Raw genomic sequence first — 72,089 nt, forward strand, 5'->3', positions numbered from 1 at the left:
AACAAAAACAGTATTGTAGAAGGCAGGGACGCAACTAGGTGGTTACAGTTATTTAAATAGATGTAATATGAGCTTTGTTTCTCCAGTTTCTTTAACATTTTGATCAAAGTGTGTGGACACGGATGAATACTGCAAAAAGCAACTTTGCCAAAGTTACCATCATGACAACTATCATCTGTATACATTGGGCCTAATTCAGCATGGATAACTAATTAAAGAATATGCAAATTGAGTGATAATCGAACATTCCACGGGCCCAAATAGGGAAAAAACATCCATACGCATAGATGCCGCAGGGTAGCCGCAGTTTGATGGACATAAAACTGGCATCTAGGGAGGAAACATAGTGTGAGTAGAAAATGCAGGTGTGCCCATGCATTTTTCGAGTGGGTCTCTGACATCAGCCTGATCCTTGATTCCATTTCCAGCCTGATTCTTGAGCTAGAACGAACCATCGGAAATGTATCTTCGGCCTGGGATCGCTCAGGTGTATGGCCAGCTATAGACAGGCCCAGGTGGGAAAAAACTGTTCGATAGTTATTATTTTATTGTTTTTTTTGTAAATGGATGTGAATTCAGTGGTATTTACAATGCATTCACAATTTTGCTAGGGGCCGTTTTTCTTTCTGCCTATGCGGTGGCTTTCTGCATGCAGTCCCCTGCAAATTCTCTGATTAGCAATATATACTGAATTAGGCCCTGTGACCACTTATACTGTAGGCTGGCTGCTAGATATGCGCTATCACTCTGGGACCTGCTCGATACATTTTACTAGTAATTTGCCAAAACTTTTGGGTGTGTAATAAAGATAGTTAGTCAGCTTAAAGTAACTGTTCCAACAATCTGGCTTTGTATTTCTTTCCCTGTTGAAAAGATCCCGCTGCATTGTTTTGGGAGCTGAAATTTACATTTTGTAAGAAAAAAAAGGTATGTTTGTAGAATTCATAACACTTTTTGACATTGTTTCTTGTGTACACATTTGAAGAATGAGGGGGGACCTTTGACATTCCAGCTGTTGTTGGACTACACATCCCATCATGTCCTGCAACAGTTTTGGCATGTCCAAATAGTAAAACTGCAGCAGGGTATGCTGGGATGTGTAGTTTAATAGCTGAAGTATCAAAGGTTCCCCATGCCTGCATTAGACAATATATTGAATAATTTACTCGAGTGGAACAACCAACAACATAATATTCAACACACTATTGAACGCATTCGCAGGTCTCTAACAACCTTATTAGATTGGCCATAAATGTTGCTCAGTCTAACAACGTAGTCCGTGCGGTAGTGCATATTGATGAAGGATAGAATAACATATTAATGAGTTGTTCATTAAATCAGAGAAATATGTGCAGAGGTTAATTCCAGTGTAAATATCTGAGAGAACGCCACACTTTGGGACTTTGGGAAATTGGGAAAATATAAAATTGTATTATTATATAATTAAATAAGCAATATATATCTAGAGCAATGATGCATAAAAATAGTTACTTAAAAGTAAACATACACATACACAAATATTTTAGCAAGATATGCGAAAGGAGTCAAAAAATGTAGTCCCCTGCTAAAAAAAAGAGAGTAAATCTTAAGCCCGCTCCTTTGAAATAAGTTCTACAGAAAGATGGTATATACAGGTGCTCCACGGAGTTTAAATGAGAATAAACATAGCCGGTGTAGGTATAGCATTCTTAGTTCGCAGACAGCTCAAGCTACCCTGCTACAGCGGCCGTCGCCTGATGACGTTCCACTGCTGCTGTAATTTGCAGGGAGCAAGCCGTCTGCCTAACAGCAGTCAGCGCAGATGGAACACGCTGAACTGCCGGACACAGCTGTGTCTATGGGCCTTATTCTAGTTCACTCTTTCTGACATAATCCTTCTTAGATGGACAAAACCATGTGCACTGCAGGTGGGGCAGATGTTACTAGTACAGAGAGAATTAGATTTGGGTGAGTTATTTTGTTTCTGTGCAGGGTAAATACTGACTGCTTTATTTTTACACTGCAATATAGATCTCACTTTGAAGTAAAACCCCACCCAAATCTAATTCTCTCTGCACTAGTAACATCTGCCCCCCTGCAGTGCACATGGTTTTGTCCATCTAAGAAGGATTTTGTCAGAAAGAGTGAACTAGAATAAGGCCCTCTGTGCGGCGTATGGAGACTCACCCCAGCTGTTTGTTGGCACTTGGTTGGAGCCGGCAGTGTGTATAGATTGTAAGCCGCATTAGGTACACAAAGAGGAGCCTTGAAGGGTAGATGGTGGAAAAACTGGCAGATTCAGTTTCAGCAGGGCACAGTTGATGATGGCCAAGAATATTAACAAGTAGGGGGGTATGTGCAGACCCAGTCAGTTTCTCCGCTATGGGTGCATTCAGCGGTTTCATCAGGAGGCATTTATTATTATTGTATCTATTGTGTTATTGAGGAATGGCATCTTTAGATATTAATTCTAGGAACCTTAGACGGAGCCAATTATTGGGCAACTCTATTAACATAGAGGATCCACAGCATGATTCTAGTTTACCAGAAATTACATATTTGTTTAATAAATTGGAAGGTCTACTTAAAACTGAAACACGTCATTGATTAGATAAAATGTTATTGACCCAATATTTGGATAACAAAATGATCCCGAGAGGTCTACGCATTTTTAAATCTTGTTCCTCTCAGGAAGACCCTGAATTAACTACTAGGTGGAATGAGACTCTTGATCAGTGTTCTTTTTCTCTGATCAAGCTTCTCATTTCTCAAATTTCTCATTTCATATAGAGAGACTAAAGTCTCTGAGACCACTGCTGAAATCACCAAAGTTCAGAATCTATTAAAATTACATAAAACTCGACCCAAATGTGCAGATTATGATCTTGAGTTAAGTAAGAAGATTGATGAATTTGAACAGTTTTTGATCAAAACAAAGAATGGTAAATTATTATGTGATATTACTGACTATTAAAATAACCAAGTCAGGTTCTATAATAGGAGATTTAGAGAACAAAATTTTAAGGAGTCTAACCATGTTAGCCAATGCCCTTATATACGACAAAGCAGAAGGAGGTTCTCTAGTAAGGACACTAATGACTAGATTGTAAGCTCCTCCGAGCAGGGCCCTCTTCCCTCCTGTTGTCAAAGCCCTCTTCTCTTCACATTTCATTCACAGCTCTCCTATAATAAAACCCTCAGTGACCATCTTCATCTGCATACTCATCTCCATCATTGGCCTCAAGCCTCTTATAGTATGTTAATTGAGTCCTCACTACTTATATTTAAGCTGTTACGGGTATTGAACTGTGGCGCTCTTTATTTGTACTCTATTTTTGTTATTTATTCAATGTTATGCCAAGTTTTGTCTCCCTGTATTGTTCCTTTGTACGGCGCTGCGAAACACTTGTGGCGCCTTATAAATAAAACTATAATAATAATAATAATAATAATACCAGAGATAGTAGTAGAAACCGTTCCTTTAGTGGGAGAATGGATTCCACAAAAACCTTGGCTGAAAATAGAACCAATCTAGATCAGAGTAGAGAACCACAATAACCAAGGAGAACACTAGACTGTGACAATAAGTGAGCGAGACCCAAACAACATTCCTATACTGCAAATAGAGATCCCTCTCCCCAGGTTTCTTTTTTAGAGAAGGATGTGTACCCTACCTGGAAAACACAGAACAGATACAGTTCTCTAAGTGTGGAATCTCCAAAAAGAAAAAAATTAGATCTAGGGGAAGGAGAGGAGGAATTAAGAAATCAGTCCAAAACGATAAAAAAAGAATAAGGAATGAAGGACTCTTTAATTTATCTTCAAAAGTTTTGACAGAAAGTGAGAAAGCAATTATATCAAAAGGATTAACGTTTGCACCCGCTAAACCAACTAAATGATTTGATCTATATATAGAATTGAATCGTTATACAAGAGACTCATGCAGACAGAGGCATTTTGTCGCTAAAAAACTGAGAGAAAATAATACTGAGGGAACTCCTATCCTTTTAGATGAAGCTGACCAACATATGACATCCATTTTGGAAGAATTGCAAAATGAGAATCATGTAACCTCCCCCACCCCCCTTTGTCCCTGATATCACTGCTAAAAATTTAGATAAACTTAAAAAGAAATCAGACTTTTATCGACTTCAACAGAAAAAAAGCTGCATTGAAGCCTTTTATTTTTTAACCCTACAGGAATTCAAATTGTTATGCAATAAAGCTAACAATAAAAAGACCAAGTGTAAAAATGAAAATCTTCACCCTAATGAAAGGTCAACCTTAAGATCATTAATGAAAGATGACTCGATCGCTATTAAGACAGCGGACAAGGGGGGGAGGGGGGTGCACCGTAATCCAAGACAAGACTGATTTTGTCACAGAGGCTTATCGCCAACTTAATAATAAGAAATTTTATAAAATTTTGCAACAAGATCCTACCCCTCCCTACTCCAGGAAACTAAAACAAAATTTTTGAATGGCTGGGGGAGCGATATCTAAGAAGGATCACACTTTTTTGCACAAACCCTTTTCCAATCACCCCCACATATTTTCATTTACCTAAAATTCATAAATCAGTCACTTCACCCCCTGGGCGCCCTATAATTTTTTGGTGTTGGATCCCTCACTTCTAATTTATTGGCTTATGTAGATGCACACCTTCAAGGGATAGTGGTGTCACTGAGGTCCTATTTCAAGGATAAAAGCTCTAATTATTTTGAAGAAAAAGATATGGGCGCCTGTGATATGTGTTGGTCCCCAAGAAGCAGCTGCTAAAATATAGGGATAGTCAATCCCTATGACAGTGGTTCCCAAACTGTGTGCCTAGGCACCCTGGGGTGCCTCAGGACACTTGCAGGGGTGCCTTGGGTTGGTGGACCAAGATCAATTCATATTATTTATGGTCAATGTACCAGGCAAAACTAGTGCTTGTGGCTGCCAATCATAATATATGTGGACAAACAGGAGCAAATCCTGTCCCTCACCAGATAACTGTGACATATAAACACAATGCACTTAATTAATTTTTTTTTCCCCCTGAATTTCTTGATAAGAAGCATTTGGCCTAGGGGTGCCTTGAAAATATTATGATGCTCTAGGGTGCCGTGATTCAAAAAAGTTTGGGAACCACTGCCCTATGAGATGAAACAAGACAAAATATATACAGTAGTAGAAGCGATTGTCTACAATGAAATCATACTACACAGCAGATATAATAAAGATTTTATATAAACATTAAAAATTACACATACATTACAATAAATATAAATAAAAATAAAAATAAATTGAATAATTACATTTGATTGACAAGCTCACTCACAGGATTGGATATGGATGAATAATTCAGGTAAGTGCACTTTACCAAAAGAAAGGACTGTATAAGGGATCACTGTTCTTTATTTGATTATTGAAGTAACACAGATCCTCTCTGTGATTACGGAGCTGTAAATAAGTCGTTGGAGGAATCTGTGAGAATTGAAGCTGTTGTAAAACCCCAACTAGCCCGAAGTGGGGCCTCACTCGGAGCTGCACAGGTCCTCTCTATTAACACGGTGATACCAGTTGAATCCGCTGGAAGAGTCCATGCAGAGATGGTGTGTTTTGGAACCCCAGTTTTCACTCAGTAGGTCTCACCGATGGTAAGGTGTATTGCAAAGACCGTTGGTAAACAGGTGAGCACCAATATAGGGTACCAAGTCCTCTTATGTTGGTTATGAGGTAGAGAGTCTCTCCTGGGGGTTCTCACCAAAAAGGCATCCTGTCTCACCTGTTTACTAACATAACGGTATTAACCCACGTTGAATGGGTTAATTTGTTTACAGGTTCTTGGTACCGCCATGGGCACCAAGTTTGCCCCCAGTTTTACCAATCTATATATGGGTCGTTTTGAGGAGGAATATATTTGGGGCGGCCCATACGGGGCGAACTTGGTGTTCTATGGGCGGTACATAGATGATTCATATTTTGTTTGGGATGGGGACACTAAGTCTGTGCACCAGTTTGTTTCACATCTCAATAATAATACTTATGGATTAAAATTCACCAGCACCTCACATGCCACTGAAATGACCTTTTTGGATGTTGCTCTCTCGGCCAGAGAGAATTATATACATACATCTACTTACTGCAAAGAGGTTGATTGTCATATATATTTGAATTTTAAGAGTAGTCACCATCGACCTTGGGTTGAAAATATACCCAAGAGTCAATATATGTTACATTTTTAGAACATAGAAGGAACATACTCAAGGGTATGTTAACACACAGTCTCTCACGACATATTAAATGTAAACATCAAGACAATATCAACTGTATAACTATTCAAGGTATAAAGACTATTGATAAAACCCCTAGGGGAGGTGATAGGTTCAACCAACTCTGTAGGAAAGAGGCTTATGGACATTTGCTTTGAACACATTACACCCAGCAGGATTAAATGAATGTATTGTATTGAACAATATTTAACAGTCAAAGCGTATCTGTCATTATCACCGCTATACTATAAATGTTTTGTTATAAATTCCACCTATCTTCCTTTTTCCCTTCTTCTTCCTTTTATGACCGTAGCCTTATATTTATGTATTTTTATCCATATGTTCAGTTCTCATATACTATTAGTTAGGTAATACATTTAAGTAGTTGGCTAAACTATAGCACCATTCTGTTATTTGAAAGGTAAAATGGAAGGCTGTAGAATTATGCTATATATGAATCCATTAAATATCATAATACTAATGTAGAAATTTGATAGAAATGATAGAAACTTTCAAATATATCAAGGGCTTTAACAAGGTACAGGTGGGAGACATTCTTCACAGGAAGAGGAGCAACAGAACACGAGGACATGCACTGAAACTAGAGGGAGGAAGATCCAGGGGAAATGTGAAGAAGAATTTTTTCACAGAAAGAGTAGTAGATATTTGGAATAGCCTCCCAACAGAGGTGGTAGACGCAAATACAGTAGTACAATTTACACATGCTTGGGATAGGCATATTGATATCCTTACAAAAAAATAAGGATCAAATATGGTTTGAGGTAACATGTTTAAAAAAAGGGGCAGACTAGATGGGCCAAGTGGTTCTTATCTGCCGTCAAATTCTATGTTTCTATGTTTCTAAATAAATAGACAAACAAATTGATATATGAATAATAATTTTTCTGGCCCTGTTGGTTCGAACCTGCGGTCACCTGGGACTCTCCTTTGTGTGTAAGACCAGAGTCTTATTAATTGAGCCATTGGCTCCCATATTAATTACAATGTCTTTTTATAAATTATATTTTTCTGAATTGTTTGTCGTTTCCATATATTCAGTTCTTATATACTAAGAATTGATTAATTAATTCATGTAGCTGGTTTAATTACTAATGTCGTTCCAAATAAACCACCAATAGTCTTGGTATTAATATTTTCCCAATTGTGTGGTGCTCTCTCAGATATTTTCAGGGGAATTAACCTCTGTACATATTTCTCTAGTAAAGTACCAGTCAGCTCCCAGCATGCTGTGTTTATTGCTATACAATCTTTTATAATTTCCTCCTTTAAACCCTTATTCAGGTTTACTCGGAATGGGCCAATATGGACCCATTCTGATGTTTGAGGGTTTGCGCATGTGCAGACCCAGGAAATGAATGGCCTCGGAGAGTAACACACTTGCCTTGCCTTTTGTTTCGGGGAGGGAGGGCCGGGGGTGGATGAGACAATGAAGTCATTGGACCATGGGAATGCTCAGCATATCATGGGCATCTCAATGAAAACAGGGACTCAGTAAACTGCAAGCTTCACAGCTTACCGAATCAATCAGAATGACCCCCTGAAGGTCATTCCTTATGTATGTCTTATTTATATGGCTAAATGAAAGGAACAAACTGATTTAAAATACTGAAAAATCCAAATGGCTGTGATTATATTACGTGGTTAGCAATAATTTTATCCGACTGTGCATCATATTTCATTTGTTCTACAGCAGATTGTTTTAGTCACTCATTAAATATCTTTTTCCGACAAGTTTCCGACAGTCAGAATATTGGCCAATCCGACGTCAATTCGACAGTTGAAATGCTATCTTCAGACTATTTGATTATACTTTGATTGTCATATCCATGTGTATTTTGTTGAAAACGTCCGCGGCCATTTTTTACTTTTTAAACAGACGTATCTGTACGGGCTTCACTGTGGCCGGAAACAGCCGTATTGAATAGATGTATGCCGATATTTCCGACTGTCGGAAATATCGGCACACATTGAATACCTTCATAAGTGGTACACTGTCAAATAATAGTTTGTGTTATGCACCGATTATTTGCAGTTTAGTTGCATACATATTGAACATTTTATGGTTAATGATTGGTACGAGCCATGGATTTGCCTTCCTTTTTATGACAATATTAGCAATTATACAGTTTGTAACAAAGCAAATAAATGAAAAGTATTGTAACGTTGCTAATGTTTGTGGGGGTAATGGTGGAACTCTTACAATGTGAAAATGTTTAAAAGCAACATATAGGTAGACAACCTTGTGGGTAATTCAGACCTGATCACAATGCGCATGAGGTTAATAGTACGCATATGCAAGGCCATCCTGCAATGAAGTCCTGCTACTTTTTCTATTCACACGCCATTCCCAAGGTTCTTGACAAAAAGTAGGCATCTGATGGTGGAAACTGGCCGTTTAGTAGGAGCCCTAAGAAAAATGTAGGTGTGCCTGGGAAAATCTGGGAGTGTCCGGGAATGCGCTAGGCATATCTGTGGGTGATAGGTCTTTTTCTATTGCATCACTGAGTAAAGGTGCCCATACACTGCCTGCGATGTCTCGCAGCAGTGTACGGACACCCGACAGCCTGCGAGCCGCCGGGACCGACGGGTGGTCGGACAGCCAGCCGGTCCGACCACCTAGTTGTGTCCGAAGCGCACGGGACCGCACATCGGATCCGACTGCATGTCAGGGAGAGGCGATGTGATTCAATTTAATGGGCCGATTGATCGCAATCGGCTGAATCGGACCAAATCGCCTCAGTGTATGGGCACCTTAAGTCTATGGTGCCTCTGAGACTGTAATAACTTGTGCCCAGTGTACAAATCATTTGATGACGAGTCCCTTATGATAGATGTTGGGACATATTCACTTGGCTGCAAATAGATGTGTAACCGTGCTCATCCATTCGCATGTCGAGCACATTACTTCACAAGGCAGAATTTCTCTGTAGCAGGGTGGCGGCTTAACGGTGTAATCAGGTATGAATTAGATCCCTCGTGAGGTGTTCCCCACACCTCTACTTCTGCTGAAACAGATGTAAGATTCAGTTAAATGCTGCACAATACTAAATATGTAATATTGAAGGTGCAAATATTTAGCCAGATCTGTCACTCATCCCCTGTGTATATAATGGTCCCGCCCAGCGGGATACACAAACCCGCCCCCCCCTAGGGAAAAGACTAGTTTTCTATGTGTATAACATTCCCGCCCAGCGGGATACACAAACCCGCCCCCCCCCCCCTAGGGAAAAGACCAGTGTTCTACCCCCTTGACATCACCTCCCCCGCCCAGCCAGGGCTACAGTACACGCCCACCATCCACTATTACTCCACAACCACCAGGTGAGTGGCAGGTCTGCCCGCACCCCCCTCTGCCAACACACACACCCCCGGACGCCCGCGACCCCCCCTCCCGCGATTCGCGCCCCCACATCCCCTTCCGCGATTCGCGCCCCTGTGCCCCCTTACCCCGATTTGCGGAGCCCCGCCCCTCCCGTGATTCGTGGACCCACCTCCCGCGCACCCTCCGGGGATTCATGGCACCCCTCCGCAACGCCCCTCCAGCGATTCACGGGCCCCCCCTTGCCCCACTCTCCCGCGATTCACAGCCCCCCTTCCCGCGATTCACGGCACCCCCGTGCCCCCCTCCTGCGATTCGCGTCCCCCCTCCCACGATTCACGCCCCCCCCCCCACGATTTGCAGACCCCAGCCCCCTCCCGCGATTCGCGGACCCCCGCGCCCCCCCTCGCCCCCCTCCCTTGATTCACGGCACCCCCCGCGATTCACTGACCCCCGCAACCCCCCCTCCCATGATTCACTGACCCCCACAACCCCCCTCCCGCAGTTTGCGGACCCCCCTTCCCGTGATTCACAGCCTCCCGCGCCCCCCTCCCGCGATTTGTGGACCCCCTCCCGCAATTCGTGGACCCCTGCACCCCCCTCCCGCAATTTGCAGACCCCCTGCCCCCTTCCGGCAGTTCCACCCCCCAGCGGACCCCCGCAACCCCACATTTCACGTAACCCCGTGAGAATGGGGGATCCTGTACCGCCACAAGCAGGTGCTGCCCTTAGGTGGTGTTCTACCCCTTGACATCACCTCCCCCGCCCAGCCAGGGCTACAGTACACGCCCACCATCCACTATTACTCCACAACCACCAGGTGAGTGGCAGGTCTTCCCGCACCCCCCTCTGCCAACACACACACACACCCCCGGACGCCCGCGACTCCCCCTCCCGCGATTCGCGCCCCCACATCCCCTTCCGCGATTCGCACCCCCGTGCCCCCTTCCCCCGATTTGCGGAGCCCCGCCCCTCCCGTGATTCGTGGACCCACCTCCCGCGCACCCTCCGGGGATTCATGGCACCCCCCCGCGACGCCCCTCCAGCGATTCACGGGCCCCCCCTTGCCCCACTCTCCCGCGATTCACGGCACCCCCGTGCCCCCCTCCCGCGATTCGCGCCCCCCCTCCCACGATTCACGCCCCCCGAGCCCCCTCCCACGATTTGCGGACCCCAGCCCCCTCCCGCGATTCGCGGACCCCCGCGACCCCCCTCCCGCGACTCTAGCTTCCCCCGTGACCCCCTCCCTTGATTCACGGCACCCCCCGCGATTCATTGACCCCCACAACCCCCCCTCCCACGATTCACAGACCCCCACAACCCCCCTCCCGCAATTTGCGGACCCCCCCTTCCCGTGATTCACAGCCTCCCGCGCCCCCCTCCCGCGATTTGTGGACCCCCTCCCGCAATTCGTGGACCCCTGCACCCCCCCTCCCACAATTTGCAGACCCCCTGCCCCCTTCCGGCAGTTCCCCCCCCAGCGGACCCCCCGCGACCCCACATTTCACGTAACCCCGTGAGAATGGGGGATCCTGTACCGCCACAAGCAGGTGCTGCCCTTAGGTGGGAAATCTGGCCCTGGCTGCCATGCTGCAGGTTCCCCCACTGCCAGAAGTGTCCCCATGGTCCTCTGCACCACTATTATACAGCCTCCTGCTCTCATGCACCCTCACTCCCTCTTAGTGGGAGGAGATGCTCAGCCACTGCCGGCAGCTGCATACTGTCCCCCACCCTCCTCAAGTTCTAGGGATGCCCATCGACCATCAATGATTTCAAATCATCGATGGTTTATGGCCGATGTTGAATACTTTTGCCATCGATGTGGGAGGACCAGATGGTTTCCCTACATGAATGGCAAAGGAGAACTGATCAAGTTTCAAATTTTTTTATGGTGCCGGGACACGAAGCATAGCTCCGCCCCCCACACCCGGAAGTCCCGCCACCAAGTTCTGATTGACCCACGGCCTGTTCAGTCAGATATAATGGATAACCATCGATAGCTACAACAATCGATGGTTATCCAAGTAATATTTTACTACTATGGATGGCAGGGTGCTAAATCGCCATCAATGCCAACCATCGAGGACGTCTGCACCAATGCCCATCCCTACTCTGCAACAGGCAAAAACCTTTACTACCCCTCATGCCCACACACCTCTATCACTGCCCTGCCTCCTGTTCTCCTGCCCCGTAACTTCCGCCAGTGGGGACCCACTCACCCTGTGTTGCCCACATTCCCCTATCATGCTTTACCACCCAGCCTCCTGCTCTCATGCACCCTAACTCCCACCCAGTAGGGGGAGACACTGACTCAGGGCCTCCGTCCTGTACTCCTGTGCTGCCACGCTGGACCCTCACCCACTGGGAGAAGCTGCACAGTGTCCCCAACCCTCCTCTTTAGTCCTCCGTATGCCCACACACCCCTATCACTACCCAGCCTCCTGTTTTCCTGTGTCGTGACCTCCGCCAGTGGGGAACCGCTGACTCAAAAACACCCTACTATACTATTGCACACACATACACACACACACCTAAATAACACGCACACAAAAACCATGTCACGGACCCACCGGTCGCCTGTTCAGATACGTCAATCTGAGCAGCTCTGGCCGTGGCTGGGGTTCACTTTGGACACACAAGTCCCCTCTATGAGGTATGCCACCACCAGCAGGCTTGATTTAGCACTGTCGAATTGCGCAAGGGTGCCTTGGTGCTCCTGACCACACAATACAGTATAGAACAAAGGTAACGTTTTGACCACTCTTCTTTGGCTTAAAAGGTCCTAAGAATCACAAATTCAGAACTGGGAATATGTATTATTGATTCCTAGAAATACTACAGAGTTTAAGAGATAAAAATGGTTACAAGATATTAAAATGATTTTAAAAGCACACACAAGATACAACTCAAAAATAAATAAAAGGGAAAAATGACAGGACGGTATGTTACACCCAAGTACAGGTCCTGTAGTGGGGGAGTCTCCACAAGAAATCGCCGGTTGCTTCCAGTTTGCTGTTCCCCCAAGAAGTAACAAAAATATATTGACAGGAGAGGGGTTTTATCTGCAGGCTCCCTCATCCCTCCCACCCTTGGGATTTTTACCCTTTCCTTGCTGATCCCTAGGGAATGTCCCTTCTACAGTAATGCAGAATTGGTCCATTGCTTTGAAGTAGTTTGTGCATATTCCAAAAGTGATAAGAGGCCTGTTGTCTGGAAACTATTCTCTAACCCCCCCAATCTGGTTTATGAGGGGTCTCAGATCTTATCTGGCATCCTAACTTCAGAGAACTATACAGATGGTTACTCTGAGGGAATGTCCACCATGCTTACACTCCCTGGGTCACCAATAGCTTACACACATAATACAAGACATGCCCTGATCTCCCACAACATAATAGCAGATATGAATTTACAAACAATACCAGAAATACATTGATCTCACACATAATAATAACAACAGGAGGTATGCTTTATTCGGCCTACCACCTGATCTGATCGTTACACACCCGCGTCCTAGTTTTTGTGTGGCGGGGGACGTGACCCCTGCCCGTCTCCACTTCATTGTCAACTGTGCAAGTTCACACAAAAGCAATCAGGTCTGAATAACCCCCTTTGGGGGATATGTACAAGGTACTAAGGACAATATTCTATTAACCCTGATGTCATGTCGGCTGATAAAATTGACAGATATCACAATTAGGGGGAAATTTACAAAGAATACAAATACGAAAATTTGTGTTTGTATTCTTAATACGCCTGAATATGAATGCATACGGTTGTTATAGCCGTTTGCAAATTCGTATTCCAGACGGTAATTTACAAAGCAGTCAAATACAACTGCTTTGTAATCCCCGAAAAGAAAAATAAATAAATAAAATCAGAGAACAAGCCAAATAGGGGTTCCCTGTATTTTTTAAAACCAGCACCAGGCTCAAAGGCAGTCCTGGTTCCCAAAACACAGGGGACAAAACTAGTAGGGGTCCCCCGTATTTTAAGAACCAGCACCAGGCCCAACCAGCCAGCAGGTTAATGCCACAGCCGGGGGGAGACTTTTTATACAAGTCCCCCTGGCCAAAGCATTAACCCCCTGACCGGTCAGCATGGGCAGGGGCCCTGGGGGGGTGGTGGCCTCTCCAATGAAGGGGTGTCCCCCTCCAGAATTTAATTGCCTGGGGTTGTCCCTGATGCCCCTGTGTGGTGGGCATCGGGCTAAGAGTGTAAATAATTTGGTGGAGGCTTGCTGGGACTCATAGTTCACCAGCAATATACAATAGTTTTATTCTATTTTTTACACTTTTATCAGGCTTCAGCCTGGGTAGGAAAATTCTGGAGGGGGGACCCCTTCATTGTGGTGTCCCCACTCCCCCAGGACCCCTGCCCAAGCTGACTGGTCAGGGGGTTAATGCTTTGTATAAAAAGTCTCCCCACCCCGGCTGTGGCATTACCTAACTGGCTGGTTGGGCCTGGCTCTGGTTCTTAAAATACTGGGGAAACCCTATGATAGAGTGAAACTTACTAAACACTATATTGTCTATATAAGCTGAATATTCCTTTTAGTAAGATGTATTATGTGTTATTAGAGTTATAGCAAATGCATGTTCAAGAAGCTGAAATAGTTAATCTTTACATATAGTCAGCTTGTCCTTGGTTCTACTAGAATCCCAATTAAAATGGATATGAACCAGCTGTGAGATGTAGGAGAAGACTACATTCTTAAAGTAAGATAAGAAAGAGAAAAACATGCAATTCCATTTTAATGAGAAGAGTTTTGATGAAATCCATATGCCTTTGTGAAGTGACTTAGAAATACTCCCATCATTAGAAGTAAACGCCTATGTTATCGTCAGAGATACTACGCTTTTGCACGTTGAACCAAAGTTTTAATTGTAACCCCACCTTTGGGGTGTGTTGAATATGAATATGTATGCTTTCTTTAATATCTCCTTGTTATGCGAAGGGGACCCCTGCCGGACCCTAACTCCGTTGCCTCAGACAGGAGTCAGCAGCTGTGTGCAGAGCTAGACTTCACCTGGGCCCGTCTCGGCTGGGGAGCGAGTTAGGCCCGCTCCGCTCCGCTACAGGCAGGTCTTAAGGGTGGACAACACCAGCTGCTGAGGCCAGGAGAGCGCAAGGGCAAAGCTAACTACACCTACAGAAGGCAGGGGGACCCCGGACGCCTGGCGTGTACTAAACGTAACAATACGTGAAGATGGTACTAAATGTAAATGGTGAACAAGGAAGCAACAATGCTACAAAGATGGGATAATATCACAACAACTGAGGGCAACAATGCCGAAGATGGAATATAAAGATAAAAGATACAGCTGGCAGCAATGCTTCTAACCAGGTGGAATATGGAGCTAGAAAGCACTGACAACCAGGTCCTCTGATGACACTTATCTGTAGCCGGACACAGGTAAACGGGACACGGCACGAGGAACAGCACGAGGCACGACACAGAACGGGAAGGCACAGGACTGCAGAGTACTTCTGGAACCAGGAACACCAAGGCACACTAAGGTATGACCAAAGCTATAACCGGCGTCTGTTCCCAGCAGACGCCAGCTATTTATTTGAATCTGCCGCCTGTGATTGTGCTGACGTCAGCCGCGCTGACGCCGCACGCTGCTTGGAGACTCGAGAGCGTTGCCCAGCAACGCCCCGACGTCCAGCAGCCGGAACCACGGAGCCGGAAGCTCGGGGCGTTGCTAGGCAACGCCCCCGACGCTCCCCCGGCGCTCCATCTCTGCCGCCCGTCCCGGACGTGACATCACGCAGAGGCGCTCTGGGACGGCGGCGGCTGACAGTACCCCCCCCTTGAGGAGAGGTCAACCGACCTCCAAGTCCTGGCTTCAACGGATTTTGCTTATGAAATAATTGTTTTAAAGATGGAGCGTGAAGGTCCTTGTCCGGGACCCAGGACCTTTCCTCAGGTCCATAGCCCTTCCAATGGACTAGAAAGAACAAACGCCCGCGAGTGATTCTCGAATCCAGAATACTATCGATCACAAACTCCTTGATGCCTTGACGAATTACTGGGGCCGGCCTGTAAGCACGTGGCCGATGGGCAGGTTTAAGCAATGAGGCATGGAACGTGGGATTGACCTTCAGAGAGCGTGGAATCTGGAGTCGAAAGGCCACAGGATTGATCCTCCTAATGATCCTGTAGGGACCGATAAAGCGAGGACCCAACTTCTTGGATGCCTGATGGATATTAATATTCCTGGTGGATAGCCACACCCAGTCTCCGACTTTAAACGAACAAGGTCTCCTGTGACGGTCGGAGAAGCGCTTTGCGGCCGTGGTCGCAGAGAGGAGAGCCCTACGGACCATAGCCCAGATACTTCTCCTACTGGTCACCCACCTCGAATTACCTGTTCTGGCGGGAACAGGATCAAACGAATTGGCCCGAGGGTGGAAACCATAGTTACACAAAAATGGAGACATTTTGGTGGCAGAATGCCAGCCATTGTTGTAGGCAAACTCTGCGAATGGCAGATTTTCCACCCAATCCTGTTGGGACTTTGATACGTAACACCGCAGGAACTGCTCGAGTGTCTGATTCACACGTTCCGTCTGCCCATTAGATTGTGGATGATAGGCCGAAGATGGACTGAGCTTAATCTGTAACGCAGAACACATAGACTTCCAAAACTTGGCCACAAATTGAACGCCCCTATCTGAGACGATATCAGTAGGAAGACCATGCAAGCGAAAAATGTGGCATAAAAACAAAGAGGCCAACCTTTCCGCGGAAGGTAAACCAGTCAAGGGGACAAAATGTGCCATCTTACTGAATCGGTCTACCACCACCCAGATGGAATCACAACCCCTGGATAATGGTAAATCAGTTATAAAATCCATGGAAATGTGTGACCATGGCCTCCGGGATATTGACAAGGGAACCAACTGACCAATGGGCGAAGAACGGGGAGTCTTATTCCTGGCACAAACGTCGCAGGCAGCTACCCATACCTTGACATCCTTCCTCATGGTGGACCACCAGACAGCTCTTGATAACAAAGATAACGTTTTATCACTGCCGGGATGACCTGCTGATTTACATTGATGAAACTCCAAAAAAAATTTTTTGCGGAGCTCAAAAGGTACAAAGAGTTTACCTTCTGGCACGGCCTTCGGAGCCGAAGCTTGTGCCAACATGACTTGATCCATAAGGCTATGAGTAACCCCAGCAATAATACAAGAGGCAGGAATAATAGACTCTGGTTGTAAATGCGGTTCTTGGACAGCGGAAAAACTTCTAGAAAGAGCATCGGCAACGACATTTTTTGACCCTGGCCTATAAGTAATAATGAAATTAAATCGGGCAAAAAATAATGTCCACCTAGCCTGCCTCGTATTGACTCTCTTGGCTGATTGGAGATATGCCAGATTTTTATGATCTGTTATGATGGTAACCTGGAACCTGGCCCCCTCCAGCCAATGTCGCCATTCCTCTAAGGCTGCTTTGATGGCGAGAAGCTCCCGATTGCCGACATCATAATTACATTCCGCTGAGGAAAATTTCCGAGAAAAAAAAGCACAAGGATGTAAGAACCCATCCTGCCTATCCACCTGTGAGAGGACTGCCCCAATCCCTACTTCTGAGGCATCAACTTCCATGACAAAGGGTAATTCAGGATTGGGATGCCTCAGAACCCCGGCGGAAAGAAAGGCTGCCTTCAACTTACTAAAGGCGTTAACAGCGGCATCGGACCAGACTGAAGGATTGGCGTCCTTTTTGGTTAATGCAACAATGGGGGCTACAATATCAGAGAAGAATGGAATAAATCTCCTATAATAGTTAGCAAAGCCCAAGAACCTCTGAGTGGATTTGAGGTTAGATGGTTGAACCCAATCCTTAATGGCCTGGAGCTTTACTGGGTCCATTTGAAAACCCCGAGGGGAAATAATTTAACCCAGGAAAGAAATGCTCTCCACCTCGAACTCGCATTTCTCCAACTTGGCATACAAATTGTTCTCCCTCAATTTTTTTAGAACTGCGCATACATGCAAGCGGTGCTGCTCCAGTGATGGGGAGAAGATCAAAATATCATCCAGATATACTACGACAAAAACCCCCAAAAACTCCCTCAAGACGTCATTAATAAAATCCTGGAACACTGCAGGTGCATTAGCGAGACCAAAGGGCATAACCAAATACTCATAATGTCCCGAATGCGTATTAAACGCAGTTTTCCACTCATCACCGGCTTTAATGCGGATTAAATTGTACGCCCCTCTCAAATCAATTTTAGAAAAAATGGATGCCTTACGAAGCTGATCAAAGAGTACAGATATGAGTGGAAGAGGATACGAATTTTTTACTGTAATGGCATTGAGCTGTCTAAAATCAATGCACGGGCGAAGGGAGCCGTCCTTTTTCCCCACAAAAAAAAACCCGGCTCCGACGGGTGATTTTGAGGGCCTAATGAACCCTTTCTTCAGGTTTTCCTCAATATACTCCTCCATCGCCTTCTCCTCAGGAAGGGATAAGGAGTATAATCGCCCCTTGGGAAGTTTGGCCTCAGGAATGAGATTAATGGCACAATCATATGGTCTATGAGGGGGCAAGACGTCTGCTTCTTTTTTGGAAAACACATCGGAAAAAGACAAATAAGGTTCAGGTAACCCAGAAACTGAGGGAGTCACCATGCGGACTGGCAGGGCTAGACAATTATGAGAACATTGCTCCCCCCAACTTACAAGTTCCCCTGACTGCCAATCAAAATGTGGGTTGTGTAGTTTAAGCCATGGTAATCCCAGCACTACGGGTGTAACAGGACTATGAAAAATAAAAAAGGATAAGAGCTCGGAATGGGTAACCCCAACCTGGATCTGTAGGGGAACGGTGCGCTGTGTAATAACTCCATTGGGCAATCGATTGCCATCTAAGCCATACACCGAAATCTCTGGAGATACTGGTATGAGGGAAATCCCCAGTTCTTTGGCTAACTGGGAGTCCAGAAAATTACCCGCAGCCCCACAATCAATAAATGCCTGGCCATCCCACCTATGAATCTCAGAACAAATACATATGGGGATTAATAAAGAATTACTGGGAGATATAAGAGATAGGCCTGATAGGATGTCTCCCCGCATCCTCAGGCCTTGGCGTTTCCCGGGCGCTCAGGACAAGCATTTACCAAGTGTCCCCGCACCCCGCAGTATAAACAGAGGCCCTGAGCACGCCGTCTGGCCTTCTCCTGCGGAGATAAGCGAGCTGCGCCCAACTGCATAGGTTCCCCAAGGTCAACAGCAGAATCCTCGGGGACACTGGGCAATGGCACCAACCCTGCCCCTCGCTCTGAGCGTCTCTCACGGAGCCGGCGATCCACCCTGATAACCAGCTGCATGAGATCGTCCAAGGACATTGGTGTGGGATACTGCACCAAGGAATCTTTTATTTGGTCAGACAGCCCAACCCTAAATTGGGAGCGTAAAGCTGGATCATTCCACCCTGAATCATTAGCGTATCGCCGGAATTCAGAGCAATAGGCCTCTGCCACCTGGCGACCTTGTTTGAGAGATCGAAGGTGAGCTTCTGCTGCGGCTGCCTTATCTGGGTCATCATATAAAATCCCCATTGCCTGGAAAAAAGACTCCACGGACCGGAGAGCCGGACTGTCTGACTTCAGCCCAAATGCCCACGTCTGTGGATCCCCCTGGAGGAGAGAAATAACCAACCCCACTCTCTGTATTTCAGACCCGGAGGACAGGGGCCGTAACCGAAAATATAATTTACAGCTCTCTTTAAAATTAAAGAACTGATGTCTATCCCCAGTGAACCGATCAGGAAGGCTCATTTTGGGTTCTTTAACAGACATAGCCGTTGCAGGAGCTGCTCTACGAACCTCCTCCTGAGACTCAACTCTGAGAGTGAGATCCTGCAACTGCTGAGTAAGGTGGTGTAACTGTTCAGCAAAAACCTGGGCCGGAACCCCCGCATTGGGATCCATGCTAAACCAAGAGATACACAACCACTGTAAAGGTAATATGGTTGTGTTACAATATTATCTGGCCGGTTATAATGTTATGCGAAGGGGACCCCTGCCGGACCCTAACTCCGTTGCCTCAGACAGGAGTCAGCAGCTGTGTGCAGAGCTAGACTTCACCTGGGCCCGTCTCGGCTGGGGAGCGAGTTAGGCCCGCTCCGCTCCGCTACAGGCAGGTCTTAAGGGTGGACAACACCAGCTGCTGAGGCCAGGAGAGCGCAAGGGCAAAGCTAACTACACCTACAGAAGGCAGGGGGACCCCGGACGCCTGGCGTGTACTAAACGTAACAATACGTGAAGATGGTACTAAATGTAAATGGTGAACAAGGAAGCAACAATGCTACAAAGATGGGATAATATCACAACAACTGAGGGCAACAATGCCGAAGATGGAATATAAAGATAAAAGATACAGCTGGCAGCAATGCTTCTAACCAGGTGGAATATGGAGCTAGAAAGCACTGACAACCAGGTCCTCTGATGACACTTATCTGTAGCCGGACACAGGTAAACGGGACACGGCACGAGGAACAGCACGAGGCACGACACAGAACGGGAAGGCACAGGACTGCAGAGTACTTCTGGAACCAGGAACACCAAGGCACACTAAGGTATGACCAAAGCTATAACCGGCGTCTGTTCCCAGCAGACGCCAGCTATTTATTTGAATCTGCCGCCTGTGATTGTGCTGACGTCAGCCGCGCTGACGCCGCACGCTGCTTGGAGACTCGAGAGCGTTGCCCAGCAACGCCCCGACGTCCAGCAGCCGGAACCACGGAGCCGGAAGCTCGGGGCGTTGCTAGGCAACGCCCCCGACGCTCCCCCGGCGCTCCTTCTCCGCCGCCCGTCCCGGACGTGACATCACGCAGAGGCGCTCTGGGACGGCGGCGGCTGACACTCCTCCTTGCTGGGAGGAGAGCAACATTATGTTAAAGTATAAATATGAGATACTGAGCTCATTAAACAAAGGAACTTTCCAAGCTTCCCTGACGTCAGCTTATCTTTGTTGGTGCTGTGATTTCTGAATATGGCCGATGCTCGGATGAGCTTTAGAAGAAAGAAACGTCTGAATTGTACTGCTCTCTGGTGAAGGGGACAAAGATTTATGGCATGGTGAGTGAAATCTGTTTTTGATTTTAAAAACTATTTTACTCAGTCAGATCTCTTGTGTCATATCCTTAGCAGAGCAAAGAAAAAATATATACATTTGCGTTCTTACTTGTACGCTTCATTAGATAGTACCCGGTGTATTCAGAAATCACACAGCCTTAAGTATAGCTGTAAAATTGTTTGTACTGTGTTTGTATTGTCAGTGTCTACTGTGTGTTTACTGTGTGTCAGTATCTGTATGTTTTATGTTGGATGACTGGACGCCATCTTCACGAGGCGTGACCGATGATCGATATACTGAGTATTACTTCTGGTTAACGCTCAGTTGAAAAGATCTAAAGCGTATATGTTTGTTTGTTTGTTTGGTAAACACAATATAAGTCATAAGGTGTAAAAGTGTTCACAAGACCGCTAAGACTTTTCTTTGATGAATGCTGTAATAGGCTGGACCTGCCTTTTATCAAAGACTGACACTGGAAGTCACTGTGAACCAATTAGGGTACAGCCCTTATGAAACTAAGTGTGTTTATGTACATGTACTGTTTTGCCTGATTACCTGTCCATTTGTCATTTAAACATCAATAAGCATAAGGTGTATATAAATCAAGATAACACTGGAGTAGCCAAAGGTTAATCTGTCTCTTTGGAGATTGCCAGCCAAATGATTCTTGAAAAAGCCCTTATGATATAGTGTTTTGTGTATTTACGTCTCTTCCAGTAGAACATGTCTAGAGTGTATATATATATATATATATATATATATATATATATATATATATATATATATATATATATATATATATAGAGCCAAAATTGATTACAGTAATACAACAAGCACATTTTAGAACAATAAGCGAAATTATTGATCTTGATGGCTCAGATTTGATTTTAAGAGTGGGGTGTCGTTTATTTTGAAACCAGAGGTTCTTCAACATTGAATTGGAAAGCATTACCCAAGCTGCCTTGAATTATTACCAATAGAGAAGTGGATATTTCCAATAATTCGCCCAAACAGTTATTCTGGGTTGATACTCATAAGATAACATTCTGTGCACTTTGTTAGGTGATCAAACAAACCCACACTTCAGCGGTGGAGAAAGTGCTCAGAACAGGGTGCCTGCCCAGGTTATGAAAGTGGTATCATTGTATTGTCTTGATAAGTGGTTATGATTTTTTGGCTTAGATTGAAAACAGGGAACTGAAAGCCGCATCTATATTAAACTTCAGCCAATAGAAGCACAGTTGTTTTACCTTTCTGCACAATGTTACACACTGCTTTACGCACGTGGATACAGGCCACACCCAGAGGAAGTAATTAATCCAATGGGAGTAAACATTGTAAGGATAATGGAGCGCTCCCCCCCAGAGGTTGTGGCAGAAAGGGAAGGTAAGAAATCGATCAAATCGATCGGTTCGATTTTAAGAAGGGCTAATTTTTCTAAGGATGAAATTTTAGATCCTGTCACGTTGAAGCGTTTCCAAGTGACGAACGCTCATTGGCTACAGAAAAAAGGTTATATAGATACAGTTAATATATGGCTTACAGTGTCACAAGAATTAGATGATGAGAAAAGAAAAGTTAAGGAGTTGTCATTTGAAAGTCCACCAGATAGGTGGATAATGCACCATTTGTACACCAACATAGAAGAACTAGACTTGTTCGCAGCAGGGGCCACCACACCCAAAACCACAATTACAACAGCAGGTAGAAACATAGCTGGTATAGCCAGGTCATGTAGAGGGACTGAGGAATTGTATCCAACGTCAGATTTGCAGGCCCTTAAAATTGGAAAGTATTGTCCACAGAGGAAGTGTCCATTATGTGTGTGTTCTGTATACCAGAGGGAGACACAAAATGTCCTAATTGTGGGAATTGGGTAGGGTCAGAGGTTTTTACCATGTGACCCCGAAGTAAGATCTGTAATAAGGCTAAAAGATTATAACCAAAGTAACTATAAGAAGAAATTAAAGTGTTGTTTTTTTATTTATTTAAAAATCCTAGGAATAAATAAATATGTGCCCAGATCAAATAACTGATCTGAGAATAAAAAAATGCTTTACATTTGAAAAGTCTGCAAGTTGGTGATTTTGGAAAATATCCTGGCCAGGAGAATAAATAAATATTTTAATTTTCCCTATATTACCAATGAGCAGAATCAAATGTACAGTTTTGTGTTCAAAGTAATGAACTAAAAGTATCAAGTTTGTGTCATTACATGTGTGTAATGTTTAATGTGCATTTCAAATTCATATGTATGCAATTATGATCTTTGCATTTGGTGAATTTTAATACTAAAGTGTATTTGAACATTCAGTATTTAACATTTAAGCATGTTAAGGATTTAACTGACTTCATGACAGCCAAAGGTCACGAAAGGTTACGTAGCTGCAGTATGTAACATTGAATGTCTTCTTATGTTCAATGCATGTGACATCCAGCTGCTATCGCAGTAAGCTAGCTAAAATAATCATTCTTTACGATTGAATGCGCTAACTTTAAAATTGTTTTTTTATTTTTCTCTTAGAAATCTGATCAGTATTTAAGTTGTATGTTTTATTTGTTTAAAAAAAAAAAAAAAACAATTATGTGACAGTAACATTTGTTTTTTTGTCTCCTTAGTAGAAGGTTAAAGATACCAGTTGACTGCTATTTTCTGTTTCTTTCTCTTTTTATAGAATCATAGCAAACTTTTCAATACAATTAAGTGTATTTTTTTGCATATCAGATATTTCTTATTTGTCATTGGATATTACTACTTGAATTTTTCCTTAAAGTAAGAAAATATGTGGATATATGCACACATACTCAAACACATATGTGTGCATTTAATAAGAACTTAGTATTTGAAGGGAATGTTATACTTCTTTACTATGACATTATTTGGAAATTTAGTTTTTCGTTAAAAATGTAGTGCTAAGAAACACAGTTCCTATTGGTCATATGTGACTATGTTATCTTTCATAGCTTAATATGAACAATGATACTTTACTGGAACATTGTTGCAAGCCACAGAGTGGCTCATTCCTGTTTTGGATATTTCGTTAGAAATTTTATGTTCTGTGTTTAGTTTGTATGGTCTCTCCGGATTAGCTTTCTAGGTTTTGCATTCGTTTTTGGGGTTTTACCTTATTCAATCGTTCTTGTATCTGTGAGCACAGTTGCTCCTATGGATCTATAGCTTGAGTGTTCTGTTAGGCTGCACAAGTGTAGCTTGTGTGCTCATTAGTGAACTTTATAGTCTGTTTTGTGTCATCTGTGGGTATAGGCAGGTTCTCTCTTGTCACCTAACAGTCTCCATTGTTACTTTGTATCAAATATAAATTCAATATATCCAAAGACTCACTACCTCAAATAGATGCCGCTGTGTATGTGTTTCTCTCCCAATCATCTTTTACAGAGTCTGCTGAAAGTTATCCTCCCAGACTGGATCACATCCCAAGTACTGGACAAGCTGTGGTCTAAGGGGAAGATGGACTCTGGCAAGCTGAACGTACAACCTGTCCAACTGCGATTAAAGCCAGGAGCAGTGCCAGTATCCGTAAAGCAATATCCACTGAATCCTGATCAAAGAGTCGCCATCACCAAGCAACTACAAGCTTATCTACAGTCCGGCATCCTTGTTCAATGTGGATCCGAATGGTCGACGCGTTTGTTTAATGAATGATTCATGACCTTAGGGAGGTCAACAAGAGACTGTTAATTGTCCCATTGTGCCTAATCCACACACCTTGCTGAATCAGATCCCACCATCAGGGGCCTGGTTTACGGTGATCGATCTGGCAAATGCGATGCCTATCACTAAAGACTCTCAAGAACTGTTAGCTTTTACACATGATGGCAAACAATACTGCTGGACAAGATTGCCTCAAGGGGGCGCCACTAGCCCCAGTGACTACTCTGAAGCAATGTCACTGGTTCTCCAGGCTTGGAGACCCTTTTACTCAGAAGAAACTCAGCTTATCCAGTATGTCAATGACCTCTTGTTAGCTACAACAACTCAAGACAAGTGCCAGCAAGAAACAGTGTTTCTACTCAAGTTCCTGGAAGAACAAGACTGCAGGGCTTCAAAAGACAAACTACAGCTCTGTAAACAAAAAGTTGACTTCCTTGGACATTGTATCTCTCAAGTCATCAAACACCTGACAGAAGACATGAAGAAGCTAATACTACAAGCTAAAATACCAAAGACTGTGAAACAAGTCAGGTCATTTCTAGGCCTGGTGGGCTACTGCAGGGACGGGATACCTCTTGCATCAGTTTACATGCAAACATTATACAATGCAATCAAAATAGAGGGTCCGCATCCAACAGATGAAGACATGGCTCAAGCAGTTCAGCAATTAAAGTTGGCCATTACCTCTTCACCTGCCCTAGGCCTACCAGACTATTCTAAATCTTTCACCTTATATTGCCATGAGGAAAAAGGACATGCTTTGGGAGTGTTAACACAGATCCACAGAACAAGACAAAGACCTCTTGCTTACTATTCCAGCAGGCTTGTCAATATCATTCAAGGATCACCTACATGTATTAAAGCTGTAGCAGCGGTTGCTGTATTGAAGGATAAGTGCATAGACATTGTTCTTAATCATGAACTAACCATACAAGTACCACATGCTGTAACAGAAATCCTACGACAAGCAAGAACCAAACATCTTTCAGCAGCTAGACTCACCAAGTACGAAGTGTCCCTATTGAGTGCAACCAATGTGACAATCAAGAGGTGCATCACTCTTAATCCCGCAACGCTTCTCCCAGCCCTGTTGCCAGAACAGAAGGAGTATGAACATCAATGTTCAAAAAGGAGGGAGAATGAGAAAGAATGAGGGAACAAGCACCTTCGGTCAGCACAGTATCGTCTACAACAGCCCAGAGAATGGAAGTAGATGCAGGAGGTGGAGGTGAGGACAAAGAGGAAAATACTTGTACTCAAAATTTTCTCATGACTGTCTTGCTTTGATGGAATAAGAGACCCAGACATTGCCACCCGTCCAAGATATGCCCATACCCAATGCTCATTATGAACTATACGTTGATGGGTCCAGATACTATGAAAATGGCAAGCCCTACACTGGATATGCCATCACTACCGACACTGAAGTAGTAACTTCTGGAGCCCTACCAGCACACTTATCAGCAAAAGCAGCTGAACTTGTCGCCCTTACTAAAGCATTGGAGCACGCAAAGCATACAACAGCGAACATTTATACAGATTCCAGATATAGATGGGGAGTGACAATGATCTGTTGATCTGGAAAAGCAGAGACTTTAAAACAGTTACAGGTAAACAGATACAGCATGCTGACCTCATTAAAAAACTTTTCCAAGCATTAATGAAGCCACACAAAGTTGCCATCATCAAGATTCAAGCACACACAAAGAATCAAACAAAAGAAACAAGAGGAAACAATCTTGCAGATGCAGAAGCTAAGAGAGCAGCAAAAGCCCAGCCAGTAGGAAAAAGACACTACTTGGTTGTGACAGAAACGGGAGAACCACAACACATGGCAGATATGCAACAATTAAGGAAATTCCAAGACCAAGCAGGTCCAGTGGAAAAAGCAGAATGGCAAAGGAGAGGAGCGTCAAAAGATCAAGAAACGGAGCTTTGGAAAAGAGATGAACTGTTATGCCTACCCAGAGTACTCTACCCAGCTATGTGCCAAATTACTCATGGACAGACCCACCTTGGGAAGGATCAAATGACTGCTACTAATGAGAGATGGATAGCTCCAGGATTCCAGATTCTACAGCAGAGAACAATCCTCATCATCTCCAGCCAGGAGATTGGGTGTATCTCAAAAGACACGTTCGAAAATCGCTTGAGCCCAGATATGATGGTCCAATGGGCCACATCATATAAATAAGAAAAGTATTGGGAAAGCTAGTCAACCCAAAGAGTATGAATCCTGGTTCGATACGGCTTTTGGAACTATGTTAGGAGTAATCCTGGGGAATGTAACTTCTCTGAGAACCACAGGTACTCCTTGTAATGATAGGCAGATATTGGACCTGGCCAAATTATTGAATAATATTATCAGAATTTATGGTCAAGCTTTTGACTTGGTAGTAGAGGATTTGAAAATGATAAAAGGGGATAGGTTGTTGGAATTTTGATGACTTTATATATGCAAACAGGAATATTGTGCTGTACATTTATTACCAATGAGACTGACAATGCTCGAGACAATAGAAAAACATATACAAGAGATAGAAAATGAAACACGGATATATGCCACTGAGCATAATACACCTGACACTCTAGGAGGTGATTGGGGCTGGCTATCGTTCCTAAACCCATCTACATGGTTCACAGGAGTCAGTGGATGGGTTATGGGAATTCTTATGTTTGGCCTAAAAATTATAGGGTTATGCATACTTGTTTATATTGCTTTCAAGATATTGATGTGTGTTTTCTCTGTTTGTCTGAAACAGTGCCAGTCTGCAATAACTACAACCAAGTTCAAGAAACTCATATCTGGAAGGACACAGAAAACAGAGGATCAGTCTATTCCGATGGATGTGAGCCAACGGCCATTTGCCTTCTGACCTCAGGAAATAGTTTCCTGGTCTCAGGACTATAACCCACTAGACCCATCTGATGTGACTAATCCTTTGCATAGGCAGGTTGTATTGTAAGATGTCTGACCACTATGAGTTTCCTACGTTTATAATAATTTTTTTTTTTTTGTGTGTGTTTTTGTTTACTACTGTATGTAAACAATATTAACTCAATTGTAATGTTTAATTATTATAAAAAGGAGGGAGTAACTGATAGAGTGAAACTTACTAAACACTATATTGTCTATATAAGCTGAATATTCCTTTTAGTAAGATGTATTATGTGTTATTAGAGTTATAGCAAATGCATGTTCAAGAAGCTGAAATAGTTAATCTTTACATATAGTCAGCTTGTCCTTGGTTCTACTAGAATCCCAATTAAAATGGATATGAACCAGCTGTGAGATGTAGGAGAAGACTACATTCTTAAAGTAAGATAAGAAAGAGAAAAACATGCAATTCCATTTTAATGAGAAGAGTTTTGATGAAATCCATATGCCTTTGTGAAGTGACTTAGAAATACTCCCATCATTAGAAGTAAACGCCTATGTTATCGTCAGAGATACTATGCTTTTGCACGTTGAACCAAAGTTTTAATTGTAACCCCACCTTTGGGGTGTGTTGAATATGAATATGTATGCTTTCTTTAATATCTCCTCCTTGCTGGGAGGAGAGCAACATTATGTTAAAGTATAAATATGAGATACTGAGCTCATTAAACAAAGGAACTTTCCAAGCTTCCCTGACGTCAGCTTATCTTTGTTGGTGCTGTGATTTCTGAATATGGCCGATGCTCAAATTACTTTTTCACCTACTTAATTTGTCCCCCATATTTTGGGAACCAGGACCGGCTCTTGGGCCTGGTGCTGATTTAAAAAAATACAGGGAACCCGTATTTGCCTTGTTTTCTGTTTTTTTATAAACCAGGACCGGCTCTGTGAACCTGCAGCTGGTTATGGCTGTGGTTGGGGAGACCCCACGCCGTTTTTTTATTATTATTTATTTTTCTCTTTTTTTACACTGAAGCCTGCAGGGATCTGATTGATTTGTGCAGGCTTCTGCCAAATACACCAGGAAAATTACGTTTATTCTCCTGGCGTATTTTACCGGCAATTAGCGGCCATATTCCAATAATTGCTGGTAATTAAATTTGTCCGCTTAGTAAAATTTGGAATCACCATTCTATTGAATGGTGATTCCTATTTGTATTCTGTCAATGGCGTATACATTCGTATTTGTAAATACAAATAAGAATGTGCCATGAATACGAATAGACATATTTTTGTGATAGTAAATACCAAAAATGAGAAATTGTAAAAAAAAGGTGTATTTCTAGATACGAATACACCTATTTTTTACAAAGAAACCTTAGTAAATTTCCCCCTTAGTGACCAATGGTCATTAATATGGTATCCAATTAGCTGCCATTTTTTTTTCCAACATAAAATGGAGCTGAGATCGTACGGAAACACATGGGATTGGGGATAATGTAAGCTCTCATGAGCAGGGCCCTCTTCCCTGATCTGCTTTTTCTTCTCTTACGTAAACCATCTTCCACATCATACTCACTCCATTCTTGTATGTTATTTAGTACTAAAACATGTGAATAGTTTTGCACCAGTACACAATGTTTAACATTATGTGATTTTTTGCATTAAATATTTTTATTATTTTGCAATATAAAAGTTATAATAATATAATATATTTGGGATAATTAACTCCATGCCTAATGTGGGTACTTGTTTCCTAGCACTGCGCCCAAGATTTCCATCTTATGGCATCTTATGCCATCGCATCGCATGCCATATAGCCGCATGCGATGTAATGCGATTTTTTATTGTAAAGGCACCCTAATGGGTACTTACAATCTTAAATGCACCCCCACGCCATCCCCACTATCAACGTGAACCCGAAGCGTGGGTTTACACTATATAATTACACTATATAATATCAGCTCCACGCCGACGTGAATAGTGGGGTTATGAAAAGGTCGGAGGACGCGTACCTCCGCCGCTCCCGGGCTCGCTGCGCTCGCCACGCTTCGGGTTGGCGTTGATCGTGGCGTGGCGTTAACAATGGGGGGGCATTTGACATAGTATTTACCCATCAGGGTGGGTATGCAATGAAAAATCGGGTCTGGGGGGGCATTTCACATAGGAATCAGCCATCAGGGTGGCTGTACAATTAAAAATCGGGTCAAATCGGTCGCATGCGATGCGACCGATCTTACACACCCCGATTTTACACACCCCATGTCATACAATCTACATCGGTGGCGCCGTGCTAGGAAACAAGTACCGAATATTTCTACCCGTGTGAATTGTCGACATAGATAGAGATACTGTGAGTTGGACCTATAAAATGTTGTGTACCACAAACAGGCAATGAGCATAATTAGAGAACACATCTTTATAGTGTGAAAGGGATCCAGAATGCTGTGTGTTCTCCAGGTTTCTCCCTGATGGACACCAATAACATAGTGGGGGCTAGCTCCTTATGCCTCCCACAAAAAGAGAGTAGAAAAAACACCTTATCCCAAGAGCAGTATCATTTGAAATAGTCAATCTATAAAATTATGTAAGTAAAACATTAATTGAATAAACCAGTAAAAGGTCAGTAAGTGTAATTAAGGAGATCTGTAAAAATAGTTCACATCTGGAGAAGGAGAATGATGATAATTCACCACAGGTTGGGTAACAACTGCTAAATATTTATTCACAGTTATGCCAAGGTCATGTCTTTAAATGTGCTGGGGGATGATAAAATGATGTTTTCTGCAAGACCTGGCTTGATCCCCAGTCACAAATGTATACTAATTGTCCCCATGATGTTAATATATTGTAGGCTTTTTCTTAGAAGCTTAGCTGAGGTCCATGAGGAAATCATCTTCATCAGAGGTTTCCTCCATATCGATGTCATTATTATATGTAGATGTAGATGGTAATGGCGCCTGTTTTGATGCAGCCTCAGATATTTTGCGCTTCATTGGGGGTTGTTCATTTAATGGAATCTGTGGAAGTGACAAAACATAAAAGCATTTTACAAAGGCCCAGTAGTTTCAGAATGAGACATTTTTTCAGTGACATGTGTCAGACAAGAAATCTAATATATATATATATATATATATATTATATATATATATATATATATATATATATATATATACATATATATATGTATATTAGTATATACAGTACTTTTAAGAAGTTTGCTTACTTGGGTGTACTTAATTATTGATTTCAGCACAGCAAATGACATTTTCATCATAATACCCTGTACATGTTACCCACACTCAGCAAAGGTGTGAAACAACCAATGTTCTAGGAACATGACCTTGTTTCTCAGTGAGGTCCATGATTGTTAGAAAACATACAGACTACATTGTTCTAAAGATCATCTGAGTCCATGACATGCTGAATGTGTGATTTATGATGCTATTCTGTCCAGTTGCATAATGCTAATGAAGCAGTGATACTGTACTTTCCACAATAGAGGCCCTGTCCTCACTACCAGGTGGCTTTATTCTCATGTCACAGCTCACCTGCCTCAGGAGCAGTTGCAAGATGGAGAATGTGAAGCAAGGAAGCCCTCCGGCACCAGGACACCAGTTCTGAATGTAAGGCCCAAAGCCCAACATTCCGTGGCGTAAGTTCATCCCAGTTGCCCGGAGGCAAGATATATATTGGTGCCCCCAACACATCCACACACACATACACATATATATATATATATATATATATATATATACGGTATTCGGCGGCAGTCAGTAAAATAAATAAGACAGAACGCCAGATGACGCCAACGTTTCAATGCTTTATGGCATTTTCGTCAGGGCTGCCCTGATGAAAATGCCACAAAGCATTGAAACGTTGGTGTCATCTGGCGTTCTGTCTTATTTATTTTACTGAGTGCTGCCGAATACCATGCATATTGGACAGGCGGGGTTTGTGGACAAGCCGGTCAGCGGAAGGCACCGGGACCTGTGTCTGTACAACTTATAGTGAGTGCCGGGACCTCCTAAGAATATATATATATATATATATATATATATATATATATATATATATATATACACACACACACACACACACACACACACACACACACACATATACTGTAAACACACATATATGTCTCATGAAATATATAGTTCTATATATGGAGAGAGAAAGAACACATATATATTTCAGAACTCAGCCACATATGCTATTTCAATGGCTTTCAATTAATGGATTTCAATTTGCAGGGGAGGAGAGGTGCCCCCTTGAGAGCAGGAGCCCGGCGGCAGATGACTCCATTGCCTCCCAGAGTTCTGCCAGTGCCAACACTCTCTTAAGAACAAAAAGCGCACAAGGCTTATGTACAGTAAATAACATTTCTTGGGATTGCGCCTCTAGGTGAGATTCATATGTTTTTCTAATACATTATTAAATGAAAATAGGTGCATGAGTTTTACTTACAGCAGGGGGCTTCCTCTTCCTCCCAGCCAAGGTAATAGCAGAGCTCACTCCTGCAGCGATGGGGACTTCTGACTGTTCACACTTTCCAGCATTTATTGCCTTCATTGCCAAATCAGAGCTTACATGTGTAACTCCCGCAGCAATGGTGAGTTCTGACTCAACGCACTTTCTGGATACTTTGCAGGGGGTTGATCCTATGTCCTGCACTTGTGCTTTATCTCTCATGGTGGCGACTTCACAATGTTTGCGCTTCTTGGTGGCTTTTAGAGGTGTGCTTATTGCCTTCATTTGTGTGTTACTTAAATCACAGCTCCGAGGTGTCACTGCAGCAATGGTGGAGTCTGACTGTTCGCACTTTCCAGCATCATGAATTGCCTTCACTTGTGCGTTGTCTGTAACCAAGAATACCGTCAGTTCTCTTACACAGAAAATAAAATAAAGTAAAAATTCCAAACTGAGAAATGAAGAAACACTATGGTATAGTTGGGAACATGTCCACATCCAATATCCCTCCCATTTGTATCTATATCTATACTGTATCTGAACATAATGATTTGCATGTATCTACCCAGAATTCTTAGACAGGAGGTTACACTAAGGGGGTTATTCTGGTTGATTCGCAAGGTTATGAATTACAAGCCTTGCAAGTCTACCAAACCCTGCCTTGTGAATGGTTGGCTGGTGCCACCCATTCGCAAGTGCGATTCGCACACAGGGCATGCAAATGGATGTTTCACAGTACTATCCATTCACAGGCCAGGGGGAACCTACCACATCTTTCAATGGTTGCTGACCTTCGAAAGATGTGGAAGGTGCACGCATATGTAAGGTTGCTCTGAGCAACCTTACATGTACATGCACATTCAGGGGGAAGTGGGCATGTAGCTGACATCCGGTGAGGTCAGCTGCCCGCCGCCATCTGTCCGTCATGGCTGCATTAGCATAAAACGCTGGGTGAACTGAAATGATGCAAAGATGAGGTCACCTAGCTGGGTACTGGGTGATAAATGGCAGTGGTATATCCATGCTATTAAACTGGGGCATGTAGGGCCAATATTGCATGCAGGTGGGGCAGATGTAACATGCAGAAACAAATATAATTGGGTGGGATGGGTTCCAATTGAAATCTACTGTAAATTGCAGACTAAAAATAAAGCTATCTAACATTTGTGGGCTACATGCAAAAGCAGCCAGTATTTACCCTGCACAGAAAAAAAATAACCTACACAAATCAGAGCTTTGTGGTGTCACTCCTGCAGCAATGGGGACTGCGGACTCGTCACACTTTCTGGCAACTTTGCAGGGGGGTGCGTCTGCTTTATCTCCCATGGTGGTGACTGCAGAATATTTGCGCTTCCTGGTGGCTTTTAGAGGTGCGTTACCCATATCACAGCTCCGTGGTATCACTCCTGCAGCAATGGTGACTTCGCACTTTCTGGCATGAATTGCCTTCACTTGTGCTTTATCTGTAACCAAGAATACCGGTCAGTTCTCTTATACAGAAAATAAGCCCAACACATCAATCTTCTGTAAAGTAAAAATTCCAAACTGAGAAATGAAGAAACACTATGTTATAGTTGGGTCTATGTCCACATCCAATATCTCTCCCATTTGTACTATGTACCGTGTTTCCCGATAATAAGACCTACCCCAATTATAAGTGTGAGAAATCCAGCATTGGTAAGGCCCCATACACTAGAGAGAGCTCCCTCAGCCAATCAGCGGCCACCCATTCTTCTGTCCGCCTGGGATGCAGAGCGCTGGGGAGCGCCTCACCTGCCTGGGGAGATTGACTGGGGCAGAACACCTGTCAAATCGTAATGCAGGTGTCCTCAGGTTAGCTCAGGGAGGACAGAAAGCTCCCATGGAGCAGATATCTGCAGAGCGTGGAATCTCCTGACCGGGGGTTCCACGCTCTGCAGATAGGTGTGTGCCAGCAGATAGACTCTGTGTGTTACCTGATAACTTACAAAGCCACATTATCTTTGTGGGAGATGCAGCATAGAAACATAGAAACATAGAATTTGACGGCAGATAAGAACCATTTGGCCCATCTAGTCTGCCCCTTTTTTTACCGTTCAGGTAATCTCAACTCTTTTTAATCCTTATTTCTTTGTATGCCTATCCCAAGCATGTTTAAATTGTTCTACTGTGTGTACACACTTGTACAATTAATAGACTATCTGCATACAATATATACAATTTAGACTATCTGCATACAATTTAGACTATATAGTGCAGATCTGCACTATATAGTCTATGCAGCCAAGACTTTCTGGCTGCGATACGGGAGCGCGCATCAAGTACGCATCTGGATCGCAAGGGATAAAACCCATACAATCTGCATGAGATCCAGATGAGATTTTGACTATATAGTCAAAATCTCATCTGGATCTCATGCAGATTGTACAAGTGTGTACACAGCACCTCTGATGGGAGGCAATTCCACTTATCCACTACCCTTTCTGTGAAGTAATTCTTTCTAACATTTCCCCTGAACCTACTTCCCTCCAGTTTCAGTGCATGTCCTCGTGTTCTATTACTTCTTTTCCTTTGAAGAAAATTCCCTCCTGTACTATGTTAAAACCCTTGATATATTTGAAGATTTCTAACATGTTCCACCTTTCCCTTCTCTGCTCCAAACTAAACATGTAAAGGTCTTCTAGTCTTTCCAGGTAAGTTTTGTAATGTAGGCCATGCACCATTTTAGTGGCCCTTCTTTGTACACTCTCTAATGTATTTATATCCTTCTGAAGATATGGTCTCCAGAACTGGACACAGTATTCCAGATGAGGTCGTACCAATGACCTATAAAGGGGCATTATTACTTTTTTTTCTGCTACTGATTCCTCTCCCTATGCAACCAAGCATCTGACCCTTCTTCCTTATTGCTTTGCTACATTGCTTTCCTGCCTTTAAGTCACTTAAAATAGTGACTCCTAGATCCCTTTCCTCCTCAATAGTTTCCATTATAGTACCCTTGGTACTATATTGAGCCTTTGGGTTTTTGAGTCCCAGGTGCATAATTTTGCATTTTTTAGCATTAAATTGTAGTTGCCATGCTCTTGACCAATTCTCAAGTTTACTTAGATCATCAGTCATTTGATTTACCCCTCCTGGTGTGTCTACTGCATATCTTTGTGTCATCTGCAAAAAGGCATACTTTCCCTTCAATACCATTTGCAATGTCACTAACAAAAATATTAAAGAGCACTGGTCCAAGTACAGATCCCTGGGGCACTCCACTGGTAACATGTCCCTCCATAGAATGCACTCCATTTACTACAACTGTCTATTTCCAATCCTGCAACCACGTTCTTATCCATTTAATTGTTTTATAATCCAATCCCACACTTTTAAGTTTAGCAGTCTGCAATGTGGGACAGTGTCAAATGCCTTACTAAAGTCTAGATATGCCACATCTACAGCCCCCCCTTCATCTAGTATTTTGGTCACGGAGTCAAAAAAGTAAATGAGACTTGTTTGGCATGATCTTCCTGCAGTAAAACCAATGCTGTTTTGGATCCTGTAAGTTGTTTAATTTTAGATATTCCACTATTCTTTCTTTAATAGTGTTTCCATTAATTTCCCTACTACTGATGTAAGGCTCACTGGTCTGTAGTTACTTGCTTCTTCTTTGCTTCTGCTTTTGTGCAGTGGAACTACGTTTGCTCTTCTCCAGTCCTCTGGAACTGCACCTGTATCTAGTATATAGTGCAGATAAAGCCTCATCACACTGTAATTGGGCGGCTTGTTTATGCAGGAGAGATTTATTCTTCTTAATTTTTTCAATGGTATTTACTTGCACATGATCTAGAGACTGTGAACCGACTTTTATCTTTTTTAAGATTCAAAGTTGTTGTTTTTGGTCCCACATTGATGTGAACAGTATCACTTGGGACAAGTCGTTTAATTGCATCACATCTAATATTACAAATAAACACTTCTTTGTTACCTTGTTGCTGCTTGTTGTCATCCAGAGTTTTGTTCTTTTTGGCATTTTCCCGGCGGATTTCATCCCAGGCCAGTACTTCAGCAATCAGCCTATCCGCTCTCTCTGCAGGAAGACAGGTGTCCATGAAATATTAAGCGCTTTTGTATTCAACTATTATAGACCAAACTCTAAAGTGGAAATTTACTAAGCTAAATTCATTAAAAAAAATTGTATTTTCATAGTAAAATACAAATAGTTTTGGCGTATTCGGATGTTTGGCATTTACTATGCCAAAAAATATGATTATTCATATTGATGCGGCCAATCACGTCGTTTTTAAAAATGTATTTATTTATTTTTCTATTTTTTTTTACATATTGCAGCCTGCACAGATCTGACTGATCCATGCAGCCTGCCTATAGGAATTCGTATTAGCAGCCGTATATTTGGCCGCTAATATGAATGAATACGACATCGGGGTTTAAAAAGCAGTCGTAATTGACTGCTTTGTAAATTACCCTTTGGAACACAAATTTGCATATGGCTGAAACAGCCGTATGCATTCGTATTCATTCGTATTAAGAATACGATATATCGTATTCGTATTCTTAGTAAATTTCCCCCTAAATATCTCATAGAGCGCCCTGAATATACCGTGTTACACAGAGAAAGGAGCTTTCAGTAAGATATAGCCTTTTACAGGCTATTTTTATTTAAAACTATGGGTGAGATTTAATAGGATGAGAGATTCAGAAAGTGAGAGATTTAGTAAGAAATCTCCAGGTTTTTTTAAAGCGGCAATCATTTACACTGCAAAATCAAAATGGTTTTGCAGTATACATGATTGCTGCTTTAAAAAAACCTGAAGATTTATTACCAAATCTCTCACTTTCTGAATCTCTCATCCTATTAAATCTCACCCATCATGTATTCTCCCCCTCCCACAATGGTCCTTATTTAACCTAATTTCTATAATGGGGCACTACGGAGGGTGTGGGGCAGTACGGATGGCGTAATGGTGAGCATTATGGCCTCACAGCACTGAGGTCATGGGCTCGATTCCCACCATGGCCCTAACTGTATATTCTCCTTGTACTTGCGTGGGTTTCTGCCGTTAACTCCAGTTTCCTCCCACAATCCAAAAATATACTGGTAGGCTAATTGGCTCCCCAAAAATGAACCCTAGAATGTCTGTGTGTCCATGTAGTAGACAATATAGATTGTAAGCTCCACTGGGGCAGGGACTGATGTGAATGTTCAAATATTCTCTGTAATGCGCTGCGGAATATGTGTGCGCTATATAAGAAACTAGTAATAAATAATAAATAATGCTGTATTTGTTCTGTCTACACAATATGCAGTTACCCATTACTGTGCTGGTCTACTGGCTACTTTAGGATACTGTTTTCCTTAGTCAGAACAATGGATACAAACACTAGCCCATCACCTTGCTCCCCACACAGAAAATGTAAGTACATCATACATAAGGCAGCAGTAACACCATCAATTACCCAGGACACCTTTTGTGGGGGTGACAGATATTTGGGTAGATATAACATGGCCACCCTGGTGACCACTTGGTGAAAGATGTGACTGTTTGGAGGTTTTCTTCTCCTCTCTCTTATTGGAAGACTGTTATTTAATATGAGAAATTGAGGAGAAGAGGTAAGCACTGTCACGCTCCGAGTACTAAGACAGGCTATCCTACCGGCTAAGTGCCTCCGCAGGCTCAGCTTGCGGTTCAGATGTCATCCCTGCCGGCGTCCTGTCTGCCGTGCGCCATCACCGCTGCCATCCTCCAGTCCTCTCAGCGCTGCTGAGTCCGCGGCTGCGCGGCGCACCGCTATCCTGACCCACAGTGACAGTCAGGGCCGCCGAGAGGCAGGGGGGGCGGGTACATTTTACCTGGGCCCAGGCCTGTCAGGGGGGCCCGGGCCAGGCGACAGTCACACTTACATTTTTTTTATAGCAGCGCTGTAGCAGCGTGGGCTGGAGCACCCGCGCGGGGGGGGGGGGGGAGAGGGGTTGCGGCTGGCCGGTGAGAGCGGGTCAGCAGCGGCAGGCTGTGTCACTTTCATTAACTGTGTGTGGAGTCAGTGCTGCAGACAGTGACAGAGGCCCCATCCAATGCTGAGTGCGGAGCGTCTGCAGAGAAACTCCGTCTCCGTGTGTCTGCACTGCAGACTGCACTAGCTGCTTTCACAACATGTGAGAGGGGAAGGTCGGAAGGTCAGGTGCACAAAGCGCGGCATGTGACAGGGGAGGCTGGAGCTGGAGGAGCTCCTGAATCTGTCTAAGTCGAGTCCTGCCCTGTAAGTGCATTTTTTTTTCTGCCCTGTCTGTCTTAATTCTCATTCATTCTACATATTAGTGGGAATCGCTATCCATCTCAGAACAACTCATATTTCTACTGTATTTCTTATTCCTACTGTTTGGACTGTGAGCCTGACTATATCTTACTAATCACAGTAAAGTATACTTGCAAAAAGCTTGAAAGTCATTTAGTATTGGTAATAACTATACACATAGCTGGGGTGCAGTTAACTTATAATGTTGACAGTTACCATGTTGACTCCACCATGTCGTCAGTTATGATGTCAACTTGTTTTGAAATGTCGACAGTCCTCTGCAGATCATCGCCATGTGAAATGTTGATATTCTGCATGGATTGGAGGATTAGGCTTTGGCAGTTCAGGGTTAGTGTAAAGGTGCCCATACACTTGTCCAATTTGGGCGGATTTCACCCAATTCCGATGGATTGGGCTGAGAAATCAGCCCAAATAGGATGTGTATTGTGTCTCCCTTGAGTCTGATGCACGGTCCTGTGCGCATCAGGTCTGAACCCATCCGACCTCCAACACGGCCTCCTCCTAGCAGCAGGGAGCAGGGTCGCATGTGGTACGTTGTGAAAGGACTGCATGCAATGTATCCCATGCGATTCAGCTGCGTGGGAAGGTCTTGGGTGGCTCAGGGTGGTCAGATTGGTTATACACTGCTGTAATACATCGCAGTTAGTGTATGGGCAACTTAAGGCTTCAGGAGAGGAGGGTTAGGTATTGGGGCGACGGTTAGGCAGTTCTGTATTTATAATGAGTTCAGTGTGTGTGGTCCAGGGGGGCCCACACCGCACAAGCTGCACCATTTCTTTAATACTCCAGTGAAGGGTGTGCCGGATGACTGACCGACATACGGTTTTTCAGCAGACATTACTCCAACATCAGAATTCCCACTGTTAAAACCCCAACAGACGGGCAGCGGCTATTCTCCTTTGTGGGGGTCCATGACCTCATAGAGGCCCTTATTCTGATTGACGCGGACTTTACCGCATTCTTACGGATCGCGTCTTTTCGGCGTCTGCGCATGCGTGGAGAACGCAACGCGCATGTGCCACGCCTTGACTCCGTACCAGTTCGGCCAAATCCCGTACAAAACTGTTCCCCGCAATCAGTCGGGAAATATGGGCGTATTATGGGCGTCATGCGGAATGTCACATGGGCGTAGTTTCAAAGTGGGCAAAACGGGGCGGAAACATGGGCGGACACGGGGGAGTACACTTATGTTGGGGGGCGTACATTCGGATAGCACTCCGAATGCACGCGATCAAAAGGGGAAGAAATGTGCGGTGTCCACAAGTGTACTATTGCTTTGCGGACACCACTCGTTCATGCGGTAGGCGAACGTACGCCTAATGACTACAAGCATTAACACCTGAACCCAATAGAATCTACTCCTTTACTCATTACTCACTAATAGGCCGCTTGTCAGTGCTTTAATTGAAACCATTGCTGCTTCAAGGAACCCTTCCTAAACACCCACATATCCTGTACTTGTCAGACACTTTAAAACTGCTAACAATGGACATGACAGAATATTAATACTAGCAATACACATGTGTATTCGACATGTACTCATGAAACCACACATTTTTGGGTAAAGTAAAAAAATTTATTTCTATACATGTCACAGTCAATGCCACTGTGATGCAATGACCAAAGGATAGGTAATTGAATAAGTGGGTCATGTGATGTCTTGCAGAAGATACTTAATAGTGGGTTGTTTGGCGTAAATACTCCGCTTACGTGCGGTAGCACCGCTTGGCTCCCGTTCGGATGCGGTATTCCCGAGCATACTCTGTAATACTCTGTAATACCGTGCCGAATCTGAGTGTTTCTCCCGCACACGCATGGTTTGTATGTCGTCCGTAAACACGCCCTGTTCTTAAAGAGTGAGTCCGTCCGAATGCGGAGGACACGTGGGCGTTTCTACGGACGATGGCCGCATGCGGCAAAACACCGTAGAGTGCGGACCGCTCCGTAAGAATGCGGGAATATCCGCACCGATCAGAATAAGGGCCAGAGAGAGAATAAAATAGGTGGCGAGTGTAGCGAGCCACTGTGCCCGCAGCGAGCCCGCAAGGGGCTTCATTGTGCTCGCCCCGCTGTCTGAGTCCCAGCAGTTGGGATTCTGATGCCAGGCTAATGACTGTTGGAATCCTGACTGTCGGTGTGCTATACCGTGAAGGCAGCAGCAGTGATGCACAAATTGTGCCAAACCATCTCTCTCTCTCTCTCTCTCTCTCTCTCTCTCTCTCTCTCTCTCTCTCTCCCTCCCTCCCTCCCTCCCTCCCTCCCTCCCTCTCCCTCTCCCTCTCCCTCTCCCTCTCCCTCTCCATCTCCATCATTGGATCATCAATATATATATATAGATATATATATAGATATATATCTATATAGATATATATCTATATATATATCTATATAGATATATATCTATATATACACACAGTATATATAGATATATATCTATATATAGATATATATTGATAATCCAATGAAGGAAGCACACAAGGAATTATGCAGAAATGACTGTATTAGCACCTAGCACTTGCAGGGTCTCCCCCGTCCTCAGGGCGATACAGCATAAATACTGTATACACTCAAAAAGACATTCACTTTCCCATATAAATACCCCCACTGTGGTCTCCGCTGGGCGCCCGGGTCCATCCTACTAAAAGTACTTGGCACCCTACTTCCCGTATCACGCACAGTAGGAAGTCAGGGCACACTCGCATTCATTTCACTGCTCCCTCTCCACGTTCCACTGGCTGGCAGTACCCAGCTCATGACAGGCGGATCCACGGCACCCAGCTGTAACAGAAGAGGCGATTTTAGACCCCAGTGAATGAGTGCCGTGGATCCGCTTTTATGATGTAGCTTGGTTTCTGCCGGCCTGTGGAACGCGGAGGGGGATCAGTGGAATGCACGTGAGTGTGTCCTTACTTCCTATTGGAAGTACGGTGCAAAGCAGTTCCGGTAGGTCGGACCCGGGAGCCCGGCGGGGATGGAGAGATGGGACTACAGTGGGGGTATTTATAGGTGAATATCTTTTTGTGTGTATATTTATGCTGTATCGCCCTGAGGACAAGAGAGACCCTGAAAGGCGCTAGGCACTAATACAGTAATTTCTGCATAATTCCTTGTCTGCCTCCTTCATTGGATTACCTGTACAGACTTCTGGAGTACACCAGTATATGATATAAAACAAAGGCAAAGGCCTTTTGTATAGTAAGAAGGATCTGTATGTATATACAAATATAAAATATTTTCATCCAAAGACAGCAGTAAAGATATATATATATATATATATATATATATATATATATATATATATATATATATATATATATGTGTTCTCTAAAGCACCTTGATAAAGGAGCCTTGTGGCTTTGAAACTGTTGGTGGACAAAACTGCCTGCTGCCTTCATTCTGAGTGCTGCCGCATCCCCTTAAGATATATATATATATATCTATATATCTATCTATATATAGATATATATATATATATATCTTAGAACCCAGCTGCTGGGAGGCAGGAACATGCCGTGGTCACAAACCCCCCCCCCCATGGGGGCCCCTGGAAGTTCATGTACCGGGGCCCAGGATTTCTCTTGGCAGCCCTGGTGACAGTACCCAGTGCACGGCAATCCGTCTGTCCGCCGCCATTGCTCCCAGCCACAAGCATGGCGTGCACAAACACTCTTTCCCGCCATAGCAGACATGGGGGCTGCCATGTTTATCCCAGTCACATGTTTGCACTGTCCAATCCTGATGGTTTTGATCTCCCTGTCATACCTGCCCGGCCAATCCTGGCCACCCAGTGGGTATAAGTATGCAGGGAGCTCTCAGAATCATTGCTAGTGCTTCAGTTGTCTCCAGTGTGTGTTCAGCTGTCCTTGTCTCCATACAAGTGTATTCCTGCTGGTGTTGTTTCTCCTATGCTGCAGTGTACTCCAGGCATTCCATCTCCTGTGAAGTTCCAGGTATTCCATCTCCTGCGATCCTGCTTCTACAGCCCAGCATTCAAGCCTAGCTCCAGGACTCTGGTCCTTCCGATGTTCCATCATCGCTCACCATCGATGTTCCACCATCGCTAAGTCCGATATTCCGGATCTCCTACTTCCAGTTTCCGTCCGTCATTCCGGACCCACAGTCTTCACTCCATATCCGATATTCCGGATCCGATGTTCCACCATCGATACCGTACCATCTTCCAGCTGTAAAGTATTGCTATCTACATAGACTGTACTATTTCATCTGCATACTTTACTGCCTGTGTATTACAACCATCTGCTAATAAAACTCGGTTGTATTTTACCACTGACTGTTCATTGGCTTCGGGTGCACTGTCACGCATCATATGCGTAAGGGTCCTCTCCAACCTCCCCGGTTCAGGTACCGGTCCAGGTCCCCACCAGAGGTCTCAGTCTCGTCGACTCAGACCCCTGGTGTGACAGTAAGCACTAGCCTAATGGATCCAGCCGCAAGCCAAGCATCATCATCCAGCCCTGTACAGCAACTGGCTGTTCGCTTGGATCAGCAAGAAGCTGCGCAGAGCCAAGTGATTCATTGTCTCCAAGATCTGTCTTCCCGGCTGGATAAACTACAGACCACTCTCAGTGACCCTGAGCCTGTCAGTGAACTTCCAAGTCCAGTTCATCCTCCTGTGTTGGCTGCTGCACCTCGCCTTCATCTGTCTGTCCCCACTAAGTATGATGGGAACCCCAAGACCTGCAGAGGTTTTCTCAATCAGTGTGAGATTCACTTTGAGCTGCAACCCAGTAACTTCCCTACTGAAAGGGTCAAGATCACCTACATCATCTCCCTCCTGTGTGGAGCAGCGTTAGAATGGGCGTCACCATTATGGGAAAGATCTGATGCCATCTTGTCTAACTACAAGGACTTTGTGTCAACATTCCGGCACATCTTTGATGAGCCTGGGCGATCAGCATCTGCCTCCACTGAACTCCTCCGTCTCAGACAGGGATCCCGCTCCGTCGGGCAATATCTGGTCCAATTCCAGATTCTGGCGTCTGAACTCTCCTGGTGTGATGGGGCCTTATATGCAGCTTTCTGGCATGGTCTATCCGACCGTATTAAGGATGAACTCGCTACCAGAGACTTACCATCTGGTCTAGATGACCTTATATCGTTATGCATTAAAGTGGACCTACGCTTCCGTGAAAGGGCTGTAGAACGTAACAGGAGTGCTCCAGTTAAAGTGCCAACTCCTCCGCCTTCTTTACCTGCTACTCCAGTGGCTCATTCCAAAGAAGAACCAAAGGAGATAAATCGCTTCCATTTGTCTCCAGGAGAACGTCGACGTCGTCGATTGGCACAGCTCTGTCTGTATTGTGCCGACCCAGCACATCAAATTTCTGCATGCCCAAAGCGTCAGGAAAACTCCTCCTCCTAGCCCCTCAAGGAGAGGGTAGGCTAGGAGTAATTAAGTCCTCTCCATCAGCAACTGATTGTGTACTTCCAGTTTCCCTACAAGTTGGTCAGCATTTCAAGACTGTCTCCGCACTTCTTGATTCCGGTGCCGCTGGCAACTTCGTAACTGCTGAACTGGTCCGCAAGTGGGGGTTGCCCACTGAAAGTCTTTCCAAGACTGTCTTCCTTACTGCTGTGGATGGCAGTAGGATTCCTGATGCGACAGTCTCCGCAGAACTTTACCACTTGCAGTTAGAGTGGGAGTCCTGCACACTGAACTCTTGTCCTTTCTGGTACTACCCCGAGCCACTCATGCTCTGGTTCTGGGTTTACCCTGGCTCCGTCTTCATAATCCTCGCCTTGATTGGAAGACATCCGAAATCCTTTCCTGGGATCCTTCCTGCTCCGGTACCTGTCTCCAAAAGGTACTCCCAGCTCGTCATTCCTCAGCCGATGCAGCAGACCTTCCGCCTCTTCCCTACAGAGAGTACTCAGATGTATTCAGCAAGTCTGGCGCTGATATTCTACCTCCTCACAGACCGTGGGATTGCCCTATCGACCTTATCCCAGGCAAAGAACCACCGAGAGGTAGAACCTATCCCCTCTCTCTTCCAGAGACTCAGGCCATGACCGATTACATCAAGGAAAATCTGGCAAAGGGATTCATCCGTCCTTCAACTTCTCCTGCTGGCGCAGGATTCTTCTTCGTGAAGAAGAAGGATGGAGGCCTACGTCCCTGCATTGATTATCGCGGCCCCAATGACATCACTGTAAAGAACAGATATCCGTTGCCCCTCATTACCGAGCTGTTTGACCGTGTCAGCGGTGCAACCATCTTCACGAAACTCGACCTGAGGGGCGCATACAATCTCATCCGCATACGAGAGGGCGACGAGTGGAAGACGGCGTTAAACACCAGAGACGGCCACTATGAGTACCTCGTCATGCCCTTCGGGCTCAGCAATGCCCCAGCCGTGTTCCAGCACTATGTCAACGAGATTTTTCGGGACATTCTGTATCGACATGTAGTCGTATATCTCGATGACATTTTAATTTACGCCAATAACATCGAAGAACATCGTTATTGGGTCAAAGAGGTCCTGTCCCGGCTGTGAGCTAATCATCTCTACTGCAAACTGGAGAAGTGTGTCTTCGAGGTGAAGTCTATACCCTTCCTAGGGTACATTGTCTCTGGTTCTGGTCTACAAATGGACCCAGGAAAACTGCAGGCCATTCAAGATTGGCCAATTCCCTCTTCGCTGAAAGGTATTCAACGTTTCCTGGGTTTTGCCAATTATTACAGAAAGTTCATCCGTAATTTCTCTTCTATTGTGGCACCCATCACTGCCCTGACAAGAAAAGAGTCCAATCCAGCGAAGTGGCTTGCAGAAGCAATCAAAGCCTTCCATCTGTTGAAGCAGAGGTTCACTTCAGTTCCTGTGTTAAGACAACCTGACACCACCTTGCCCTTTATTCTCGAGGTCGACGCCTCCTCAGTGGGCGTTTGGGCAGTCCTCTCGCAGAAAGCGCCCGATGGACGTCTTCATCCCTGTGGGTTTTACTCTCGTAAGTTCCTGCCTGCAGAGTGTAACTATGCCATCGGCGATCAAGAGCTCCTCGCCATCAAATTGGCATTAGAAGAATGGAGATATCTTCTAGAGGGCGCTGTCCATGAGATCACAATTATCACAGACCACAAAAACCTTCTGTATCTCAAGTCTGCTCAATGTTTAAATCCCCGTCAAGCCAGATGGACACTTTTCTTTTCCAGGTTCCGTTTCAAGCTGTCATTCTGTCCAGGGACACAAAATCGAAAAGCTGATGCCCTTTCCCGCTCATGGGAGCAAGATAGTGAGTCAAAGTCCACGAGTCAACATTTTATTATTGATCCAGTGGCCTTCTCCCCAACGGGAGTTACAAATCTCACGCCCCCTACAGGGAAAAGATATGTAAAGCCAGCTCTAAGGAAGAAGCTGCTTTGTTGGGCGCATTCTTCAAAATTTGCTGGCCATGCAGGCATTCAGAAAACTTACGAGTTTATCACCAGGTCCTACTGGTGGCCGTCCCTCAAACAGGATGTACAGGACTTTGTCTCCTCTTGTGCTAAATGTGCCCAGCACAAGACCAGTCGTCAGTCTCCTCCTGGGCAATTGATGCCACTGTCAGTGCCACTTCGTCCCTGGACGCACATATCTATGGACTTTGTAACTGATCTTCCAGAGTCTGACAAGTTCACTACCATCTGGGTGATTGTTGACCGGTTCACCAAGATTGCTCACTTTGTTCCTCTCACCGGTCTTCCGTCAGCTTCCAAGCTGTCCCAGCTCTTCATTAAAGAGATATTCAAGCTTCACGGTCTGCCTCTTGAAATCATCTCCGATAGAGGGGTCCAATTCGTAGCCAAATTCTGGCGAAGCCTGTGCTTCTTGCTTCAAATCAAGCTAAAGTTTTCTACTGCCTATCACCCTCAAACAGAGAGGGTAAATCAGGATCTTGAAGCATTCCTCCGCACATATGTCTCTTCCTCCCAAGATGACTGGGCTCAACTTCTTCCGTGGGCAGAATTCTGCCACAATAACCAGTATCACTCTTCATCAAATGTCACTCCATTCCTTGCCAACTATGGGTTTCATCCTCGAGTTCCTGACTTCACTCTGCAACCTGTGTCCTCTGTTCCAGCGGTCAACACGACCATCCGGCAATTCATCAAATCCTGGAAGCTCATTCGTTCTTCACTCCTGAAAGCTTCAAGCAGGTACAAAAAATTTGCCGACAGGAAACGCAGAGCTGTGCCAGCCCTCCGTCCAGGAGATCGTGTCTGGTTGTCAACCAAGAATCTTCGATTGAGAGTGCCATCTATGAAGTTCGCTCCCCGATATATTGGTCCATTTCCAGTTGAGCGAGTCATCAATCCTGTGGCCTACAAGCTCAAGTTGCCGCCTTATTTGAAAGTGCCAGCTACATTCCATATTTCGCTGCTCAAGCCGCTGGTTCTGAATCGCTTTCATTCCAAGCTCCCCAAGGCACCTAAGGTTTGAACCCAGCGTGGAACAGAATATGAAGTCAGTAAAATCTTGGACTCTCGCATCCGATATGGTCGTCTGCAATATTTGATCGATTGGAAGGGCTATGGCCCCGAAGAACGATCATGGACCAATGCCATAGATGTCCATGCTCCCAGACTCATCCGGGCGTTCCACTCCAAGTTTCCCCGCAAGCCTAAAAGGTGTCCTGGGGCCACCCTTAAAGGGGGGGGGGGGTGCTGTCACGATCCGAGTACTAAGACAGGCTATCCTACCGGCTAAGTGCCTCTGCAGGCTCAGCTTGCGGTTCAGATGTCATCCCTGCCGGCGTCCTGTCTGCCGTGCGCCATCACCGCTGCCATCCTCCAGTCCTCTCAGCGCTGCTGAGTCCGCGGCTGCGCGGCGCACCGCTATCCTGACCCACAGTGACAGTACCCAGTGCACGGCAATCCGTCTGTCCGTTGCCATTGCTCCCAGCCACAAGCATGGCGTGCACAAACACTCTTTCCCGCCATAGCAGACATGGGGGCTGCCATGTTTTTCCCAGTCACATGTTTGCACTGTCCAATCCTGATGGTTCTGATCTCCCTGTCATACCTGCCCGGCCAATCCTGGCCACCCAGTGGGTATAAGTATGCAGGGAGCTCTCAGAATCATTGCTAGTGCTTCAGTTGTCTCCAGTGTGTGTTCAGCTGTCCTTGTCTCCATACAAGTGTATTCCTGCTGGTGTTGTTTCTCCTATGCTGCAGTGTACTCCAGGCATTCCATCTCCTGCGATCCTGCTTCTACAGCCCAGCATTCAAGCCTAGCTCCAGGACTCTGGTCCTTCCGATGTTCCATCATCGCTCACCATCGATGTTCCACCATCGCTAAGTCCGATATTCCGGATCTCCTACTTCCAGTTTCCGTCCGTCATTCCGGACCCACAGTCTTCACTCCATATCCGATATTCCGGATCCGATGTTCCACCATCGATACCTCACCATCATCCAGCTGTAAAGTATCGCTATCTACATAGACTGTACTATTTCATCTGCATACTTTACTGCCTGTGTATTACAACCATCTGCTAATAAAACTCGGTTGTATTTTACCACTGACTGTTCATTGGCTTCGGGTGCACTGTCACGCATCATATGCGTGACAGGGTCCTCTCCAACCTCCCCGGTTCAGGTACCGGTCCAGGTCCCCATCAGAGGTCTCAGTCTCGTCGACTCAGAACCCTGGTGTGACAAGCACACAACGACAGGGCAGAATAGCCAATGTACACATTTAGGGCCTCACATACAGTTAGGAACAGTTTTAATTTTACGCTTGAATTTGCAGTTTTGCCGAGATGTCTCTGCCAACCCAATCAGTCCGCACACTTATAATCTGTGTACTCTGTACACACAGTACTCACCACTGTCATCCAACTTTTTATCAGCTCCAGGTACTTTTCTAGGACGTGGCTTATCAACAGCTTCTGGTAATTTTGTCATGGGGGTCACAGAAAGCTTGCTTGGAGCCTATGAAAGGGGAGAGATAAAATATTTAATATTGTGAGGACCGGTGGTGTACCCACCATATATGGAAGAGATCAGCCTCAGACATATGTTTATGCATAGGTGCCAACATCCTGGCTGCAGGTCAGCACTGCAGGAGTGGATGTGGGGGAGTGTGGCCTGCAATAGGGGGTGGCACATGGGCATGCTGGGGGCATGGCTACATAATTACAACATCCTGGCCATGGCCCCTGTTATACAATACCAACATTATACAGGAGTCATGGCTACAATGACACAATTCATCACATTAGCGGCCCGACGTATGCCCACAAGTGGGCATCTAGCTGGAGTGCAGCAGGGTGGCTGCAGGAGACTGGCCCACTATTCTGGGTAGCCAGGAGCATCACGTAATAATCTAGGCAATTTTAAATACCTTGTCAAAATCGCCTGATCAAATCGCATCATGTGTACACCCCTTTACAGTCATTATGAAAAAGATCAAAGGGTCAATTATACAGTTAAAGACAACACTGCCTGGCTCAAAGGAGGGATGGGAAAAAGAAAAAATTAATGGAGTGAAAGTCTAGGCAATGTGAACAATTCACTCCACAACAGAGAGCCCAAGGCTTACAATAGTTGAGCCATTGGCAGGGAGCCACAGCATGGCCACACAGGTACAGGGAAACCACCCAGAAAATCACCTCCGCCAGCCTAGCAAGGGTGCCCATTCCAAATATAACCAATAGGAACACGGACTCTGGGTATGATATACATTTTTAGTTAAAAAACAGCTGGAACTAGTTAAGCACATGTCATCTAACGATGGCGGTTAAGCCGCGCTCCCTTTACAGTATTTTTGGTTTTTTTCCTACTGAAACCGTAAAAAATGCCTTTGACGTTAGTGAACATAAAGCCCAAGAAAGCACTTTTTACTTGAAATACAAAGTGTCAGGATATATATTTTACACCTTATTGATTGATCTTGATCACTTACATTTCTCGCCTCATCACAAAATGCAAATTCTCTCCAAAAGCAGCGGCCTTCCTTCCATAGATCGGCATCGGTCATATTTCCTAGGGCTGCCTCACGTTTCCGGAAGGGACAGCTGGCGCCCTGTATGACAGAAAACACTGACATTGTACTTATTCATCGCTACTGGACTACACACAAACATTATTTTAGGATTTCTCCAAAAGAAAAGAAAATGGCAGTGCAGAGTAAAATGACAGAACTGACCCCTGTCATTTATTCCAACACCCCTGACTCTATAGTACAATTTAATGTAGTTGAAATGATTTAAATAAATTAATTCTGGATGTTACCTTAATGCAGGTGTAGTGAAAATAAAAGTGACAATCATTGTCCTTGTCGGACATCTTTGCTGACGTCTGCGAACCGCAGATCAACTGCGTATCAGGATTACTCCCTACAGAAGAGAGAGGAAGGAAATGCAATTAATGAAGAGAACATATCATGACAAAACATTGGATAAAATGGCCTGCATTATAAATTGTCATGTATAATGTGCTATGCAAGGGCGTCACTACCATAGCTGCAGGGCGTGCAGCTGCTATGGGGACCAGAGCTGAGAGGGGCCCACATTGCCTGTCAAAGTATCATGTGCTATATACATTTTTTAGCATTAGGTGATAAATAGGGGACCTTACAAACTTTTGCTATGGGGCCCACATGTATTTAGTTACGCCACTGGTGCTATGGCCAGATGAATCAGCCTTAACCATGTTCTTGACATTATTGCTATCGTGCACATGTGGCCTTCAGCCAGTAAGGAGGACCAGTGGTACCCAAACTATGTGCCGTGGCACCCTGGGATGCCTCGGAACCCTTGCAGGGGTGCCCCAGTTTGGTGGCTCAAGACCAAATCAGATATTTTTTGTTATTGTAATAGGCAAAACCAGTGCTGTTAGCTTCAAATCATAAACTACATGTGGAAGAACAGAAGTGAATCATGTTCCTCCCCATATAATTATACCTAAGGATGACATATAAACATTATTTTCTCAATTTAATATTTTTTTTGTAAATCAGAAACTTTAAGCCTAGTATAATTCTGATACTCCAGGGTGCCGTGATTAAAAAAAGTTTGGGAACCACTGCCGTAGACTGTAACACAACTTTCTGTCCACCAGCTGCTTGTTATTTTTTTTTTAAACTGCACCTCACATGTGTGAAATAGCCAATGAAGTTTCTGTAGCCAGGGCACCCGAGAAGGGGGGGGGGGGGGTGTAATGTACTAAATACCTGGGCCCAGGATTGCTGGAGGGGCCCTGCGGGGGCCCTCGTCTGACCCCCCTATACCTTCCTCCTTCGTCCCTCCCATGCAGCAGCAGCACACACCTACAGCATGTGCTGACAGCCGGCTCAGCATGAGTGTCTCACTGACAGCGCGACAGCTCATGCTGAGCCTGCTGTCAGCACTGCACATGCTGCAGGTGTGTGCACACCCACCTTAAACATTTTGGGGCGTTTAACCACCTCCCGCGATTAGGCCACGCCTCCAAAATTTTACCAGGGCCCGGCACACCTCTCGGCTGCCCTATCTGTAGCACCACTTGATGATTGGCTGATTAAACCATTTGGTACACTATAGTACTGCATGTTTGTCAGGGATCTGCAGTTGAGTGTGTAATAAAGGATTACGAGCCTAATTCAGACCTGATCGCACAGCAAATTTTTTTCACAGATGGACAAAACCATGCTGTACTGCAGATGCGGCAGATGTAACATACTGTAAAACAGCAAGTTTGAGCGGCTTTCGGCTCAAAGCCACCCAGTGTGTATGGCCCGGTGGATGCTGCGTGCTCCCGCATAATCGCCGGGAAACCATTCATCTGCTGGTATTACCAGCAGATGAGCGGCTTTAAGGACGGCTTTGCATAGCACTGCACAGTGGCGGATTCAGGGGGGGGGGACCCGGGCACGTGCCCCCTGTCATTTATTTTGTAGCTGAGGACCAGGGCTTTCCAATGAGCCCAGCCCCGTGTCTCTAGCCCCCCGGGAACCGGAGATATCGCCTCGCAAACCTGTAACGTTTTTTCCCCATAGGATAATATGGGACCCGTCAATTCGGATTCAGTACTGAATCCCGGCGGTCGGGATTCCGGCGTTCAGAATCCCGTCTCCGGAATCCCGACAGCCGAAATGCCGACAAGGGGGGGGGGGGCGTGGATCGCCCCCCCCCCCCCCCCCTTTGCGGGCTCGCTGCGCTCGCCACGCAGCGGGCCCGGTGCCTCGCTACGCTCGGCACACTGATTTATTCTCCCTCCAGGGGTGTCGTGGACACCCACGGAGGGAGAATGTGTCGGGATTTCGGCGGTTGGGATTCCGGCGTCGGGATTCTGAACACCGGGATCCCGACCACCGGGATTTTAACTGCATCCCGTCAATTCCGACCCCCACCCGGTTCCGATGGCTGCTAGTTCCCCCCCTGGCATCACAGAAGCTTGTGTTTGATTTCATTCAATTCCAAATCGCTGGGCCTTTAATATGATACCAGGCTGGTCCAAATCGGTCAATCAATTCCAGAGATATTGCGTGTAAACCGATTTTTTTATTTTTGAAATGTAATTTCATGGCTGTTCATGTTCTTTGAGGGCAGATTACTCTGGAACCAATCGTTCCAGTTTCACTGGACCAAAATCATTCAAAGCCCACTCAAAAGTTCTTCAATATAATACTTGTCTCATGTAAATGGGTCAGTTGGTTCCGAAGATATAGCCGGTTAAATGAGATAACTGGTTAAAGGGGGGAGGGGTGGTTTTCTCTCCCCCTCACACCAGAAAATGCAGGGACTAGGCTGGTGTAAAAGGGGCCAACCTGGGAATGCATTTTCTGGTGTGAAAGGGGTATTATTTAAAATAGCCGGGACCTGCAGTGCTCTGAATACAGCCAGGCTCTGCCACTGTCAGTGGCTATTACTTCTGCCTGGTGGCGGCTGTCCCCCATTTACCACGAGCCTGTATTCCCCCTTGGCAATGAGCATGTAATCCCACATGGCAACGAGCATGGAACCTCTGGCAATGAGCATGGAACCCTTGGCAATGAGCATGTAGAGAAGCAGCACTTATGTAGCATCATTTTTAATAGGCATTATGGTGTTTGGCATAACACATAATGGACATAATGGCGTGTAACTTAACGTGTAATGGACATTATGGTGTAAATGTTTAATGCAAGCCTTTGGTGGACAATTTCCCTGTTTATGAAGTGTATTGTGAATTTTGGCTTAATCTGTGTGGCATTATGTGAATTCTGGCTCAATCCATGGGGCATTATGTGAATTTTGTCTCAATCCGTGTGGCATTATGTGAATTTTGGCTCAATCCATGTGGCATTATGGGAATTATGGCTCAATCCGTGTGGCATTATGGGAATTTTGGCTCAATCCATGTGGCATTATGGGAATTATGGCTCAATCCGTGTGGCATTATGTGATTTTTTTCCCAATCCGTGTAGCATTATGGGAATTTTGTCTCAATCCGTGTGGCATTATGTGAATTTTGGCTCAATCCGTGTGGCATTATGTGAATTTTGACACAATCCATTTGGCATTATGTGAATTTTGGCTCAATCCGTGTGTGTTATTATGTAAATTTTGGCTCAATCCATGTGGCATTATGTGAATTTTGACACAATCCACGTGGCATTATTTGAATTTTGGCTCAATCCATTTGGCATCATGTGTAAGGAGCAAGTATAATGGGGTCTAGTATTTTGTTGCATAATGTGTAGAAGTTGTATATGGTGTTGACACACCTCTGTTGAGTGGCCACACACCCTTTTCCGGTGTGCGCCTTTGGCACACGCATAACTACATCCTTCACTTTTGTCGCCATGGTGGGCCTGCGTACTTTAAATGCCAGGGCCTATTTTTAATTCCATTCCCACCCTCTCCTGCTGCTCTCTTAGCATGTACACTGGCACCACTAACAACGCCTCTCCCCCACCCAAACCCTTTTTTATTATGGTGCCCCCCGTCATTTTATCCTGGATCCGCCCCTGGCACTGCACTATGCAAAGCCATCCTCCCCCGCTGATGGCGCCAGGCATAGGACAAACGCTCAGTGTGTATGCACTGAGCGGCTTTCCCCCCAGAAATTATAGTGATCATCGCTGTCCATACACGCTGGGCATAATCGCCCAGTGTGTATGGGCCTTAACTCAATAATGTAAATACCTGTTTAGTTACATTGTTAGTTATTTTATATTAATTTAGTTATTTATTAATTTTATACATAATATAAATGCAGACTTGACATGTTATTTTAGATCAGATTATTTTCCTACTATGACATACCTCCCAACATGACAGGGACAAAATGCTCTGCTCCTGGACTGCCTTGCCAGTGGCAGTTGCAGAGGTGGGACTGCACCACTGTCCAATATTCAAATAGGGGAGCCACATCTGCCAGTGAGTATCGGACTATGGTGTTTGGGGTGGCAGTTGGTGGGGTTCCCCTATCTGAATTTTGGACTGTGCTGCAGCCCGGCATCTGCCACTGGTATGGATGTTCAGGAACAGAGCATTTTGTCCCTCCTGGAATGGGTCATGTTGGGAGGTATGCTAGGACACAGCTCCCAACTGTCATAGTATGAAAGGCAAAAGCCAGCAACATTTCATAAACACAGACTATAAATTCTTATTTTAAACCAGATAATTTCCTACATCTCCTCCATTTAGGCTCTAGGCTACGTACCTTAATATTATGATTGAATACAGTGTCTTTTCTCGTGGTATGTTCAATAGATTCCCAAAAAAGGTAGTCTAATCTCACACAATGCTGTCTGGCATCTGCTATGCGGCAGTGACTCAGACAAAATGGAGACAACACCTAGTGGGCTGCATTGTGATGTCACAACTCCCAACTGTCATTTTTCAAACCCAGCCTGTAACATGGCAGGAAGTAGCTGATTGGCTAATACTCTCTCCTCTTTCAAAAGCTGTGTACACGTAAGCACAATATACATAGAGAGAAACATACATATAATACATAATGCAGTACAGGTAATTAGCACATAGTATCCACCACGTGATGAGGAGTATTTCCAGAAGACTGATCACTGCAGTCTCCTTGTGGTATTCTCCCTATCAAATATTTAATGAATAAAAGTTAATCAGAAAATAGAAAGACTATGTATTTTCTTAGGTGTAATCAACCGGTCCCCAAACCCTCTTTTGGGGGAAATGTATCAAACCTTGGAGAAAGCTAAATTGGAGATAGATAAAGAACCAACCAATCAGTTCCTAACTTTCATTTTTGAAACACGACCAGTAAAATGGCAAAAGCTAACTGCAAATGTGCCACAATGTGGAGGCGTGTGGGGGCCTTATAGGTGCCTTACTATGGATGCACTAATATCCTGTAACAATTAGCAACACTGTATGAAGAGTGCATACAATCTCTCTCCATCTAGATTACTAGAAGTGTGTTATATGTAATATACTGCTCAATTAAAATAAAGAAGATATCTTTGCTGTTAGTGTCTAGGTTATAGTAGTTATTACACCTAAAATACGCTCTGTTACACTGGGCCTTATTCTAGTTCACTCTTTCTGACAAAATCCTTCTTAGATGGACAAACCATGTGCACTGCAGGGGGCAGATGTAAAATGTGCAGAGAGAATTAGATTTGGGTGAGTTATTTTGTTTCTGTGCAGGGTAAATACTGGCTGCTTTATTTGTACATTACAATATAGATCTCACTTTGAAGTAAAACCCCACCCAAATCTAACTCTCTCTGCACAAGTAACATCTGCCCTCCTGCAGTGCACATGGTTTTGTCCATCAAAGAAGGATTTTGTCAGAAAGAGTGAACTAGAATAAGGCCCACAGACAGAGAAACATACATGACAGATAAAAATCTGCATGAGATAGGGGGAACATATTTATACCAACCCTATTTTTGTAATACAATTAGCCTATCGATTGCATTTCAGAGAATTAAATAAAATAGGGGACGTTCCAAGTTACTATCAAAATGTATATGACGGAAACTACTTAGAACGATTGTAAGGCTTTGCACCCTACCTTGATATAGCGGTATACTAACAAATGATATAACCAGAATCAGCAGATTACACACATGAACTGAACTACTAGTGGAAGTACTTTATTACAAACAGAAATAATTACTTTGATAAGAGCTTATTGAGGACAGAGAGAATTGCAGACAACTCTAATACAGTGCACAACATTTTAATCTTTTTTTACTTGTTTTTCAACACTTTTCACATATTTTCATTTATGTCAAATTAATGTTTATATCTCGCTGGCTTCCAGAAATGTTATAATAGTAACAATAAAAGTTACATTTTATTTGTATTTTTGTTTTTAACCAATCCCCAGGAAGATAAACCTTGAAGTTCAATAATAATTCTAATACAACTCAATATTAGTCCTATAAGTGCCCCATAATAGGAATACTCTCTCTCTTGTTTTGTACTAGTATTTAATATTCCTGGGAGCACCTCCAAGCATAGCGGTCAACAGAATTTAATTTTCCAGAATATAATAATATAATAATAGGAAATTACCTATACTGTACATGGTAAAGAGTAAGTATAGTGGTCTGTGCAGACACCCCTAAATCTATGTAAGAGGTCTTACTGTACAGCTTTTAACAGAACAGCCATGGCAGACATCTACCATGAGTGTAGGATGTTATGGAAATGTAGATCCCTGATGCTGCTTTTAGATATTCTACATAATCAGTTTTAGGTAGGAACAGACATTGGTGTGATCACTACCGATGGTTACCACTACCTATCAATGGTTACCTATCAATGATCCTCCATTTTCTTTGACTGACTGGCTCGTGGGCCAATCCGAACCTCAGGGCAAGGCTTCACTGGGGTCAGGGGAGGGGTCAGGTTATACTGTGGGGTCAGGTTATACTGTGCCATCAATGAAGGAAAACTGCCTGGTTCTATACCTATAGATGTCAAAACTGTTCTATATCAGTCATAAACCATCGATGATTACAAATCAATGACCATCCCTAGTTTTTTTTTTTTTTTTAATTCTGTTTATTGAATTTTTTAGAAGAACAAAGTACAGTGAATCTTATATCAGGTACATGAAGCAGATAAACATTTGCATATTTAAAATCTTTACATATCTTTCCATGTATGCATTATTAACAAAACAGATTGCGTTCTTGGAGTATGATACAATTATATGTTTAAAATGTAAAATCCTACCCTAATTATTCTTACAGATTGAATCGAATCTTAACATGAGGCAGAATATCTAAAACATTTCCGGAGCCTTCACCTTAGCATTCTACATTACAATTATCGTCAGATATTACTAGTACTTGTCTTGTTAGATTTCTGGCTGGTTTGATGCTATGTATAGTAATTGTACGTTGTAGACCTTAATTGGTCTATATATTTCACTAATTAACCTCAATGTCTCTGATATCAATACATATATAAAACCAACTCTACTTATCGCATATATGTAATGAACATGTGCACATATAAACATACAGACCTAAGGGTATCTATAGGTAAACACATTGAGGAGGGGGGGGGGGAGGGGAGTGGGGTAAAATAATTCTAGCAAGGATTCTGTTTATTATCTCCAATTTACTTGTCCACCAAAAAAAGTGTATTTCTGCTTATACGAAATCAGTGGATATAGGATCTTAATTTTATATCTTTAAATTTATATCTTTAAATCTCAGTCGGAGGATTCGTCAGTTAAAGTAATCTATGCCTTGGAGGTACACAACAAAGAACGATGCAAGGCCCATTCAGTATTTTCAAATATACAGAAAATTTGTTTTTGGACATCATCTTCTAAACTTTCAATAAATAAACCCCATTTGCGATAGAAGGATATAACTCCTTTTTCTATGTTGGTAGTGGCTGATTTCCGATCAAAGTAAAGTGTCTGTAGAAGTTTACATTTGACTTCTGATACCGAGGGTGATGATTTGGATGTCCAATGGGTTAAGATGATCTTTTTTGCTATCGTGACTATAAGTGTCAAGATCTGTGTAATTGATTTATGACTGTGGCCCAAATTCCAATTGGAAAATATTGCTAGTATACATGCTTGTGGGTCAGGGGTGACTTTAATATGTAACGTGTCAGTGATATAATTGAGAAGTTTGTTCCAATATAAGAGGGATGCGTTTAACATCTGGCATTTAGGGCATCGACTTGAGTTGTCTGAGCGGAAATGTGCATATCTGGCCGGGGATATATATGCCTTTTGTAGAGTAAAGAAATGGACCTCCTGCAGATATGATGATTGTAAGATCTTCATTGTTGTTTCAAAATGTCTACTCAAAACGTCTACCTGAGGAATGGAAGGAATGTCTACAATCCATCTAGATCTAAGATCCTCCCATCTTCCCTTTAATGTGGCGTTCGTTAATAAAGAGTATACGAATTTCGTGCGAAAGGGTACTTGCTTACTAATATTTAAGATGGATTGTAGTGAATCTGGGGATGGGGGGGGAGCAGAGGGGGAGATCCTAGGAAGCACTGAAGATATGTAGTGTCTAACTTGTAAATACATAAAGAATTGCGTGTGTGGGAGGCCGAATTTCTCACGTAGGTCTGAAAATGACAAGAATTTGCCCCCCGGATCAAATACTTTTGACGAGTCAGTTATTCCCTTTTCTCGCCACTGGGCAAAATTATTATTATGTAGAGAAGGAGGGAAAGCCGGGTTCGCCCATAGGGGGATATTTTTGGTGTATTGGTGACTTCTCTTTAATTTTCTATTTACATGTAACCATGCTTGATAGACATCTTTGAAAAGCAAGTTCTCCCGTATATGCTTAGGAATCTGAGAAGATTTGGAGTGGAGAAGAGCTCCTATAGAATAAGGATTGAAAAGTGCTTTATCTATGTCAATATTAGTATAAGCGGAGCTTTCATTAAGCCAGTCAATCGCACATCTCATCAAAACTGAAATGTTATATGATAAGAAATCCGGCAGCCCCAATCCACCATTTGATTTAGTATCATAAAGTTTCTTGAGAGCTAGTCTGGGTTTTTTCCCTCGCCAAAGGAACTTGGTGATTGATGAGTTAAGTTTCTTCAGGTCCGGGCCTGAGATGCGAATGGGGAGCATCTGCATTAGATAAAATATTTTTGGGAAAATGACACTTTGTATGACTGCCACTCGCCCTATAAGGGAGAGGGGTAAAAGTTTCCAATTATCTAGCATTGAGTAAATTTTCCTCATCAAGGGAGAGTAGTTACATTCGTATAATTTACCTAAGGCTGCTGGAATATTAACTCCTAAATATTTAAGGCTTGAGGTCACCATGGAAAATGGTAGTGATGCTAAAAAAGTTTTGGTGTCCTGTGTTAGGTCATGTATATGAAGAACTTCGGATTTAGACAGGTTTATGCGGTATCCCGCCCTTTCACCAAAGGATTCAATCAGCCGTAATATTTCGGGTAGAGAAGTGCGGGGATTGGAAATAAATAAAAGCATGTCATCGGCAAACAGGGATAGGCGAAGGTCCATTTCGCCCACCCTGATGCCCGAATACATGGAGGAGGAACGAAGTGCTATGGCTAGTGGTTCAAGGGCAATAGCGAAAAGAAGGGGGGAAAGTGGGCATCCCTGCCGTGTTCCCTTTTGTATAGGGAAGGGATCTGACAGTATTCCATTACATATGATTTGGGTCTTGGGTTTGTAATTTATGCATTGCAATATTGTGATGAATTTATCTGGGAAACCGAATTTGGATAATGTGTCATATAAGTGGGGCCATTCTACAAGGTCAAAAGCCTTTTCAGCATCTAGGGATAGTAGGATATCGTCTCTGTGATCTATTCCTGTCCCACCTCCGTGACCAGGGAGATTTGAGGATGTCTGAGATGAGGCAGATGAATGTATCACAGAGAGGACTTTACGTAAATTAATTTCTGAGTGACGTCCAACTATGAAACCGGATTGGTCATGGTGTATTATTGAGGGTAGTATAAGTTTGATTCTGTTGGCTAGTATTTTCGTGTATAATTTATAATCTAGATTCAGCAATGATATAGGGCGGTAGGAACCAGGGAGAGAAAGATCTCTTCCTGGCTTTGGCAAAATCCTTAGTATGGCGGAATTAAAATGATGTGGTGGAGTGGCTGAGTTAAATAGAGAATTCAAGACCTTTACTAACGTGGGAGCTATTCTTGGAAGAAGAGTTTTATAAAAGTCTCCACTAAACCCATCTGGGCCAGGGGCTTTCTCTGGTTTCATAGAGCGTATTGCTGTTTCTACTTCCTCTAATGTAATGGGGGATGTAATTGTATCTGCTTGACTTGCCGAGATTTGGGGGCACGGCAGGGAGGACCAAAAGTCCGGAGGGAGAGATGGAAGGGAGTCAGAAGTAGTTGCTTTCGGAGGGGGCCCAGAGTATAGGGATGTATAAAAAGATTGAAGGACTTCTGCTATCTCAGAGGTGGATGATGTGAGAGTGCCTTGTGGGGTTTTAAGTGGGTGAATAGTAGCTGGGGCTCTAGTGCCGTTTAAAAGATCAGTCAATAGTTTCCCTGTTCTATTACCAAATTTATGATATTTATAATTTATAGAGAAAAGATGGCGCTCACCCACATTGTGCATGTATTCATCAAAGCTAATTTTAGCTGAATCATATGCCTGTCTATTATGCAGTGAGGGATCAGCCTTATATTGGCAGAAAGCCTGAGAAAGCGATGTTTGCAGGGCTATATATTTTTCGGTTTGTTTGCGTTTGTTCGAGGCTACATATGAGATGATTTCTCCTCTAATGACAGATTTAGCTGTCATCCAGAAAAGCATGGGGTCTGTTTCTAAATGTGTAAGGTTATTGTTTTTATATTCTTCCCAAGCCGCCTCCAATCTGGATTGGAATTTTAAAGATTTGGAAAGATAAGATGGGTATTTCCATGGTTTGGGGCCTTTATTTGGTGGAGTGAGAGAGATAGTGAGGGAGATTAAGGCATGATCTGATAATGCTATAGGAGCTATATTGGAATCGGATACGAGTGGAAATGCTGAGTGTGAAGCTAAAATGTAGTCAATTCGGGATAAACTTCCATGGGCCGCAGAAAGGCAGGAATATTCTTTGTCTATGGGATGTAAAGCTCTCCAAATATCTATTAGATTAAGTCTTTCAGAGAATGCTGGGATACCTAGTTTAGGGAGGCGGTATGATGAGCGGGTGGAATTCGAACGATCTAAGGTTTTGTCTGAAATTAAATTGAAGTCGCCACCTATTATGATGGTAGCGTCTGTGTGTGGGGACAATTTGGCAATCAGGGTCTGAAAGAACTGCTGTGAGTACTTGTTAGGGGCGTATACATTACCCATGAGGAAGACCCGGCCCTCCAATTTTAGTTTAGTGAAAGTATATCTGCCCTGGGGGTCCACAATGTTTTGCATAATGTCATGCTGTATGTGTTGTTTGATGAGAGTGACCACACCCCTAGATTTCGAATTATATGGACTGGAGCCTATCACCCGCCAGCCCAGCATGTTCAATTTGAGTACCTCCTCGGCTTTCAGATGTGTTTCCTGAAGGAACGCTAGATGGATTTCTTGCTTGTTGAGGTATGATAGAAGTTTTCTTCTTTTAGCTGGAGAGTTGAATCCACCAACGTTCCAGGATCCTATCTTCAGATTGAAGTTAGTACCTGGTAGAGTAAGACACAATCCTTGCGAACCTGAAAGAATATTTGACAGGGGGGGAGGGAGACACTAGGATAGAGACAGACAGGGGGAAACAAGACTAAAACATATTTACATTTGGCAGCTGTGTTCCTGGGGACATCTACTAGTTGCGTAGTCTTTCCTATTTTACAGATTATTGTTACCGTAGAAGGAGATGTCCCTCTTCCAGTAATAAGGGAACAGTAAGAAATATCTATAACCCTAGATAACATCAGGGATCTTACAAGTAAACTCTTATATTGTATTTCTTAACTTAAAACATCAAGAAGTGGGAGGAGGGCGGGCAGCTCCTTCCCCATCCAGCCCTATGCCATATTGCTTTCAAGGTACTGACATGGCTACACTGAGATATGTTGCATCTGTATAAATTTTATTTTACTAACCAGACTTATTATTATTAATTGTTTATTTTTTTACATATATATATTTTTAATATTTTTATTTTATTTATTTTGTTTTCCCTCTCCATTAACATCATTTTTTATTATATATATATGTATATATATTTTTTTTTGTGTTATTGTTATTCTATATATTTGTTTAATATTTTTTTCCTTTTTCGCTTGTTGTGTCTTGCTTTCTAACATCAATAAAAACCAAACAAAAAAGCAAAGCAAGAGAGATCAGCCCAACATTTCTTTCTTTTTTTTTTTTCCTAGCTTAATTTCCATTTTCTGGGAATATGATAAAGGAGCCATTTCAATCATCATCGTTACTATAGATTTAGTATCTAGTTAAACCTTTGAACATTAAACATCAATAGTGGATGACTGTGGGTTAAAAGTATCGCAGTATAACCAATTATGTATAAATAGGAGTCTGAACATCTCCTATGATCATGTAACACACACGAAGTAACGGTTGAATGCTGAATTATGAGTAGATCCGTGAACTGTCCTGTGAATGTGGGTCAGTTGCAGTCTTGGTCTGGAGAGCTCATGGGTGTAAGTTAGCATTGTCCTGCATTAGCGGGTCACCCTGAACGGGACTAAACCAAGTCTTAGCTGAAGGGTCAATATTTAACAACAGTCTTTCTTCAGGGAGTTAGGGTGCCAGGAGACGGGTCACTTATATCCTGATCCAATGCGCGAGAAGATTCACGAAGGTATGCTTGGGCGTCTTTTGCAGATAAAAAGTCTTTATGGGATGAGCCTTCATATAGACGTAATCTAGCTGGATAGAGTAAGCCAAATTTTTTGCCCTCTTTAACCAGTTGAGTGCAAATCTCTGAGAAGGCTTTTCGGGCTCTGGTTAGTTCCATGGAGTAGTCCTGAAAAATTAGGATTTTATGGCCTTCCCATATCAGATCTTTAGTGCGTCGTGAAGCGGCCCATATAGCTTGTTTGTGTAAAAAATTTAAACAGCGGAATAGGGTAACCCGCGGCCTGGGTTTATTAGGAGTTGGCGGTGGTCCCACTCTGTGGATCCGCTCAATAACAAGATCTCGGCACTCCTGTTCTATACCCAGTAAAGTAGGCAAGGTGTTTCTTGCGAAATGGTGCAGTGCTGGTCCCTTTAAGGATTCAGGGAGACCTACAATTCTGACATTATTACGTCTTGATCTATTTTCAATTTCATCAAGTTTATTCCATATGTGATGGTTGTCAGTCTGTAGACTTTTATAGGATTGTTTCAGTCCATCTATATCATGTGTGAGAGCACCTACTGTGTTCTCCACATTGGTGACTCTGTGTGTAATGGCTTTCATTTGTGCAGTTATATCTGCTACCGCTTGTGCTAGGAGCGGTGTCATGGTGGACTTAATTGCGTCCACCACCTCTCCATATGTGACTGGAGAGTCAAGTTGTCGGCGTACCTGTTGTGGTGAGCCCACTGTGTCTGCAGCAAGTTTCTTTGATGCGGGTGATAGTGCATCGCTCTCCGAGGCTTGTTCCGGCGCCATGTTGGATATCTGGCGTCTTTTTTCTTGCCTCGGGGCTAGCGCCTGTGCGGGCACTGCGGGTGCAGAAGATTTATCCATCGGGTGTGGGGAGGATGTATGTCGGCTGGTATAGCCTGTGGAAGCCGCAAGCAGCCTTTAAAAGGTTCGACGGGGATAGATGAAGCGGAGCTCCGGCGTCAGCCTCCCTCACTCCATCAAGCGGAAACCGGAAGTGTCGACCATCCCTAGTTTTAGGATACATCAAATGATATAACACTCTGCACCAGGAGAATGGGTCATAGGGTCAACTAAATGAAGGTCGACACTATTCGTCAACACAATAAAAAGGTCAACATGGCTTAGGTCGGCAGGGTCAAAAGTTTGACGCAACAAATACGATGACATGGGTTTTCACACTTTTTGTTGTCTATGTTGATATACATAAAGTAAACAAAAACACCTGGGTACTTGTGTATTATCACGGCGCCCACGTTTTCCATCGTAGGGCATTGTACGACCAAAAATCGCGTTGCATCGCATCGCATGCGATGCATCACGATTGGACCCGATTTTTAATTGTACAGGCACCCAGATGCCTGATTCCTATGTTAAATGCCCCCCAGACCCGATTTTTGATAGTCATTACCCATCAGGGGAGGGGGGGTGTACAATGTTAAATGCCCCCCATTGTTAACGCCACCCCACTATCAACGCCAACCCGAAGCGTTGCGAGCCCGCGAGGGACGGCGGTACGCGTCCTCTGACCTTTTCATACCCCCACTATCCACATCGCCGTGGAGTTGATTTTATATAGTGTGGCGACTGGCAAACGCAGCGAGCCCGAAGCACGGCGAGCCCCACGAGGGGACGCGGATGACTTCACATATATTCCGTGTCCCCTCGCTGGGCTCGCTGTGCTCGCCACGCTTTGCATCTGGGGGGGCATTTATCTTTGGAATAAGCCCAAATTGGGCATGATCTCGTCGCATTGCATCGCATGCCATTATAATGGCATGCGATGCAATATTAAAATTGTATACCTCAGCTCGGGGAAAGGCTGAAATCGGGTCCCATCGCATACCTTAATTAGTGGTATGCAGTGCGATGCGATGGGCACCGCGATAATACACAAGTACCAACACCTGTATTGGAAACAAATATGAAAAACTTATGTTGACCCTTTTCTTGTTGCCCTTTCCCATATTGACCTTTTTCATGTGTTGACCTATGGCATGTTGAACAATAGTGGTTGACTGTCAACCTATTTAATGCCAACCTGCCGACCGCATCCCCTGGGGCCGAATGTCACATGGGTCCCCGGGGACACTGTGTGTGCACAATGGGCCCTAGCCATGCTTTGGGCAAGGAGCCTCGCTACGCTCAGCACACTATTATAATCTCACTCTATGTCCACTTGGATAGTAAAGTATGAACCAAGTCGACCTTTGGCAACAAAATAGTGAAAACTCATGTCAACCATGTGACCGTCAACCACAATGCCATCGCTCTCATGCTGGCGCCTATCTCCCGTTACTGTTGATCTAGATGTGGGTGACTATCTTTAGGCATCTACCTAGATGGGTTCGACTCAGCATGGTCGACCATAACATGATCAAAGTAGACATCGTAGATCTGTTGACCAGATACGGTTCAACTTAGGTGACAGGAAATAGGTGACATCGGGACTCGCATCTCACGGCATGCTAGTGGGGCACAATTTAGACTATATAGTGCAGATCTGCACTATATAGTGTTGCCTGCCCTCTCTATCTGGCTGCCGATTTGCGCTCACACGGGAGCGCGCATTGGCAGCGCATCGGGCTCGCAAGCCCTAAAAAAAGCATGCAATTTGCATGCGATATAGCTTCCGATGTTCAGTATATCGAGAACATCGGAAGCCAAATCTTACCATGTGTACACACTATCTGTTCTGTGCTAATTCTAATAAACAGATGTTTAACTTAAAAAAAGCCATCACTCCTGTTGTGCATAAGAGGAACAAATCCACGTGTGGCTGTGTGGTCAGGGGGTGTGGTCGATGATTGTAGCACTGAAATGCCCCTACCCCTCTCTTCTAGTGTTATGCTGTGCACATACAGTATGATTTGCTAAGGCCCCCATACACTGGCCTGATTTGTTCTAAGCACAAGTCGGATCAGTTTGCCCAGAGCCCCCTGGCAGCTCCCCAGGAGGAGATCAATGTGTTAAATAAGGGTTTAGGTTATGTGCCGACCAATCCCTTCAATTCTTTTGATTGGCGTGTGGACCAATACAGGTTTAACAGGACATTGAGGCTCAAAGAAATTTTTGGAGATAAAGGCAATACAGCGGACTATACATCCACACAATTCCGCAGAAAATCCAAGTTCGACCCTGTGTCGACCAACACCGCGATACATGGGTTTACCAGGGCAATGGACAACCAAATACTAGAAGCGACAAAAAAACCTAGAGCATACCACAACAACCTCAGTCCCACAGAATGGAAAGCGTTAAAACAACTTGGCACCTATAAGGATGTTGTATTCCAAAGTGCGGACAAGGGGGGAGGAGTGGTCATACAAGATGTGGGGACTTACATGGAGGAAATATATCGACAGTTGAGTGTTGAAGGAACATATCTCAAGTTGAGCAGAGATCCCACCCACAGATTTAAGGTGGAACTGGATGGGATTCTAAAGGAGATGCATAGAGATGGTGCTATCAATGAGACCACGCTTCAATTCCTCACTGTTGATTTCCCACGTGTCCCATTATTGTACACGTTGCCTAAAATACATAAGGACAGTATAAGACCTCCTGGAAGACCGATCATTTCGGCGAGGGATTCCTTGTATAGCAATGTGTCGAAATTTCTGGACTTTCATCTTCAGCCATGTGTACAAGCGGGTGACACATATATAAAAGATACTTCAGATCTGCTGATATGTCTTCAAGAGATGGGAGAGCTTCCTGACAATGTATGGTTGGTGACACTGGACATTACAAGTCTTTACACCAGTATACCACATATAGAGGGTGTACTGGCAGTGAAAGACTTGTTAACGGACAATCTGTTGTACAAAGGTCCAGAGTTGAAGTGGTTCCTTAAGTTGCTGACATTGATATTGGAACGTAACTACTTTTATTTCAATGGGAAGTATTATGCCCAGTCCACGGGGGTAGCTATGGGTTCCCACGTAGCTCCCACGTATGCTAACGCCTATATGGCGGTGGTGGAGAAGGTGTTATTCTTCAATAGAGAGGTCAGAGATAGAATTCTTTTTTTTAGGAGGTTCATCGATGACCTGTTTCTTATGTGGCTGGGGAGTTATGACCAATTTCATGAGCTCATGGCTTCCATCAATAGTAGAAACAGCCCTATCAAATTTACATTTGAAATGAACCGAGAATGTGTTTCTTTCCTTGATGTTAACATCCGTATAGAAAACAACAAAATAGTGACCAGTCTATTTACTAAGCCCACAGATCGAAACACTCTCCTTAGAGCTGACAGTTTCCACCCCTTACCCACACTTGATAGCCTGCCCTATTCCCAGTTACTAAGGGTTAAAAGAATAACCAGTGACCCTGTGGAATGTGAACAACAAATGCAGATCATGCTTAATAAATTTAGATCTAGAGGCTATAAAGAAATAATTTTAAAAAAAGCCAAAGATAAAGTAGACCTGTTATCCAGGCAGGACACTTTAAAACCGACCTCCAGGGATGGGACAGATCAAGATGTCATCAATTGGGTGCATAACTATGATGTGGCGCACAAAGATGTGAGTAGGATTACACACAACTTGTGGCCCATCATTAGTAATGACAAGGATTTAAAATGTTTGAAAAGAACCAAAATCCGCTCTTGCTACAAAAGAGGAAAGAATGTGAGGGATTGGGTCATAAAATCCGATATTACTGAACATGCCAATACACTTAAAGGATTAAGCAGTAGACCTAATGGGTGCTATAAATGCACGGGGTGTACCACATGTGGACACATGGTTGCAGGTAAATATTTTTATCATCCCCACAATGGTACTAAGTATACCATCAAATATCCATTGACCTGCAGCACGACACATGTGGTCTATTTGATTAAATGTCCATGTGGCATGGCATATGTAGGTAAGACCATACTACCCTTTAAGGAGCGTATGGCACTACACCGCTCAGCGATTAGAGCTGCCCTGAGTGGGAAGGGTAACGACCAACCTGTAGCAAAGCATTTTTTGACAGAGCACCATACCATCGCAAATCTTAAACACATGATAATTGATCATGTCCCAGATGATCATAGAGGTGGGGACAGGGGGAAGAAATTACTTTGCCTAGAATCCAAGTGGATTCATATGCTGGATACAGTACACCCTCGTGGGTTAAATGAACAGTTGAATTTGAGTATATTCTTATAGCATTGTTCTATATGTAGATACCAGCATTTAGGAGTTGTGTTAGTGAAGTGTGTGCTGAGTAGATATAGTGAAGCACAGATGTTCTCTTTTTTGTATATATTTGTATATTATGTAGATACTTATATGTATGTTCTTTTTTCTATTTTTCTCTGTTACACAGGTGATCTTGTATGTGTTCTTGTGCGTCCTCTCTGAACGCACCAGGTTACCGTGGCAACGCACCTAGCTCCTGGTTGCAGGGGGAGTGATGAGAGCTCCACACTTCCGGTGGAGGGGGCGGAAGCCAGGAGACGGGAGAAGCGGGAAGAGAGGAGACGCTTCAGGTATAAAGGTATGTTTTGTATTATACACTGTTGATATTTTGCTGCCTGATGACGGACTGAATTAAACCGGTCCGAAACGTTGCAATGCACATTGTGTGTTTGTGAGTTCTTCAAGAGATTATAGGCGAGTGCCGGAGATAGTAGGAATAAGTGTGAGCTGAGGCTTGTCCTGCGCACCGCCGCGCTGATCACAGAGTGCAAGTGCCGGCTATTCGCTGTATATATATATATATATATATATATATATATATATATATATATATATATATATATATATATATCTGTGTTTCCACTGGTACTTAGCACTCACTTTCATGGCTATTATTAGAAGGTGTGTTCCATAATGAGTCATGGGCAGTGTTCCCTCTAAGCTGTTCACGCGTGCGCGCGCACACAACTCAACGAGCGTGTGCACAGACATTACAACAGAGCGCACAAAGCAGCAGTGGTCCCTTTTTGCAGTTCTGGACTCAATTAATGTGTGTTTCACCCATTAACTACATTGTGGGCTGTGTTTTAAATGTTTAATACCATTTTGAAGTAAAGTTAACACAAATGCTGAACGTCATTTTCCAGTTATATATAAGTTGTTAGGTTTCGGGTGTGACCCCACCGCCGGGACTGCTGTTTAGGACAGCCACGGCCAAACCCTATACTACCTCTGTTGTACCCCCCAGGCTGGGTGACCGACTCCTGCAGGTGTTACTAGGCTTCGCCTGTAGCCGCCACGTTTGAATGGGTAGGTTAAGCCCACCCAAGCTCCGGTGCAGCCAGGTGTTATGAGAGGACAAGGAGCCGGGGACCCCCCTAGGGTACGGTCAAGAGGAAAGCTGACTGAGGGGCCTAACTGAAATTAACAAACGGCGACTTGCCGGGCCCTGGCTAACGCAACTAAGCGCCCGCGACCTGGTCGCCACAACCCGCGACAACCGTCGCCCAGGGAACCATACAAAATATAAGACACAATACCAAAGTATACAAAGAGCAGGAGGGACTGGAAAACCCCAGAAAAACTGGGAGACAAGGGGAGAGAATGAGTGGGAAGCAATGGACCTTCCCAGCATAAATGACCTGCCAATGCGGCAGACAGAGAACACAGGTAATGAGTAAGGTAATGACAATAAAGAAGGTGTGAATGAAACTACCCCAAAGGGGCAACTCACGACACAGGAGGAACCAATGGAAGAGGAGACCACGAAGGAGCCGCTGGGAACAGCAGGGAAACGGACCGGAGAGCAGCAGACAGATAGGTCCAAACAGGAGCTATCACCGGCGAGGACTGCAGGGCTGGCTTCCTAGATAAGAAGGCTAGGAGCCAATGAGAATGGAGGCCTGAGTCCCGCCTGTCATAACGAGTCCTTTCCGACACCTGCGGCCTGTTGAATTTCGCGGCTTTTCCTCTCTGCCTAGCAGCGTCTGCCGTTGCTAAGCAACGGCGCTGCCGCGTCTCAGGCGCTGAGAGACGTGAGGAGGGAGGACGGGCGTCACGCTCCGACGCTGCGTCCTCCGGCGTCCCTGGTTGCTAGGCAACCGGACGTCAGAGCCGGAAGGACAGGCGGCTAAGCGTACATGCCGCTCTGTCCTTCCAGAAGCGCTCCCACGGCGCCTAACAGTACCCCCCCTTGAGGAGGGGTTAAAGAACCCCGAAGCCTTGTTTTCTGAGGGAAATCCCGAAAGAAACTTGCTTTGAGGCGTGGGGCGTGCAGATCCCTATCGGGAACCCATGACCTCTCTTCCGGGCCGTATCCTTTCCAATGGACAAGGAAACATAAAGAACCTCGAGAGACCTTGCAATCCAAGATTTTTTCTACAAGAAATTCTGACTGTCCATGGACATTAACAGGTGGTTTACCCAGGTCTGCCTTTCGAGGAAATTTCCTAGACGTGAAAACGGGCTTGAGCAGAGAGGCATGAAAAGTATTGGCTATCTTTAAAGCCCTAGGAATTTGTAACCGAAAGGCTACAGGATTAACTCTCTTCACAATGGCAAATGGACCAATAAATTTTGGACCAAATTTAGAAGTTCCTTGTCGCAATCTGATGTTCCGAGTAGACAACCAGACTTTATCGCCTACTTTAAAGTTGCATGGTCGTCTTGACCGGTCAGAAAAAACTTTTTCCTGAAGAGCAGCCCTCTTAAGAGCGTCGTGTACCTCCTTCCAAATGACCTTTAAACGGGCAGTAGTGGAAGAGCGAACTACTGATCCCTCTGGAGCCAGAGCAGTGGCTTTAGGGTGAAAGCCATAATTGGCTACAAAAGGTGAAGTCCGGGTAGCCGAGTGATAGGAGTTGTTATATGCGAACTCGGCAACGGGGAGGAACTCCGACCAGTCATTCTGAGCTTTGGACACAAAAAGGCGCAGATATTGCTTCAAGGATTGATTAAGGCGTTCCGTCTGCCCATTGGATTGGGGATGATAAGCGGAAGTTAAACTCAACTTGATCTTTAATGCATTGCAAAAAAGTTTCCAAAACCGGGCAATAAACTGCGGACCTCGATCAGAAACTATATCGGTTGGAAGAACATGAAGTTTGAAAACATGAGCTAGAAACAATTTGGCCAACTTATTGGCTGATGGCAACTGGGGCAAAGGAACAAAGTGGGCCATCTTACTGAACCTGTCAATAATCACCCATACTACTCGAAAACCTGATGATAGAGGTAGGTCGACCACAAAATCCATGGCAATATGTGACCATGGTCTGGAGGGAATTGCCAAGGGGATAAGTTGTCCTGTGGGCGACACTCTGGGAATCTTGTGTCTAGCACAATCGGGACAAGACTGGATGTACTCCTTGGTATCTGGAACCATGCTCGGCCACCAGACGCATCGGGAGAGAAGATCAAGTGTCTTCTTGATGCCGAAATGCCCTGCAATCTGGCTGTCATGGAACTCCTCTAAGACCCGTTTTCTCAAGGACTGCGGCACAAATAAATGGCCGAGAGGCATCTGTCTAGGTGCCTGACCCTGGACCTGCAGAAGTAGATCCTTGAGGGTCTGAGTAATGCCAAAATGGATAATTGATGCCGGAAGAATGGGCCGCGGAGATTCCCGCAACCCTTGTTTGGGTAAGAAACTCCGAGACAATGCGTCTGCTCTTACATTTTTAGACCCGGGACGGTAAGAGATAATAAAGTTAAAACGTGTAAAAAATAATGCCCACCGGGCTTGTCGGGCATTCAGACGCTTTGCTGATTCCAGGTATTGTAAATTTTTGTGGTCTGTGATAACCAGAATCTGATGATTGGCCCCTTCCAACCAATGCCTCCATTCTTCGAATGCCCATTTTATGGCCAACAATTCCCGGTTCCCGACGTCATAGTTCATCTCTGCAGTAGAGAATTTTCGAGACATGTAGGCGCAAGGAAAAAAAAATAAGGACTCAGGATCCTGTTGAGACAGGACTGCCCCTGCCCCTACCTCAGAAGCGTCGACTTCAACGACAAACGGTAGTTGGGGATCGGGATGTCTTAAAATGGGAGCGGACACAAAAGCTTGTTTTAAGGCCCGGAATGCCTCTTCTGCCTGGGGAGGCCACTGGGATGGATCTGCTTCCTTTTTTGTGAGCGCCACGATGGGAGCTACCACATCAGAAAAAGAGCGGATAAACCGCCTATAGTAATTTGCAAACCCTAAAAATCTTTGGACAGCTTTAAGGGTCGTGGGCTTGACCCAATCTAACACTGCTTGCAGTTTTTTGGGTTCCATATAAAAGCCTTCCGAGGAAATCACGTATCCTAAAAAGGATACCTTAGTAACTTCGAATTCGCACTTCTCAGGCTTAGCAAAGAGACGATGTTCTCTAAGCCTTTGAAGAATTAACCTGACCTGATGGCGATGTTCTTCCAACGAGCTGGAGTAGATCAAAATGTCGTCTAAATAGACCACAGCGAAGACTCCCAAGAAATCTCTAAGGATGTCATTGATGAAATCTTGGAAGACCGCTGGTGCGTTGGACAAGCCGAATGGCATTACGAGATATTCGTAGTGCCCTGTTTGGGTACTAAAGGCAGTCTTCCATTCGTCTCCCGCTTTTATGCGGACAAGGTTGTAGGCACCGCGCAGGTCGATCTTAGAAAAGATCTTAGCGGTGCGAAGCTGGTCAAACAACACAGATATTAATGGTAATGGATACGTGTTTTTTACCGTTATCTTGTTGAGTGCCCTGTAATCTATACAGGGTCTTAAGGAGCCATCCTTTTTGGAAACAAAAAAGAACCCTGCACTTAAGGGAGACTTTGAGGGCCGAATAAAGCCTTTAGCCAAATTTTCTTGAATATAGGTATTCATGGACTGCGTCTCAGGTCCAGACAAGGAATAAAGTCTGGCTTTGGGAAATTGTGCCTTGGGAATTAGCTCAATGGCGCAATCGTATGTGCGATGAGGGGGTAAGACCTCAGCTTCGCCTTTAGAAAAGACATCCTGGAAGTCAGCGTAGGCCGCTGGAATCCCCTCCACGGAAACCATTGCCCCGAGTATAGGCTGCCCTAGGCAATGACTGGAGCAATGATTACTCCAACGAGTTATTTCCCCTGCCTGCCAGTCAATCTGTGGGTTATGAATCCGGAGCCAGGGGTGACCCAAAACGATCGGCACAGTGGCGCATGAGATAAGAAAGAAAGAAATTTTTTCTGTATGAAAAATGCCCACACGTAGGGAAACTGGCGGGGTCTGATGGCGGACCACTCCGTTGACCAACGGGCTGCCGTCCAGGCCTCGCATTATTACAGGTTTTTTCAGAGGGAGCAGGGGGATGGCCAGTCTTTCAGCCAGCTGAATATCTAGAAAATTCCCAGCTGCCCCGCTATCAATAAATGCAGTAACTGACATCTTCACCTCTATACCCTGAATCTCAGTAGGGACTAATAAT

General features: G+C 44.3%; 1 protein-coding gene across 2 annotated transcripts; it reads right to left on the bottom strand.

The window, feature by feature from the left end:
* Positions 1–29,632: 29,632 nt before the first annotated feature.
* LOC146072392 (uncharacterized) lies at positions 29,633–49,394 on the bottom strand. 2 transcript variants are annotated; one of them, XM_083179648.1, is made up of 7 exons: positions 49,240–49,394; positions 48,911–49,030; positions 47,832–47,937; positions 35,659–35,760; positions 32,930–33,169; positions 31,704–32,095; positions 29,633–30,253 (listed from the first exon to the last, which is right to left on the bottom strand). In XM_083179648.1, the coding sequence occupies exons 1-7, from the start codon at positions 49,291–49,293 to the stop codon at positions 30,104–30,106; spliced, it is 1,164 nt and encodes a 387-aa protein (XP_083035774.1). In that variant the 5' UTR covers positions 49,294–49,394; the 3' UTR covers positions 29,633–30,103. The 2 variants fall into 2 exon arrangements, with proteins under 2 accessions (XP_083035774.1, XP_083035775.1); XM_083179649.1 differs by lacking the exon at positions 32,930–33,169.
* Between the last annotated feature and the right edge of the window lie 22,695 nt (positions 49,395–72,089).

This window comes from Crinia signifera, chromosome 4 (assembly GCF_055691185.1).
Source record: "Crinia signifera chromosome 4, ASM5569118v1, whole genome shotgun sequence".
Classification (NCBI taxonomy): Eukaryota; Metazoa; Chordata; class Amphibia; order Anura; family Myobatrachidae; genus Crinia; species Crinia signifera.

Bases quoted from the DNA above. Each gene is read 5' to 3' on its own strand.
- LOC146072392 (XM_083179648.1), bottom strand. From the start codon at position 49,293: ATGTCCGACAAGGACAATGATTGTCACTTTTATTTTCACTACACCTGC. The intron at 47,938-48,910 runs GTAAGTGATCAA...CCCCTTTCATAG, and splicing joins TTTGTGATGAGGCGAGAAAT to GCTCCAAGCAAGCTTTCTGT. The intron at 32,096-32,929 runs GTAGGTTATTTT...TCTTGGTTACAG, and splicing joins ACCACAAAGCTCTGATTTGT to ACAACGCACAAGTGAAGGCA.